Here is a 58,786-nt window from a genome sequence, read left to right on the forward strand (position 1 = left end):
GGTCGGGGTCACACAGGCCTGGGGGAGGAGAGGATGGAATGGGGGAACTGGGGGGGTCACAGAGCCCTGGGGGGGCAGTAGGGGCCATAGGGTCTGGGGGTCACACAGCCCTGGGGGGGAAAGAGGGGGTTGAGGGTCACACAGGCCTGGGGGGGCAGCAGGAGCCATAGGGTTTGGGGGTCACACAGCCCTGGGGTGGGGGGCAGTAGGGGCCATAGGGTTTGGGGGTCACACAGCCCTGGGGTGGGGGGCAGTAGGGGCCATAGGGTTTGGGGGTCACACAGCCCTGGGGGGGCAGTAGGGGCCATGGGGTCTGGGGGTCACACAGGCGGGGGGGGAAAGGATGGAACGGGGGCCTGGGGGGGGTCACACAGGCTTGGGGGTGTGGAGGGCAGCAGGGGCCATGGGAGGTTGGAGGTCACAGAGGCCACAGGGGGGCCAGTAGGTACCATGGGGCTTGGGGGTCACACAGCCCTGGGGGGGAAAGAGGGGGTTGAGGGTCACACAGGCCTGGGGGGGCAGCAGGAGCCATAGGGTTTGGGGGTCACACAGCCCTGGGGGGGTCAGTAGGGGCCATAGGGTTTGGGGGTCACACAGCCCTGGGGGGGCAGTAGGGGCCATAGGGTTTGGGGGTCACACAGCCCTGGGGGGGCAGTAGGGGCCATGGGGTCTGGGGGTCACACAGCCCTGGGGGGGAAAGAGGGGGTTGAGGGTCACACAGGCCTGGGGGGGCAGCAGGAGCCATAGGGTTTGGGGGTCACACAGCCCTGGGGTGGGGGGCAGTAGGGGTCATGGACCTGGGGGTCACGCAGGCCTGGGGAGCAGTGGAGAGTCAGGGTCATGGTGGGGGTCATGGTGGTGGTGGGGCCACAAGCACAAGGGGAGGTCAAGGCAGGTGTAAGGTGGGTCAGGGAGGTGTCACACAGCCTCGGGGCATCAGAAGGTCAGGATGGACGAGGGGGCACTGAGAGGGGGGTGTTAGGGCAAGTGGTGGTGGCAGCAGACAGAGGAGGGGTCAGTACAGGCCTGGGGAGCCCCTCAGGTGTCCCAGAGAGGGGGTACAGGTGTGGGGGTCCATGCACCCTCCTCCCGTCCTTTACCCCCTTTCCAGTCTCCATCTTCCCCTGCCAGGGGAGATCTCGCTCCCCAAGCCTCTCATCCCCCAAGGAACGGGGTAAGGGCAACCCAGTACCCCCACCCCGCGCACCCTCCACTGCAGGGACCCCCACAAACCCCCCAGGAAGGAGGCCTGGCCTCCATTCCCCCCCATTTCGGGCTGACCCCACGTGGATATCGCAGGTGAAACACAAGCTCGGGCACCCCAGCAGCTCCCGTCACTGTTGTCCACCCTCACCTTTCTAAGGCTGGACCACACCAGAGGAAGAAAACACCCCAACAACCAAAATATAAACTAAAATAATCAAAATAAGGGCTCGTCCTGACTGCAAACGAGCGATTGCATCGCAGTTTATTCGCCTTCCTCCCGGGCGGCGGGGGCAGAACATGAAACGCTGCTGCCGGGCGTTGCAACCTGCTCGGCTTTAAGGCTGAATCAGCTTTCTGAAAAGCAAACAAGCAGGGGAGAGGGGGGGAAAAAAGAGGTTTGTTGGGAAAGGAAATGGCCAGGCCCGTCCAAGGGGAGGCAGGCGCGGCTCAGCGATGCGAGCGGAGGTTCAACATGAAGGATTCGCCTCCCCAGATCGCCAGGGCAGGGAATCCGTCACCTCCGTCCTACTGCACATCCGACAGGAGCAATTTATGTCCCAACTGGAAACCCACCCACTGGGCAGAAGCGATGATGTGGAGAAAAGCTGGTGGAGCATCACGGAAAAGCAGGGGGTGGGGGGAAGTTGTATTATTTAAAAATTGTTAATTTATCGTACTTGGAGCCCGGCGTTATTTGTTAACTTGGTGTTGCAAATGGTTTTCGAAGCGCCTGCCTGTTCTCGCAAGCTGTGTTTCCTGTGCTTTAATCTGTTCTTTTTCAGCAGAAGAGCCACTCCAGTTTCGGCTCCTGCTGTGTGAGTCACATTTTCAGCACGACCAGCGGCAGGAATTTGTTAAATAAATAAATAAATAGCGCTTTGTGTGTGTGTGTGTGTGTTGTTTTGGCTTTTTTTTTTTTCTTAAAGAAAAAAATTCTAGAGTAAATCAGCTGGAAAACTCATCAGCCATTTAGGGGAGCGCTAATTAGTACCATTTGCAGTCAACACTGGTCAGGGAGGTAAAAATTTCATCTGTTCGTTTCTGTTTGATTTTGGGTGGAGCAAGGGGAAGATCTGGGAGCCATCACACCCAATGAAGGGACCGACTCCCGGACCCCTCCCGGACCCCTCAGCTCTCCGGGACTCCGGCCACCACCCCTAGAAACGCCTCCAACTGCAAAGGGAGCAGTTCACCCTCTCCGAGTGCTGGACAGGAGTCGGACACCCTAAAACTGAATCTACTGCACTGGCCCCTCGTCTTTATGTTTTAGGGGTGATGGGGATTGCTTTCATCTAATTTTTCCTCTGCTTTTTGGAGGGAGCTTGCTGAGATTTCCTTCTCTTCCATGCTGGGGAATCACATCATGAAATAATAGAATCACCAGGTTGGAAAAGACCCATTGGATCATCAAGTCCATCAGTCTTTTCACATAGGCTACCAGAAAAGAACACAGGTTACAAGTTCCTAAGTGTTTTCTTGCTATCATTTCCACCACAGTCAGGCAGATCAACGCCTCTGTCCTTCCTTTCGCTGGCAGGACCGGGTGCCCAGGAAGGTAAGAGCCTCCTGGGAACTTGCTGGTGCCAGGATGGCCACAGTGGGAAGCAAGTGACTGGACAGATTTCCCAGAGCAGACAGAGCAGGTAAGGCTTTGATCACAGAATCACAGAATGGTTTGGGTAGGAAGGGACCTCAGCACCCCTCCAGTCCCACCCCCTGCCATGGGGGACACCTCCCACTGGATCAGGGGCTCCAAGCCCCATCCAACCTGGCCCTGAACCCCTCTAGGGATGGGGCAGCCACCACTGCTCTGGGCAGCCTGATCTCAAGGTCTTCCTCCTACGCTCCATCAGGACACCACTTTGAGTGGTGTCCACCCCAGCCTGGTACTTCACTTCTTACCGTGCTGTGCCAGCGTGTCCAAGACCGGGATCCCTGGGACAGCAGTGATTGCTACGGCAAAAATACATTTATTTGTGACAAGACACAGCACACCTGGACTCTGTTATGGTGATATCTCTTGTGGGAGGAAATCTCCCCAGGTTTGGACTCATCAGAGAAGTGGGGGACCATGTTTGGTTTTTTTTTTCTTTTAATTCTGCTTTCTAAATAAGAAAGGCCAACTTATCAGAACATGCTCCTGGCAAGAAAAGGTCAGTTGTGACCTTCCACTTTTACAGGGAAAGGCTTTGTAATTAAAAATGGCTGGAATAGGTAAATATTTATACATTTTATACAGAAAATTTTGGATTCAATTAAAAATTCCAATGTCAAATTTTAAGATCATACCTCTAAAAGCCTACAAAGCATCAAACCCAAAGGAATTCTTAAGGTGAGGAAATAAAAATTCTGTCAATCTCTACTTGATTTTCCCCATAGTATTTCAGTTTGCCAACAGTTTGTTTGATTTTCTGGCCCAGCAAGAGAAGAGAATATCTGGATCTCCGAGAGTTCTCATGCAGGAAAACTCCTCCTTCCAGCCCACACTTGAGTGACACATGAAACCCATTCTGTTTTCCCCCTTTTTCATTAACTTTGTAAGAGCCCCTGAGCTCTGGTCCTTTTAGAGGAGCCGGTTTGAGAGCTGGCGATGGGATGGTTATGAGCAACACGTACATAGCTGACCAAATATTATCTCATGCATGGGGGCAAAGCCAGTCCTCCTACAGCATCGTCTCTGCCAGGTTCCTCCCGTTCAGCATCCTGCTCGCCAGCTCTGCCATCAGCCAGCGTTAACGCTTCCTATTACCTCCCCTGTGGCAGTGCTCATCTTCTTGCATTGGTCTCCCTGGATGTCAGCAATATCCTTGGCGCGTTGCTCTTGTATCATGTTCTGAAGAGCAACTCAGCTGCCGCAGCCATTTTCTTTGTCACTGAATTCGACTGGAGCCGTCTCCGAGAGCTCCCCTCCGGCCAGCACAACGTGCTCAGCAAAAGAAGGGCAACCCCCTGCCTTCACATCACAGTTTCACTGTTCAACCACGCTGATTGGCCCAAAATTTGGTAAGATTTTACAGGTATTTTAATACAGCATGTAAAAAGTTCTTTTTATCTTAAATTTTGAAAAGATAAAAGTAAAGTTCCCGATCTTTTTAATGTGTTTGTGGTGACTTTCCTTTGTCTCTGCTTTCCAGGTTTGTGAAATACCCTGATGACACTTTTCCCAGCGTTTCTGTACTGCCATGAAGTCTAGAATTGTACTGATGTAAAAATGTAACACACACACAAAAGAGAGATGAGAGTCCTCAGTGATAGCTGGACTCCAGGAGCTGGAGACTTGAAAAAATCATCATATAGCCCGAGCCTTTAAAATGTAAAAGTGGTCTCAAATCCAGAAGTTTTACAGTCATTCAGAAAAATACCCCCAAACAACAAGTGTTTGACATTCAACAGGTTTCTTAAGATTTTAGCACTGAGGGATGATCTCACCTGTAGGCACCACATCCAGAAGAGGCCAACCCTTGTCTGCAGAGCAGATGCTGCGGTACCTAAGGAGGGACGAGTTTCAAGTGAAGCATTCAAAACATCTCACCTTGGCGTCGACTCAGCATCTACTAAGAGCAGGGCTCCCAGCACAGCCTTCTCCTCACTGGGAATGTCAAAAAGGTCTCTCCTAATTTTCATTAGTCTGGGGGAAAGTTGGTTTCTCAGCTACTTAGAGATAACATGCCATCGCCTGACTCCTTCCTGAGGCCATTGGAGAGCCTCCACCCTCCCACACAATGGAGTTTATCTTGGAGGTTGTTCCTGCCCCTCCCTCTGTCTACACTTTCAGGTATCCCATTAGGGAGGCTTTGATACCCAAACCCAGTAGGAAAGCGTCCAGGTCGCTCAACTCCAAACTTGAAGCAAGCCAAGTGCAACCTCAGAGCGGTGCCCTGATCCAAGGGAGCGCGTGCCCTGCCTGTTGGGAGGAGCATGCGGGCAGCTGGACCTCCACAGCCGCTGCAGCCCTGCCAAGGGGCACCAAACCTTGCAGGTAGGAAATACACCCCTCTGCAATCCTGTACTGGCAAACTCCACTGTTTTTTCTGCCGCACGCACCTGAAACAATGTGATTCTCCTCTAAGTGCCAGCAATTCAATCCCTGTCCTCACTCACTACCAGCTTCCTAGAATACAGGAGCATTATTCTCAGCAGGATTTGCCCCCTGCTTCTCTTCCGCCTGCATAAAACAGGCATAATAACACCCTCCCTTACAGGGCTTTTGAAAGCCTCAATTAAACAAACTGCTCTGAGATTTGTGTAAGAGGAAAATTAAATCAACATCCTAACGTAAAGTTAGAGTTGCTGCATGCATATTTCTGTAGGTACATTCAGCCTCTGTGTGAATGTCTGTAAATACCACCCTTCCTAACAAGGCTTCTTGCGGTAGAGAAGTCCCTTGAAGCTGAGGTAAAGCCAGATTTAGTTTTCCGTGGAACCTCGACCGACCTCTTCACATCCACCCTTGGCATTGAATGTGGAAAAAAAGCGTGTGTCTGTGTAATTAAAGACTGTATCATGGTGTACCTGCCCAGGAGGTGCTCCTCAGATGAGGAGGACCCAGCACCATGCCTGGTCCCATGGATGACGTAGTCTTCTCAGGGGACACTAGCCAATTTTCTCTCTAAATGAGGGAAGTCACATCCAGAGTCCCTGGAGAAGGGTGGCAAGATACCTCTCTGCTTAATGCAGTGCCAAGAGCCACTAGCACATGTTCATGGAGGCTCTCACACCTCTGCTTTATCCTGGAGCCGTACAACTACAGAACAAGAAAGGGTGGTGACATACCCTGAGAAGGTGGAGAAGTGTTCAGGAGAGAAGGCAATTGCATCTGGTCTCACAGACTTCTGGCCAGAAGCCTTTGCTCACTACTGTTGTAACAAAAAAAATCACTAAGGATAACTGCTGTCTCCCACTCTCCTGTGCTGTCAAGAAGATCCTGAGAAAGCTCCAATTTTCAGTGGAATTTACATTGTATTTATTTTTGAAGAAAGGGTAGGAGAAATACATCCTTGCCTCTTGTTCTCTTTATTTCCCCTGTTCCCTTCTTGCCTTCCAGTCTCCAGCCCATCTGTGAAATCAGGATGCCATGAAGAACAATGCACCTGCAGAGCAAAGGTTCTTTGCGAGACAAAGGGTGGTTCTTCGAGCCCGTAGCATCATCACTGGACTAAAAGCCTAGTTCTGGCTCAGCCCAAGTCACAGGCTTAATGCTATAATCCCTTCATGAAGGGGTTACACAAAGGGTCAGAATAGGTGATGAAAAAATTCCCTTCCAGCCAAAACAATCCACGAACCCCCAAGGAAATCCACCATCGTCTGGCAAGAGCCAGGACCAGCCTTTTCGAAGCGTAACAATGTCTGGCTCCAGAACTGCAGGGGCAGAGCCTCTGAAGAGCTATGAAATCTTCTCTTCTGCTTGGGAGGTTCAACAAGCTACATTGGCATTGTCTGCCAGCCACAGACCACAAGACTGGAATGCTGGGAACAAAATCAGAGCAGATATGCTCAGAATGGCTTTAAAGCTAACATTACACTGCTAAAAAGGAAGAGGAAAAAAGGGGGAAAAGGCATTTAAACTGGCTTTTCAACGTAGTAAATGTGAATCCGGAGGGTTCCTTTGCTGTTGTGCAACACAGCCTGCTCAGCAGGCCCAAGGCGGGGATGGCAGAAGCTGCTGCAAGTCAGGACCAAGGCACCTGAGCAGAGCTGTGTGGGAGGCAAGGACTGGAGTCGCAGGGAAGCAGCATCTTCAGAGACGGCAGGAGCTGCTGGAGATTAAAGAAGGAAGCTCGGCAGTATCTGTCTGTAGGAGGACTGTCTCAGTTCAAGGCCATTAACTTGTTGCTTTCTGAACACCACCAGCAGGACTGGAAACAAGCATGTCTGCCCAGTATGGGTCGAGCTGAGTGATTGCTTAAACACTCCAGTAGAATGAAGGGCATTAAGAAAGGCACGGAGCCACCTCCATGGCTGCAGGCTCGGAGGGCTGCAAGTTTTTGCATGAAGCCCAAGTCAAAACCAGGCAGGCAAGTGGGATGTAGTCTTGGAAGTAGAAACAATTAAATTACTAGCCTTCATTTTCTCCCATTCAGGAGTTTAAATTTAAAGAGGAGGCCATCAACTTCAAATAAATCATGTTTATAATTAAAAACATATTTTTCTGCACTGCTTACAAGCCTTTGGATGATTAATAGGGCCTTTTCTCAAATTACTTTAATTCATATAAATTATGCTGCTTGTTTGTCCCAGTCAATAATTTCTCTTCCAGGGAGATAAAGCTATCCCAGGAGGAGGTCTCCCTCTGGGGACCAAGAGGGAAAGGACCCTAGGGAATGGCCTACAGCAGCAGTAACACATGGGAGGTCTCTCACTGAAGGCAACAGAGCTGGTTACATGAGTCACATCACATCAAACACTCACAGGACTTCTTTTGCTAAGCTTGACTCTTGTCTGGGTAAGATGAGGAGACATGAGCTTGCTCAGCTCCCACAGGCCTTGAGCTGTGTTTTGCCTAGACCTTGCCTGAGGTACCAACCTTGCCAGGGAACCTGACTTTGTAGGCCTAGCATGAAAACAGCAGCAACTGCACAGCTTCTGGGCTGAGTCAGGCTTCTGCCCAGCTGTGGAATGTGTTAAGGGCAGGTGGGAGGGACAGAAGGAGAATTCAGACTCCTGTTTCCCCCGCCTTCACCACTATAGTCCCCTTCAAATCCACATGCTGACCAGCAGGGACTGGAGAACCAAGGAACACATGCTCTGTGCTGCTTTGCACATGTAGTGAAGCTCCGTCAAGGGCAGGTCAGTAGCAAGGCACAATTTTCTTAATTGCCTTTAAGAAACAGGTCAGGAAATGGAGAAGCAAAAAAGGCCACACAGCAGCTGTGAAGCAAAATGATCTCCCGTTCATTTTTCTGCCTTCCGAAACCAGCTTCTTCAAGCCTTAACTCCTCCTCTATTTCATTTGCAGATGCTGGGAAGTCTCTTAGCCCTTTAGGAAACACAGTACAACAAATTGAACAAGAATTGTCTTCCCAGTTATTTGATTCCTTTTCAAGGTTACTTAAAAGAACTAGGTAGAAAGGAAAAAGCAATGGTACATTTCCACTCCCGTCCCAGCACTGCAGCCCTTGTGGTGTGCATGGATTTGCTGGGTCACCTTTCCACAGGAAGGGTGGAAATGCCCTGACCCAGAAGCCTTTGGATAGCAGACAATTACCTGCAGGGTGACACAGTGACCACACTGCCCTACAGCCAGCAGAGAGCATTGCTACAGCCCCTTCAAAGCTTTACAAATCAGGGCGCTCCTCCAGACTCTCAGAAAAAGCAATGGCAGTTCCTCATCTTTTTACCCTTAGTCCCCTGTTTCAAGACAGCAGTTATTTCATAACCTAAGGGTCTCTATAGTTGACAGTTATTCTTAGGCAACTGCAAGTTACAAACACAAGCATCGGCTAACAAAATATACATGCTTAGTGTGGCACGAACTGCTCTTCACCCAGCAGTGCACAGGGAACTGGGGTTGTTTAGCCTGGAAAAAAGGAGGCTGAGGGGAGACCTTATCCCTGTCTACAACTCCTGGAAAGGAGGTTGTAGCAAGGTGGGTGCTGGTCTCTTCTCCCCAGTGAAAAGTGACAGGACAAGAGGGGATGGCCTCAAGATGCATCAGGGCAGGTTCAGAATAGACATCAGGAAAAATTTCTAGAAGGGTTCTCAGGCAACGGCAGAGGGTGCCCAAGGATATGGTTAAACAACAGGCAGATGAGGGGCTCAGGAATATGGTTTAGTAGTGGCCAGGTAGAGCTGGACTCAACGATCTCAAAGGTCTTTTACAACCAAATGATTCTATGAACTAAATCGAGGTAGGAGATATCAGGCAAGGCTTTCCTTTCTTGAGAGATGAGAGCAGGTACTGGTGAGACTCATAACAACAGAAGAGAAAAAAAACCCCGTAGTTACCTAATGGTGGCCCAAATCCTTCAGATCAGGCATGCAGAAGCATGCGAGCTTCTGTGGAAGCCTGATTTATATTAATCAAACCAGCACTGAAAAGCATTACCGCAAAATTTATTCTCATACCTGTTGTGCCACACCTTAAAAATAACAAAAGAAAACAAGCTGAGATAAAAGACGCTTGCTGTCAAAGGTGGGGAAATAACCTTCAGAAAGCCACGATGTTGGCTTCATCTAAGAAATCAAACAAGAGTGGTAGACATTCTTCAGATTTCTTATCAAAGACAGGTGTCTTGTCTATTTGGGTTTAGCACAGCACTGTGACCTGGGGGCTGCAGCCAGCAAGAACAGTTTCTCGCTGTTCAAGTAGAAAAAGCAGGCAATTCTGTATGAACCCTGGTCCAGTGAGCTGCCTGTAATATTAGGCACTCTGGAGGTGCCCCAACACTGGCACCACCCCAATCTTTGAAAGCTTGAACCTTGCCTGATACGATTTATAGCACCTGAGCTATAGGTGTGCCAGCTCATGTAGGGATGAACGTCCTTGTGGACAGCAAGAGCAGAGCAACATAATCTGCCTCTCCACAGGTTACTTGCACATGGTGAAACAGCCACAGGGAAGCTGGCACAGAGAAACTAGCATGCTCTCAGTTCCTGCCCTCGATCAATGTGTTTAAATTTGTAGATCTGCAAAAACCCGAACAACTAACATCCCAGCGGCGTCTGAAAGATGAGCAGATGTTCTACTTGGGGACATGGTCTGGTGGCAGACTTAGCAGGGCTGGATCGATGGCTGGACTCAATGATCTTAAAGGTCTTTTCCAATCAAAACCATCTCATAAAAAGGAAGAGAGCTGCATGAGGTAAGCTGGCCAATGGGTTCACGTTAGGTCTGGTGACTAGTTGCAGGGAAGAGCAGACTTACCCTTTGTATGGTTTTTGTTCCCAAGACAAGAGCACACAACACAGAGGTAAGGTTGAAGCTCTCCTTCTGTTTCATGTGGAGATCCAGAGTAAGACTGACTTGCTACTGAACTTGCTGTAAGACACCATGACCATTTCTTAAGCTGTTAAAACTATACATAATTTAAAGAACTCATATGAGTAGCAAGACATCCAAAATATTGCTTGGTCTCCTCTTAGAACATTTGTCCTTAGCAAAACTCACTTGAAGTGATGCTAGGCACCATAAAAGGCACTGAGGTCCTGTGTGCACTGAACTCCATAAGACCACATCTAACCAGGAGGAGACGCTGCGATGTCTCCATTGAGCATCTCAAAGAGGCTGCAATCTTAAAAGCACACCCCATTTCCTCAGAGTTGAGGGGCAGCAGGCTTGCGGTATTTGCACTGGATCCATACTCGATACATCGTCATTTGTTTCCCACGGTTCACTTGCAATCGCCGATCAACCAGATTCTGTATTTTCTGCAGCCCAGCTGTTGTGAAGAGGTCATTTAATTCATCTGGAAGCAGAGAGAAGGAGATTGAGGATGCCACAAGCTGTCATTTAACGACACTTGCTCACACTGAGGGTTAACCTAGGCTAAACGATGGGCCAGAGGAAACTCAAGGTCTCAGTCTGGCAGGGAAACATAAAGATCATACAGGATTTAACTACTGTACTAGAGTGATCAAGGATCACAGCTTTTCCAGTTTCCCTTGAGTTTACCTTCTAACAAAACAGGAAAGTATTATTTATTACAGAGACTTGACAAAGAAAACAGCGGCAGCTTCAGACATTGGTATCACCTCCTGTAACTGGTTAAGGGAGCATCTTCTGGCAAGTAGGGACAGATCCATTCCTTCCCCCTCCCCCCGACTCCAGAGAAATTTCAGAGTCTTTGAGAATAAAGAATAGGAACAGATCTAAATGGTGGCGATCAGACTTGTGCTGTATACGCTGGAGGGGAACAGGATTCATTACGGTTAAGTTTGGGAAAAATAATCCTTAAAAAGCACACCCTGCTGGGGCCCAATCAAAGCACTAAGAGCCCTCCAGGCTGCAACACTTCCACTGGCAGGGAATACTGATCAAGCAAATAAGCATCGCAGTGCCCCAGCACACTGGCCAGGGGCAAAGCCAGACTGAGTCCTGCTGAGCAGCCCAGAGCTTGTTCAACTGCAGCCTGGGAGCACGTGATTCGTATGGAGTTTCTGTAGCAAAGGGCTAACAGGTCCCAGCTTGTGCTCTTTTATCAGATGTTTGCCATCATGAAGCGTTTGCCAAACACGCATTAAACATTAATTCTATTGTGACAAACAAGACTTGTGCAGGGGGGAAGGAAGTAGCTTGCTGCAGTTGTGCTGCGCTGCTCTAAAACTGACCATGCAGAGGGGCCCATGGTGGAAGTGACTGGAGGTACAATTGGTGATAAGCAGGGAGAATAAAACCTCTGTGAGCACCAAGCAGCAGCAGAACTGGAGAGGCTGCCTCAGCTCTACGCTGAGCCACACCCTTCTTATTTCCTCATAGGAGAACAGTAAAGTGAAGAGAAGTTTCTTAAAGCATTGTCCATCTCACTCCATCCTCCACAGGCAATGAGAATCATAGACAATATTCAGTTCTGGAGTCCTCAGCACAGTAAGAGCATGGATCTGTCAAAGTACGTCCAGAGGAGGCCACAAAGATCATCTGAGGTCTAAAGAGCCTCCCATACGAAGACAGGCTGAGAGAGTTGGGACTGTTCAGCCTGGAGAAGAGAAGGCTCCAGAGAAACCTTCCAGCAGCTTCCAGTACTAAAAGGGGCTCCAGGAAAGCTGGGGAGGCACTCTTGATCAGGGAGTGCAGGGACAGGACAAGAGGGAACGGTTTCAAGCTGAAAGAGGGGAGATTGAGATGAGATCTTAGGGAGAAATGGTTTTCTGTGAGGTTGGTCAAGCCCTGGCCCAGGTTGCACAGAGCAGTGGTGCCTGCCCCATCCCTGGATGTGTTCAAGGCCAGGTTGGATGGGGCTTGGAGCAACTGGATCCAGTGGGAGGTGACCCTGCCCATGGCAGGGGGTTGGAACTTAATGGGCTTTTAGATCCCTTCCAACCCAAACCGTTCTATGATGATGACAGCTCCTCCAATCTGACTCCCCCCACTGCATCAAACACACTTGTCTTTCTCCAAAAGGATTTTCCAGTCAGAAATTTATCACACCATTTTTGTGTCAGCAAGTGACAAATCAAGTCCTTGTGCAACTGGGAGACACTTACTTCACATTGCTCCAAAAAAGACAGGCTGAAAAGAGCTAGCAGCGAAACTTGAGGGCAGCAGGACAAAAGAGGTGAGAAGAGTCAGGTTTCTAGCCTCCTACCTTGTGTGAAGAAGTAGACTCTGGTGCCATCACCTCTTACATAGAAGTTATCAGAAAGACACTGACCTAAGGACGAGAAGGATTTAAATAGTTACCAGCTACCATTTAAAAAATCAACAACTGCCATCCAATACGAGGCACTTCTCCCAGCATGTGCTGTGCTTCAGGGAATTAGTAAGTGGCCTCCTACATAAGTTAGATGCTGCTTCAGAGAAACATCATCTGAAGTGATCTAGCGAGGCTCCCCAGGGGAAAAGAAAATACCTTTCTTAAACCGAAGTTGGGCTAGATCGTAACGGCCATAATCTCGTAACAAAATCATTCCTCCTGGTTTCAGGAGGCGACTCAGTCTGTTAACGATGCATTGCATCCTGAGGAAAGAGAAAAACGTAAGTATTAAACATTGTGTACAATGATGCTTGTTTCCTTATCCTACTTTCCGAAAAGAAAGTATAAAGTTTTACATATGTTTTACCTTCACATAAAGAACTACCAAAACCTAGCAAGTTTCTGAGCCCTCTCAGACTTAGACAAATTGCTTTCATTTGTCTCCCTTGCCCTATTTATGATACTTCCCAACTCTGTTTTTCTACTATGATAACCTAGCTTGCCACAACAGGGATTAACTGCTCTCTGCTACTAGTTGCAAAAGTATCTCCGCTGGTTTCTGTAAAACAAATAAGTGAACTTGAAGAAAAATGCTGTGAAATATAACCAAAGGAAACAAAAAGAGAGACTAGTGTAGGTTGTATCACACTGTCACGCTAAGATCATTGCACTTAACTGTGTTCTGAACCCAACCCCTCCCTTATTGACATCTCCCATATAAGAAATTCATCTGTCCTTGATATCTAGCAGCACGCTTTCCACAAACGGGCACCAAGTGCTCACTGTGGCTGGGGTTCAGAACAGATGAGCAACTGTGAACGCAGTAAGACATCACCTATAGCCACTTTGCACTTCAGAATCACACCTATCCTATGCCAGAATTTGTTACAAAAAAAAGAACCTGCAAAATTTCATTTTCAGAAGCTTACTGGAAAACTGGGCCAGACAGAACAAATTTTCATTTTCCTTGATATTAGGGGACCCACTATAAAATAACTCCAGCTCTTTATGCACTATCTTCTGCAACCAGAAGGAATTATTAAAACTTACTTCTCTGGGAGAATCGCTGAGAGGACGAAGATAAGAATAACAATGTCAAGACTCTCATCTGGCATTGGGAAAGGACTTTGGTCATTACACAGGTCATGGACAAATGCAAAGCAGCGAGAAGAATCATATTCTGCATTGTTCTGTAGAATAGAGAATAGAATAGTAGAGAGAAATTAGAGCAGCAGACAATGATCTCAGTACTATCTGGACATGGGAACATTTTTACTTTCACGTGATAAAGCAGTGTGCTCAGAGATCTGCTTCAGCCTCTGAGGCATACGGGGGCAGACAGGTTCCCTGGTCAGAGAAGGAACAAGGGTAAAAAGTGAAAAATAGGCACATATGGGAGTTTTATAAAGAGCTTTGGACTTGTTACACATTCAGACAAACTGGATTGAGGGATTACTGCAGCTTTAAGGTCAGATTTTCCACTATTAGTGGTAAGAAGTGAAAAATTTACACTGTTATGAGGAAACCTTTACAAAAGTGAGAGGATCAGGGCCCCTCTCTACATCTCTACATCACATCAATATTCAACTACAAGCAGACTACTCCCTGTACCTCAAAAATGAAACCTGGCTGCCTAAAGCTACTCTTCTGAAAATCACATTTAGACCTCTAAAATAAGTTGTATATTTTCCTAAAGCTGCTGCTATGGGTTGCAGCAGCCTGTGTGTCACCTTATAGGAGGACAAAATGGCACACTGGCATGCTGCCTGTGCTCCTCATCTCATTGTATGAAGCGACCAATTACATTTGATACTTCATATATAACCTGAAATTTGTTAGCAGTATTTGCCCTTTGACTAAATTCCAGCCTTCTGCTCTCCAGACAACAGCATCCCTCCTCAGCTATCTGTGCAGAAGCAATCAGGCCACGTTCCCACAACTGCAGTGACATTAACGCACACACAAACCAAAACCAGCTTCAGTTCCTGTTAAAAAATAGCCTGAATGTTTTCAAGGTTCAGCAGTTACTCAGCTAGAAGAGTGCTGGGTTTAGAAAAGAACTGCCAACTACAGGGGAAAGAAAATCCAGCTGACTTGTTTGCTGCCAATGTGGCACTTTGAGAACTTCAACTTCCCTCATTTCTACAATCTTTGATGGCTCGTTTTCCTAATTTACCAGTACAAGGGTCACATCAGGGCCAGCTAAAAAAGAAAGCTGCCAACACAGCGAGACAGCCAGTGGCAGCTGTGAGGTTTTTGTGTTAATGTGCAATTGGCTCCCTGCACTTCCTACCTTCATAAGTCACCACTGAGTTTACCTGGACAAGATCCACAGCTGTTGTAGAAAAATCACAGCAATAAACAAAAAGGCCTGGGTCACTGAAATAAATAAAAGAAAATACCATCATTTATATAAAGGTGTTCCAGAGAAACTGCACGTCTCAAACACACAGAACACAATTGGGAACCAGAAATGCTGGGCTTTAGTCTAGATCTGTCAATAATGCCTTGTGCAAAATCTGATGGATCACATTGCTCTTTTGTGCCTCAATTATTCTCACATGGAACCGACTGCTTACTCTTCCTTCAGCAAAGGAGAGACACTAAGGCCTGTACAAAAATGCTTTCAGAATGAGGAATGTAAACTCAGATTGTGTCTTGTTGGTTGCATTCCACTGCCAAGCTCAAAACACAATCATTTGAAGTTGCAGATGGTAAAGATACCATTTGCAGCTGGCCTTTCTCCGAGACTATGTAAACCAAGAATACATGCAACACTTTTCCAGTTGTTTCTCAGAGCCTGGTATCCCACACAGCTAAAAGCCTATGAGCAGTACTTACTTGTTGGTTTGTAAAATTGGGAAGACCGTATTTCCAGCACCGCAGCCCACCTGCACAAAGTAGATGTATAAATAGTCAAAATAATTTCCTTAGCATGTTCTGTGCAGCTAATTTGAAATCATGTCTCTACAGCCACGGAACGAAAAGCAACTCATGAGTAACAACTGCGCACAGCAGTGACCATTTGCAAGTCCCACTGCAAGGTCTGATTGCGTACAGCTCTGAGGAGCAGGCTTACATATTAGCATTTGTGGGAAACCACGAGGCCAGTTCTCGTAGAAATCTTACTAACAAGCTATATATTGTTACTCTCTTGAAATCTGTTATTGCTGGTATCCCAAGCATAACAACCAGTATGAGTCACTGAAGCATTGGCAAAGGCCATGGATTAGTTGCGTTCACTTCCATAGAAAATTAGAGCAATGGAGAAAGAAGTTTGTTTTACTATAATTACATCCTGTTCATTCAGAGTTTCCTTCGCTAGATGGCTCTTCCTCAAGTTACAGCCAGGCCTCTTTTTAACGTTTTACTGACTTAAGGCAATCACTCCATTCATTTGCTGTTTGCCAATGATAGATATATTTTCAAGTCCACCAGCCAGTCACACTAAGACAGATACAAGGGACTGTTTGACATATGACTTCTACAGCTGTTACCTCTAATATACGGTAAGATGCAGACGATCCCGGGTAATCTCCATCACTTTGGTTCAGCTCACAGTATTTCTGTGTAGCCACCTCCTCTGTGCAGATCTTAGGTTTGCTTTTTATCAGGTTTAACTGATTGTGTGTCCTGGTTTCCAATGAGCAATGTCCATTTTTACAGGTTCCCAATCCTTCATTGCTGAGTTGTTCTTTGTTACTAAATTCATGTACAGAATCTCCATTTTGACTTGGATTCCTGGTAGGTGCCAGCTCAGGAAATTCAGTGAACAGCCAGTGCCTGTCCTTGAAGAAGCCGTTTTCGTGGATTTTATAAAAGTCATCCCAGTACCTCTTAGCATTCACCTCATATTCCTCTGTAAACACAAACAAAAATTTAATCAGCAGTGAAATCAGAAGGTCTTAGAGTTAAACCAGTGCAGACAGTCAGTGATCACTCCAGACACCTATTCGGCAATCTACCTTATTAAGTAAGGTTACTGATTGAAAACCACCTTTATTTAAATTGTGCCACCTCACATAAACAGCCTGATTCCTTGCAGTCACTTTCTTAGGACTAACAAGGGGAAAGAGACAGCAGAGGAAATCATCTGTCACCTGGCAGGATTTAGAGGAAGCTGGGAACAGAAAAGGCTTCTTTGGAGGAAGCTGGAATGTAGAAATCCAGGTTTTACTTCCATCTCTAACACTAACTTGCTCAGTTCCCTGGAAAAATTAATTTGGAACCTCACGGCACTAAGTGCAAACACTTACAACTTCTAAGGAATTCTATGACAGCTGCCTGGAGCTGAAGAGCTCCTGTCCAGCATGCTACCCCTTTTTAACAGAAAAAGTAGTCAACTGTACAGGCCTGGCAGAAAGCTCAATGAACAGCATGTTTTACACAAGTATTCTGAGAGACCAGTCTAGAGCACTTTTGTAGTTCTGTGCACATTAGAGCATCATGCATTTATGAGACTAAAACAAAAGAAGGAAATCAGCAGAAGTGACCGTCATGGAAAGCTAAGGAGGACAGACTAAAGATAAGAATTAACTTTAGCAGCAAGCATTAACATTTGCATACCAAGTAGATATATTCCATTATGGAGGCAAGTATCACAAAAAGCTGAAGGAACTCTTACAAAGCCACCACCTAACAAAATGTAAGTCACCCACACAAATTCCCCACACCTTCACAGATTTCAGATCAAGTACAGTTCTAGGGGAACTATTTATTCCATGGGAAGTTACAAATCCAGTCGTCCTGAATTCTTATCAATGTGACGAGTTCTCTGTTCTGGTAAATGAAAGCTACTTTTAGCATCCTATGCTTGTAATCACCTGAGGGCATTAACATCCAGGGTTAAGAGAAAAAGCAGGCATCTTACAACTGGAGATTAGTATTATTATCTGAACTGCAGTTTGTTTACTAGTCTTGCTGAAATGTATACAAGTGTTTAGAAAATATCTGAAGTGAGATCGCAAAATGAACCAAGAACAGGTGAAAAAATAGGTAGACTCAGACAAATATAGACAAAAATGGCTTTAACGAAGAGCCAGAAGCCAGTTGTACATATGTTTTTAGTAGGATCTACCCCTGAAGCACAAAGAGCTATATCTCTATCTCAACTACAAAGATTTTCTCCTTTTAAGAAGCCTTGTCCTTAAACTCCAAGCCAAAAGAAATTTTAATGGCTGATATTAGACTACAGCAATAAATTTGTGCCATGATCTCACTGTAGCTCACAGTATGCAGGGGCAAGTCAGTTCACTGTTTGCATAGGAGAACTCAACGACTGCTGCTGTTTTTGATTCAGACCTGGCGCACTCCTTCCTGAATTGTCACTTCTTCCATGTACTAGCAGGGATATGCAAGGCTGCTGGGGCTGGAAATGCTCTTTCACCTAACAAAATTATAAATTCCTGATTCCTGCTGGTCCTTAAGAATCCCATGACAGCCTGACTGTAACAGGATGTTCACCTGAGGTGCTGGGGCAAAATACCAGCCCAGTCATTTTGGATTACCCACATTTTCACCTTTATTTAAAGCTCATTTACCTCACAGCCTAGGGTCTTCAAAGCACTGGAATAAAGGATCAGTAGCAACATAAATGCAAGAAATCAAGGGCCAGCTGACAAAGATCATGCAAGAAACCACTTCAAAGCATAAAAATGACCATATTAGTTTTCCAGTCTGACTTCCTGCACAGCTTATACCAGAAAAGTTCATGTACTACTTGCTTCAAGATCCTTTTTGTGGTATTAGCTCATGGGGACATCAGCGTGCGAGCCAGATTCCTCCAGAGACTTTCTTGATAAGGATTCCTGACTTTACTGCTCACTTTGTAAGGACAGCCCCAAAACCAAGCCCATACTCACCCTTTCACATTGCAGAAGAAGGGCAAACAAAAATAACTGTTCACAAAAGACAGGAAGAGAACCAAGGACCCCCTGAATTGCATGGGGGCTAATTATGGAGCCTCAAAAGGAAAACAAGAAACTCTTCCACTTCTTTCTTTGTTCCCAGTCAGAAGACACATCTTCGACATACCCCACAAGTTCTCTCCTCCTTCAGAACAAAGTCTGACAGCCCCAAGAAGTCCACAGAATAACACAGTCATAATGACCAATAGCCTGCCTTTGTTCTCCTGCTTGGACATTATGATTCTCAAAATACCAGCCCCTTCAGGCACATTTGGCTGGGCTGGCTTCCCTACGTTTCAGCATCCCATTGTCTACACATGCTTCCCGCTGAATAGCAACCATCAAAATTTGACTGTCCTCCATTGTTCAGTCTGGGAAATCAATCACGAAGACCTGACAAACTGCTCTAACAGCAAATTGCTCCACAATTTCATAGTCACATATAGGTTCTCAAAGCAGGACAGACAGTATCCTTTAATGTTAACCAGATTTTAAAACGAACTCAACACAATGGGCGTCACAATAGAAACTGCTGGATACTTTTGGGAATCCAAAAGTTAGGAGGGTTGCTCTTCAGTATAATTAAATTTGCTATTCAGAACACAACTGCAAGCTGTATGGGAAGTGTCTCAACAGCTCCAGTAGCGTTTAGCATCGCCCTACAGATGAGACACAATTTGATTTGAACAAAAGGAGCAGATCCATCCTAAAGCAGGGTATAACAAGATCATCTTCAAACATATCTCTTATCACACCAAAGAACAGGAGGCCATTTCATCATCATTTAAGAGACCGGATGGTATCTAACGTGCAGAGGACAGGTGAATTATTAACCAACTGAGAACAGCTTCAACTGCATTACTTGAGTATAGGCCTGTGCACCTTTAACTTGATCCAGATTCAGGTGAGCTTTGCATTTTGGATGTACAAATATCTTTTAAGCCAAGTTTGAGGAAATAAAAGCTCTGGAATTCCTTTTCTGCTCCTCTGATGACAAACACTTCAGTCAGGATAAAATATTTTTTCTTCACTTCTGATTTAACCATTATCATGCTGTTCATTAACCTGGTAGAGGCAGGTAGGACGCTACTTCATTAAACTGAGCTCAAATTAGGGATAGCTCCACAGCATGCAAGGAAACAAAAGACTGACTGTAACAAGTTAAGCTTTAGGGAGCAAAAGCAAGAGAGGCAATAACACTACAATGAAAGTCTGTTGACAAGGAACACTAACAAGTATTTAAACATACACCACATGAACAAAGAGGCTCGACCCAGGATGAGTCCCTGGAGAAGGCACAGAAGTCACAGAGAGATAAATTAAGAACAGCATGATTCTGCCTCGTCTGTTATTCATTATCAACAACTAGGTAACTGTATTTGGAATGATTCAGGAGAGAGAGGAAAGGAGAAATAAACGGTGATGCATATGTAGCTCTGGCCAGACTGTTCTGCTCTTGTATGAACAAGTTAAGACTCAGCATTACAACAGGATCCAGAAGTACCTTGTTTATCTTGTGACAACAGCTGTGAGCTGTTCTCTTCAACTTTACTCCTGGCACTGGCTTCCTGCTCTTCTGACCACTCCACATTATCCCTGTTGTAAAAAAGACGAACTATTCAGTTGAGAATGGTAGGACAAAGACAGGGAGAAGAGAGAAAGGTCTAGACAGCTCTCCAAACTGACAGCTGTGGAGCTTTTCCACCATCTCCAATTCTAGCTCAGCAGCAATACAACAGCTATCTGCATGTACGCTTCCCAGTTTGGAATGAACTGCACCTGCAGCTTTGCAAAAGCCAAAACTGGAAGGGATCCCAAGAGACACCACATCTGTCCTCATCCTTTTCCCTATTTGATGCTCACTCAGATTTAGAGGACATAAATCCTTACTATGAAACCCTGAGGGCACTCAGCATGAACAGGCTCCTTGGAGAGGAGCTGCTGTTCTCACATGGTGAAACGCCCTTGCTCCAGCACAGGTGACAGACAGACGGGCGCTTGCAGGTCATCAACACAGGCTGTTGGATTCAGCCAGCTTAGAAAACTTCCTTTCTCAAGTTAAAACAAAAAAGGCAGTAGGGTTCTTTGGAAGGTAACGCGTATATTAGTATTAAATCCAATTGTGAGAAAAATGTGCTGGAAGCTTTAAAACATTAAGAACCTATTAATAACTTAAATGTGCATATGTGGTTGCATAGTCATTAAAGTGATTCACGTGACCTTTCTTCATTAAAATAAGTGAATAAAAAGCAGACTACAAAGATTGAGAAGCACCATTCTGGCCTCAGGAGAAATTAGTCTCGATATTAACTCACAAAACAAAGACTTGACAAATGTCAAGTCTGCAAAAAAATGGATTACTAGGAATTTCTGCAGGGCACTACTAGTGAGGATATGCTTTTGTAACACACCTTTGAGGCTGTACAGTCCCAAAATGACTGGCAAGCTGATACACGTACATATTTAGTATAAATTAAACACTCAATTCTTAACAGGGTATAGCAGGCAGACACCAGAAGCGGACACATTTACTTCAGAAATGCAACATACCTGCAGTTTACAGCAAATTTGAGATTTTAGTTGTTTAATATATCTTAGAAAAACAGCTTTTGTCAAGCAAAGGCCTCCTGTTATAAGCTAACACCTAGAACTACCTCGCTGTAACAGCATCGTGTAGCAGCAGATGAGTGAAATGATCTTTGTCTGGTTTATACATTAGTCACTACTGTCTACAGATGGAGAAGGGTTACAGATTCCTGAGAGATAAAGCAGTTACTACAAAGTGAAGCAGCACATTCTCCTGAAACATGGAGCCCGAGGAACCTCTCCCAACTACTTCAGGAGTGAGACTGAAAATAGCGGCAAATAAAGTCCCTAATACTTGTTTTTGAGTTTTAGTAAAGCAAGCATCCTTTATTACAGCACCAGATGCAAGAGGGATAATTCCACCAATCGTGTAACAAGACAAGAGCTGGGTACAGAATGTACTTCCCATCTACATGTATAATGTTTCCCAGAAATCTTATGTATATACTACTACTTCCCAAGGACTAATTATAATGTTATTATGAACTTCACAACAGCCAAATCTCCATGAATTAGTATAGTACCCGTTTTCTTTCTGACCTTATATTCCTTAAGAGTATAAACAAATGAAGAAGACACATCTGTTCAGCACATATGACACCTAATGCAAGGCGTTATCGTTTCTCAAGAGAACAGTGTCTGAAAATCTGTCTGCAACTTTCAAAAATACAGTCACTTAAATAAGACTGAGCTGATGTCAGAAAACGGATTCTGCTTTAGCTCAAACCAGAATATTCTACTTTTGTAATAGTAACTACATAATGAAGAGCCTACGAAGGCTCAGGACTCCCTGAGCAGCAGTCGAAGAAGGCAGGGCCCTCCAAGACCTGATGGGGGTGCCAGCCCCCACCTCAGCCCCACCTTGCCACCTGGCCACCAGCCCCATCCCCACAGCGTGCTGGGAGAGGGGGCTTGAACAGTGCCTGTGGCTGGGCTCCCTTGAAATGGGGACTACCGGCAGGCAGAGGGGGCAAGGAGGAGCCCCTGCTAAGCCCCACAGCTGAGTGCTGAGCGGCACCCTAGGGCAGCAGCGCCTCGGTGGGTCCTGCAAAAGGCTAGGGATGCCGAGCGGCACCCTGGAGCAGCAGCACCTCAGAGAGAGTCGCAAAGGGCCTAGGATGTGGAGCAGCACCCCCGGAGCAGTGGCAGCCCTAGGGCAGCAGCACCCTGGTGGGGATCACAAAGGGCCAGGGATTCAGAGTGGCACCTCGGGGCTGAAGCGCCACCAGGGTTGGGGATGTGGAGCAGCACCCCGGGGCCAGCAGCACCTCGGCGGGGACTGCAAATTGCTGGGGACGCAGAGCGGGCAGCGGCGCCTCAGCGGGGGCCACGAAGGGCTGGGGGTGCAGAGAGGCACCCCAGGGCAGGGGCACCCCGGAGCAGCGGCACCTCGGTGGGGGCCGCGAAGGGCTGGGGCTGCAGAGCGGGCACCGCGAGGGCTCGGAGGAGGCCGCGGCCGTCCTCACCAGGCGTTGTGCTGGAAGAGGCGGGCGGGGTCGGTGAGGAGGCGCCTCCCGAACGGCCGCCGCTCCGGCGCCTCCCCGCGCGCCGCCATGACAGGCCGAGCGCCGCCGGAAGCGGAAGTGCCGACCCGAAGGAGGACTGGGCAAGCGGCGGTCACGTGAGGTTCACTGGCGTCACGTGAGGGGCGCTGGCGTCACGTGGTGCAGGCGTCACGTGGGGCGGCGAGGGAGGTGCTGTCCCGGCCCTCGGTCCCCAACGCGGAGCTGGGGAAGCGAGGCCAGAGGGGGCCACGGGGATGGTCCGAGGGCTGAGAGGGTTGGGGTTGTTCAGCCTGGAGAAGAGAAGGCTCTAGGGAGGCCTTCGAACAGCTTCCAGGGCTGAAAAGGGCTCTAGGAAAGCTGGGGAGGGGCTCTGGATCAGGGAGGGCAGGGATAGGGTGAGGCGGACGGTTTTCAGCTGAAAGAGGGGAGATTGAGATGAGATCTTGGGAAGAAATTCTTCACCATGAGGGTGGGGAGGCCCTGCCCAAGGTTGCCCAGAGCAGGGGTGGCTGCCCCATCCCTGGAGGGGTTCAAGGCCAGGCTGGATGGGGCTTGGAGCCCTGATGCAGTGGGAGGTGTCCCTGCCCATGGCAGGAGTGGGACTGGATGGGCTTTAAGGTTCCTACCAACACAAGCCGTTCTGTGATTCCATCCCCTTGTCCGACCTGGTCTGGATTCACCAGCCTACAATCACCTTCACCCAGTACCCATCACCGTTCCCTGCCTGTGACCAGTCTGCAGCTGTTGCCAGCTCCCAGCTGGTGTTCCACCATCAGGAATTGGTGCGGGAGATGCTATGGAAGCAGTGGCTGATCTGGTCCCAGCTGACCTGCCACAGCGTCAGCGGGCTGCAGCGCTGGCGGGCGGCCTGGCTGTGCCACTGCTGCTTGTCTGCCTGCGCCTTCTGGGAGGAAAGGTTTTGTACACTGAGTAAATCTCAGCACTTCCCCTCCTCCCCACCCCCCAGCTTTTTGTCCTCTTCCTCCTCAAATCTTACGCTTTTTGCCCAGAAGATGCTTCAGATCCTGAATGATCTCAAAATACCTATATACTCACTATCCACAGCCACGTCCTGCAGTGTCTCTTGGTGATTCTGGTTTGGTAAGTGGGTTTCCACTTTGGGTAGGTGAATCTTCAGCCCTCCATCAACCTGCTTCCCTAGATTCAGTGGAGAGATGCATTTCATTTCAGAAGGTTTCCTAGAGACCTGAAAAACACAGTTCTGGATTGTGAATGGGGCAGAATGCACCTTAATTCATCTCCCAGTTGCATCAGGAAGCACTTGGCTCACATTTGGATTTACTAACAGACATCAGTTTATTAGAGGAGTTGATGTGTTAATGGTCTCCAAGCCTTCAGTGCTTTTAGGGATAAAAGTAGCATTAAAAGCACCCCAGGCTGAAGTGTTGTTGCTGGAGCTGTGTTAGATGGGTCGCAGAGAGTCTTTCTGGAAACCTCCATGGGGAAGATTTCCCTGGAGATCCCTGTCGGCAGTGGAGGTGATCAGAAAGCAACACAGAAAGGTTGCAAGCAGCTGACGGAGCGCGTACAGACATCACCATCTAGTGGTCCTCAACACCAACAACCTCAAGGCAGACCAAATTGTGCGGGTTCAGCAGAGTTGGAGCTACTACCACTCGCAAATGGCTTCTCCCAGGGAGCTGCGAGCAGCCACCGCCTCTGTCTCCTGCCCCAGGAGGCACCTCTGGCTGCTCACACTCCTTTATGCTGGCCAGCAGTGACATGGCTCGGAATTATTTGGGACAAAAGCCACTCCAGACTCCCAGCAGCTTGTGGTCGTGGGCTCAATCCTGCAACCAACCGTGCCCACTGGCGTCGAGACAGGGAATTTGACTAAACAGGGGTATTGTCTCATCTCACAGCTCAGTGAGGAATGGAGATCTGCCTGAACTGCACACACAGCATCGCTCTGGTTTCTCCAGTGTGCTGGAGGGCAGAGGCTTTCAGAGGAGCATGATGGAGCAAACACAGTTGAACTGGATGGCGGGGAGCAGGTTTTATCTTCTAGCTCCTGCACAGCCTCATCTTGCTTTTCTGTCTCCTCGTTGTATGAATTCACGGACCTGCTCTTCCTCCCAAGGGAGCAGATGGACACGTGCGAGATGACCCTGCCCAGCACCCATCCCTCTGCTCTGGGGACCCAGATCCCAAAGAGGGAGACCCAGGGGAGGCACTGGCTCAACCCCAGACACTCCTTGCGCATGATTCCCACCTTGGAGGGGATCTGGGGACTCTGCAATGCTCAGGGACAGCTTTCTGTGGGACTGCTGGCCTGTGAGGGTCACCACTGTGACTGATCCTGGCTATCACTCGTGTACTTGCTTTTCTTCTCACCCTGGGGCTGCTATTCCTTTAACACATCAAAGGGAGAGGGAGTCTGGGGCCAGACGCACCCATGCCATCAAACACTTTCTGAGCACAGGCTGAGACCGGGGAGAGGAACAGGAGGGACCTCACAGACCCCATCCAGGAGGACGCCCACCTTCACCTGTGTGGCTTTATATGCTTGCAGCATGTCCTTCCTGCACACTGCCTGTCTGGGTGGATACATCCCCCTGCATGGGACACCCTTGGCTTAGAGAGGGTGCGGAGGGTGTGGGAGAGCCAGGCAAACAGTTTTTTCCAGCACTTATGGCCCCAAAATGCTGCTTTGAAGAGTGGCCGCTGGGTGTCCCTGCAGCCCTGTGCGATGCGGTGCTGAGTGCGAGCAGGGGCTGGGTGCTGGGGGCACCACTCTGCTCCTGGGCTTAGCACCTCACCCCCAGCTGGCCCTGGGAGGGTCCTGCAGCGGCCCCAGCCCAGCTCCCCCCTGCCGGGGGCTTCTCGAGCACACGGGTGGGCTCTCCGGGGCAGGGTGGAAGGATGCTGGCATTCACCCCATCCGCAACGAAGCGCGGCAGCTGCCAGGACCACCACCCACAGGCTGCAGGAGGGTCTGGCCCACCCTGTGCCCCTAAATGTGTTACCCAGCCCGAGAGGGGCACCAGTAACAGAGCAGAAACCCCCATCTGAGACCCCCCCCCCCCACCTCCTTCATCCCTTAACCCATCCCAGCGCCCCAAATCGTGCTGGGATGCCAGGGGCTGCGCCTGGGGCAGGACATTTGGGCACAGACCACTGGTGTGGACACCGACACCGCTCATCCTTTGAGGTTTCTTTATTTTTGTGGTGTGCATTGCTGCTGCTCATCCAGCGTCCCCACACCCCGGGCTCCCACGCCACTGGGGACAAGGGACACAGAGTCACCCTGCGGCTGGGGCCCTTGGGGCCAGCCCCAGGCCAGGCACAAGGTCTCAGTTGGTTTTTGTGGTGCAGTCGAGGGGAACTGAGGCACGAGGCTCTGGCTGGGGTGTGGGCCAGGCAGCAGCACTGTTACAGCCACTCTGCTACCAGCACTTATTTTTGTTTTCCCACAGAGGACAAACCACAGGTGATGCACAGCCCCAGGCAGCAGGATGTGGCCTGAACTCTGCCTGCTTTTCTGGAACCCTGAGCTACGCAGGAAACCAAGCGTGGTGCAGTTACACAGCCCAGAAAGTACAGAAAAGGGAACGAGGCAGCCAGGTTCGAGACATAATGGGCATCACAACCCCTCCCACGCTGCTGCTTGCGCACCCACATGCTTTGTGGTACAGTGAGGGTACAGGGGGACACGGGGAGCTCAGCACCATCCCAGCGGCTGAGCCAGGCTGCAGCCGCAACCAGCAGAGCTGGTGCTACATACAGTTGGCCAGTGGTGCAAACTAAGCGCATGTGGAGAGAATGAGGAAGGGTGCAGTGATGCCAGGGCATTCGCTTTTCTCCATCCTGGGCCACCAGCGGCACCAGAAATGCGTGGCTGCAAGAAGCAGGGAGCTTCTAGGGTGCTTGGGTGATGTTCTCAACCCACAAAGCCAGGCCCTGGCTCCTGCCTGCTGGCAGCGAGTGTAGCTGCCCTGTCCCCCCTGAGGACGGCTCCTGTACCCAGGGTCCACGTCTCTCCAGTGCGCGAGGGGCTCTCCACACAGGCAGAGCTTCACCGGCACGGGCCAAGGAGGTGAGTGCAGCTCAGCCTTCGGTTCAAGCAGCCGCTCCCAAAAATCCACTTGGCCCAATGAGCACCTAACAGTTCATGTACTTGCCAGGCAGAGAAAGTCCCATTTCTCCAAGTTCAGTGTATGGAGGGGCCACCAGCTCTCGCGAGGCGACCCGCTGAGGTAAGGACAAGAGGTTTGCCGTGGAAACCGCATCCCTGCAGTTACCGTGGGGTGACGGAGAGCAGGGCCTTGGAGGCAGTCCAGGGATTGTTAAATTACACACAGACACTCTCACACACACAGACACACACAAGCTCTTCTGTAAACTGAACTCCAGAAGATCCCTTGGATCTCCAGCTGATCCCGTGGCCAGTGCTGCATGTGGCATCCTTACATGTTCCCACGGTACGTGATGTTGGTGAAGGTAGAAGTAGCCTCTTTATATAGAGGGTTGTTGGCCTGGAAGAAGAGGAGGGAGGAAGAAAAAAAAGCATCACCACTATGTGCTTGGCATCAGTGTTTGTTCTGCTTTACAGCTGGGGAAACTGAGGCACCATTTCAGCACTGAGTGGTGAATCCATGCTCAAGGCTTTGGCTGTGCAGTCTAATGGCTCCCCATAAAGTTTGATGGGGGAGACCATGGGGAGGGACTATTCATATAGGCTTGTGGTGATAGGATGAGGGGGAATGGGTGTAAAGGGGAGAGGGGCAGATTTAGGCTTGATATAAGGAAGAATTTCTTCATGAGAGCGGTGAGGCCCTGGAACAAGTTGCCTGGGGAAGTTGTGGCTGCCCCATCCCTGGAGGGGTTCAAGGCCAGGTTGGATGGGTCCCTGGGCAGCCTGATCCAGTGGGAGGTGTCCCTGCCCATAGCAGGGGGGTTGGAACTGGATGATCTTTAAGGTCCCTTCCAACCCAAACTATTCTATGATTCTATGATAAGCGGCTGTGGAGGAGAGGCAGCAGGAGCTCAGGAGCAGAGAGGCCTCCTGAAACAGCCACCCCATCCCTTCCCTCTAGGGAGGTGGAGGAGTGCTGGGGGACAGGCAGTGATGCCATCCCACTCCCCTTCCTTTGTGCTCTGGGTGCCTCAGCCCTTCCATATCCCATGACAGGAGGGACCTTCCACCTTGCTCACGGGATGGAAACACTGGTGTGGGCAGTGAGTAAGAGGATCATGCTGGTGACAAGTGCTTGGGATATGCTGGAGGTGCGAAAAGCATCTGGGACATCTGTTACTGCCTGTGCTCAGCCCCTGGGACCACAGGGGCTTGGGGAAAGGGTGTCCAGGCTGGCAGTATCACCCCAAGTCCCGCCTGTGACACTGTGCCATCCTTCATGTCCTGGGGCACAGGGCCACAGACAGCAACCAGGCTCTCACGATGGTAGCGCTCCACCCAGGGATCCATCTGGATCCACTCCACACCCAGGCACTGTGGGATTCAGAGACTCCTGCCTAGCAAACCTGACTCGCTGGTACTCACCGTGTCCCACCTGGCCCTTGCCTTCTCCTCCTCAAAGCGAGCAAACTCACGGCGGTCGTGGATGGTGATGAGGAGCTTCCAGATGAGTAGAGCAGCGAGGCCGATGAGCAAGATAGCACCCATTACTGACATCAGGACAACCAGGATATCTGGCCCCTTTGGGCAGTCTGGAGGAAGGTAGGGTTAGAGGGACTCAGCGTCCCCAGGCTAATTAAAAGCAGCTCTGTATCTGCCTGGCCTGGCTGGGTACACAGAGCTCCTCTAGTCTCAGGAGGGCTTCACCTTCCCTGTTAGTGAGCAGGAGCCTCCACCCCTGAGCACAGCGGGCTCTGTAAAGGAGGATCCCACCCATGGGGTGCTCTGCGTGGCTGGGGGCTGCCAGATGCCAACCCTGGGGCGCAGCTGTGGCATTGCTCCTGCCTGGCTAACAGGAGCCAGCTCTTATCTGCTCCTCAAGAAAAATCACACTCATGGAGTCAGAAACAGGACCAGAGAGGTGGGAGGGCTGAGCCCCCCTCCTTGGCCTCAGTGGGAGGGGGGGTGGTGGGTAAATAACTGATCAACACGGTGGGGAAACGCGAGACAGGCAGGAAATCACGGCCCTGGTAGCACGAAGCAGAGAACAAAGCAGCTATTTAAGCCCTCTCAGTTCCCAGCCATGGTGCCCCGTGAGCCTGGCGGTGGTGGGAGTTACAAGAGGGACACAGAATCCCCTCATTTTGCACAGGACCCCAGCCCAGCACGCTCTTCACCCACCCCGACCAACTGCAGCAGCTGGTTCTTACCTGGCTCCTCAATAACGTAGAGGATGGACTTGCCGCTGGAGTCCTCGTAGTACTGGAACCGCACCACACAGTCATCCTCGTCCTTGTAGGTGCAGTTCACAGCATCCTTGCCCCTGTCACCTGCCAGAGCGAGGGGCTCAGAGCTCCCCGTGCTGGGGGTTGCACACACAAAGGGAAAACAGCCTGGATTTCCATGCTTTAGGGCAGGGGTTTGGATCTTCTCTCTTACCCAGTTCCTGCACTGTCTCAATTTCATCACGGCACATGCGGCTGCAAGACTGCTGCTCCATCAGCGCTCCCCGTTCAAATTTCTTGCACTCCACGCACTCCCTGAGGAAGAAGAGGGAGGTGCCATGAGCTCTATGCTGCTGTCACAATTTTCAGAATGCAGAAATCACTGCAACCACAACCCAACTGGGCGAGAGCTCCTGCTGGCACCACTGCCAGCTCCCAGATCATAGAATCACTAGGTTGGAAAAGACCTTTAAGATCATCGAGTCCAGCTATACCTGTTCACTACTAAAGCACCTCATCTATGCAACTTTTAAGCCCCTCCAGGGATGAGGACTCCACCACCTCCCTGGGCAGCCTCTACCAGTGCTTGAGAACCCTTGTGGTGAAGAAATTTTTTCTAATGTCCAATCCAAATATGACCTGGTGCAACTTGAGGCCATTCCCTCTCATCCTATCACCTGTCACTTGGGAGAAGAGACCAGCACCCACCTTGCTACAACCTCCTTTCAGACAGTTGTAGAGAACAATAAGGTCTCCCCTCAGCCTCCTCTTCTCCAGGCTAAGCAGCCCCAGTTTCCCTCAACCACTCCTCATAAGGTTTGTTCTCCAGCCCCTTTACCAGCTTAGTTGCTCTTCTCAAAGGGTACAACCCATCCCACCTCTATGCCGTCTCTCACTTTTTGATGGTGCAGGCATCCGGGCACGTGGGACACTTCTCGCAGGTGTCGCCGTAGGAGCCGGGCTGGGTGCAGTCACACTTGCCGCAGACGCAGGAGCCGTGGCCGCTGCACACCAGCCCGTTGCTGGACATGCACGTGTCAGTGCGGGTGGTGCAGTTGCAGTTGTCGCCGGTCCAGTCCGGGTCACACAGACAGTCCCCACAGTTGCACTGCCCGTGACCTGGGGACAATGCAACAGGCATCAGGACCCTCACATGTGCCCATAGATCCCAGCAGCAATCACCCATACGGGACACCCGTGTACCCACGCGGCAGCTTCGCTTCCATGGGCTCAGCAAGGCAGATCAGCGCCCAGGACAACCCCTTTCCACTGTCCTTGGGATGCGACACAGCAGCTCACATCAAACCTCGACCTCTGCTGTGTCCCCCACACTCCTCTTATTCCACCCAAACATGAGAAAACTGCCAAAGTTCAGGCTGAGCCCCAGCTCTGGCAAGCTGGCAGCAGCAGCTGGAGATGCTCCATCACACCCATCTCTAAGCTAGAAAACTTCGGCTTCGAATTTCAGATTTGAGTCAGGACATCTGGTCAAATCCCCCCAAATCCCACTCAATTCCCAGCCATGGACTAGGCAGGGGAAGTTGACTGCTGGGAAAAGCCCAACAAGCTCTGCACGCTCGCTGAGACTGGTTTAATCAGACAGACAGACAGACGTGCTTGAATCCTGCCCAAGCCTGGAGCTATTTGGATTGCGGTTTGGTTCCGGCTCAAAGACAAGATGTGGTAAGTGGTGGAAATGCCTCGGAGCCGGCACGCGTTGACCCGTCCCATGCCCTGAGCGCACTGGGGCACATCAGGAACGCGGCTCCGGGCGAGGGATCAGCCAGACACCATCCCTGCCACGGCCTTGGAGGCATCAGCATGAGAAATAAATGTGTAACCCCATTAATGAGGAACTGGGTTGAGTCACAGGAAAATAGTGCCACGCTGCTTGACGAGGCATGGAAACAGAGGGGGAGGCCGAGGAGAAGTGGCTCAATGGGACAGGATGGGTGCCAACAGGGTCAGACAGATTGAGTTAATTAACAGCTCACCCAGGCTGGGGGGCGAGTGCTTCATCATCGTCCCTCACCCAACCAGCAGCCCTTGTGCAAACAGGCAGTGGGAGCGCGGACATGTGCCCAGCTCCCCAGAGGGCACTGACTGTTCGGTCCCCAGCCCTTCCACCTCTGTTATCAGCAAGCTGTAAAGATAAAGAATCAGGTCCAGCAGCAGAGATGCAGCTGTGAGCCATGAAGTTGGACTGAGGGGCAGGTGGGGTCCCAAAAGCTTGATCTGGGGACTTTGAGGGGCAGGAGCCGAGTATCATCTGGCCAGCAGGTTCCATCTTACCCACACTGGGCTTGAGGAGAGCAGGAACAGCTTTGGCCACTGATGTTTTCCTGGACTTGCAGCAGGAAAGTGGTGGCTTTTTGGCACTGTGTTAGCAGCTGCCCTGCCTTGGGTCACACAGGGAGGCCAGGGATAGGAAAGGGGGTGGCTCCCCCTCTCTCGTTCTCCCCTTGAATCACTTCTGGGGTGCTCTGCTCATGGGGAGATGTGCCACAGCTTCATCCCCTAGTTTTGAGCACCACCCCCATCTTGCAGCCCGTGAGAACACAGGAGATGGGGCAGAGTGCTGGGGTTCACTCAGATCTCCAGGGGCTACTGGGGACATGGGTGGGAGAAACCTGAGATGGAGGTTCCTGATGAAGAAGAGGCTCAGGCACATGAGGACATGTGAAAACACTTTTGGGACAGGTGTTATGCAGAGAGAGGCTTCTTCTCTCCTCCCTCCTCAGGGATGGATACCCAAGGGTTGGATCCACTCTTCCCAGTACCAAGAGCAACAGCAGACAGAGCTGGAGTGGGGGAGCCTGGCAGCACAGGGAAGAGATGAGTACTCAAGAGGGGAGATGTTGTAAGGCCAGTGAGGGGAAGGATTTGCTTCCCTAATTCTTTTGCCAATAGAGAGACTTCAAGAAAGATAAAAATAGGATAAAAAGTGCCTCTTCCCATCCTCTCCCTCCCGCCTGGGGTTTTCTCCTGCAGAGCAATACCTCTGATGTGTCGAGGGCTGTGATTCAAGCAGGGGCTGAGCACCCCAAAGCTGCTTCCCTGGGTGCCCACCAGCCCCTTTGATGGGACTCACGCGTCTAAGCAGACTGAGTTCTAATTTTTAAGCCTCCAGCCAGCCACAGCTCTTCAGCACAGGAGGTGATATCAGATGCCAAAGAAAGAGTAGTTCCCCTGGCATTGCTTCAGATCCAGTAAAGCCACGGCTGAGCGAGCCAGACATGGAGACAACGCATGGAACAAGCCCCAGAATAGCTGCTGTCTCCCTTGTCCATGAGCTCGGGCAGCACAAATGCCCGGAGGTGCCTCCCGTCCAAGCCCAGCACCCACCTGAGCACATCTGGCCCTTGAAGCGGACGCAGGAGAAGTCGTCGCACTCGCAGTACTTGCCCGTCACCTTCCCGAAGTCGCTGCTGTGGCACACGCACTGCCCGCAGATGCACTCGCCGCGCTGGCTGCAGAGGGGCTGGCCTGGCCGAGGGCTGCAGTTGTCCTGCTGCGAGGGGTTGTACTCCTCCTCCGAGCACTCGCAGTGCGAGCCCAGGCGCCCGGCGTTGCAGCGGCACACGCCGCACTCCAGCGTGCCGTTGCCTCGGCTGCAGGATGAGCTGTTGGCCTCAGCTTGGCTCTCGCAGGAGCAGTCGCAGTCAAAGTTCACCACCACCATCAGGTTGTCCTTGAAGCCCACTGGTTTGATGGTGAAGGACTTCTGCCGCTCCTGCGGGCACCCCCGCACCTTCGCCTCGATGCTGAAGCTCACCTGGAGGACAGAGAAGTGCACCTGGTGTCAGTACCACCAGCACGGTGTTGGGGTACCTGCTCCAGTCCATGAACAAGCTCAAGGACCCACCAGGTCTCTTCCTTGTTGCCCCTCATTACAAGAAAGACATTGATGGGCTGGAGCACATCCAGAGGACAGCAATGAAGCTGGTGGAGGGGCTGGAGAACAAGCCTCATGAGGAGCAGTTGAGGGAGCTGGGGATGTTCCTGGTGAACAGGAGGCTGAGGGGAGACCTCATCACTGGCTACAACTCCCTGAAGGAAGGTTGTAGCGAGGTGAGTGCTGCTTTTTTTCTCACAAATGCTAGGATGAGAGGAAATAGCCTCAAGTTGGGCCAGGACAGGTTCAGATTGGGTATTAGGAAAGAGAGTGTCAGAGGAGCTGGCAGTGCTGCTATACAGCAGGGGAAAAAAATCCAAAGCCCATGAACAAGAACCTCACCGTGTCCCCGATCTTGAGCCCCATGCAAGACTTGAGTCCAGGGATGACCTCGTCGTTGAGGCAGGTGGCATTGAAGGCCAGGGACAGCTCTTCAGGTAGGTCACGCACCTCCAGCTCCACCTTGGAGCGGATTTTCTAAGGGAGGAGAGAGGAGTGATGAGGCAGCACAGGCTGGGCAGGGCTCCATCCCGGGGAGGGCCCCCTGAGCACCACAGTGATGGTCCCACACACACACAGACTCCTGTCTCAGGAGGCAGCTGCGTCATTCCCCGCAGGGAAATGTCCTTAAGGATGGGAAGGGGCAGGTGGAGAACACTGTGATCTCCCTGCCCCAGGGTCCCTGCACGTGTGGGTGGAGGCAGATGCTTGCAGCTGGTCCCGGGAGGATGCTCGGGGCTGGAGGAGCTGCCAAATCTGCGTGAGCTTTTTGCAGTGTGAAGCAGTGGCTATTTTGGGAGGGACAGAGTTGTTGTGGGGCCGTCACCCTGCACACTCACCCCATAGGCGTCCACTATGAGCTGCAGGACATTGCTGGAGTCTTTAGATAAGGTTCCCACAGTCGTGCCTGGGATCAGCTCACTGTAGTTCTGGAGAAATACCATAAGCACGGTCTATTTGTGACAGGTGAATGTGCCACAGCTGGGCAAACCCGGCCTGGGCACGCAGGAGCTTCCCAAGGAGCTTTGATAGGACAAGAGACCACTAAGCTATGTCTGGCCATCCATAGCCAGCTTGGGGAGTGCTCCTTGGGACCCACCAGCCCCCCAAGAAGGTGGCTTCACAGGGCAAATATTACCTGGTAGAGGCCAACAACTGTATCTGTCACAGCAAAGATCAGGTTGATGTTCTTCTGGGAGAGTTTCTCAGTCATCAGGCCCAGAGAGGGATAGTCCTAGGGAAGAGGAGATGCTATACTCTAGGAACATGTACCCCAAAACACCCCGGTCTTCATCATGCTCTCTAACCAGGGCTGGAGCATCTTTCCCATCCCACGGGGACCCTCAGCAGGAGCTCAGGGCTCCACAACCCCAAGCAAGGATTGGGGTGTACCAGCGTGGTGGAGGCAGAGTAGTAATTATCCTTGTCGATGTGACACTGGGCGTCATTGGGCGTCACGATGCCAGCCAGCCTGCCGTCCAGCGCGATGTGGGTCTTGGCATCCGTGGTGAAGACAAGGAGGTGGGAAGCATCATTCCTCCAACCGATTTTCTCCTGCAGCGAAAAGCAGCTCCCAGTTGTGTGGCAGCGAGTGCCGAGGGCAGCCCTACGTGCTCGGACTCCGCTGCTGGCTCTGCTGCCACCTCGGGTCATGGCTTGGCCATAGGGATCAGCCTACCACTGCAGTGGGAACCAAGGGCAATCGCTTTCCCAGGGAAGTGCTGGGGGGAAGTGGGGGCTGTGGAGCCTGGCAGGTGGGCACCGGCTGCTTGCAAAGGCAAAAGATGGGTTTTAACTTGCTAGAGTTTTAATCAAGGTGCCAAATGACTCAGGGATGCAACACCTCCCGTCTCCTGCAAAATCAATGTGCAGGAACAGGAGATGTCCCTTCTGGGCTGGTTACTTCAAGCTGACATGGGATCATCGTATGTCCCCAAGCACCTGCTCTGCTCTGCTCCTCCCAGGATCACACAAGGGTCCTGCTTTTCCCTTGACTTGGCTATTGGCCTGGAAATGTCCTTGCTGAATGTTCACCTTCCCCAGATCTGAGCTCCACAGGGCTTACAGTCCTGTCCTGGTGGGGTTGGGTGGTCTCTACCAACCCACCAGCCCCAGCCCGGCCTTCCTGCCCCTTACATCACACACAGTGGCCTGGAGGATGGCGTCAAAGCCACCCTCTGGCGCATCGCGGTTCCGTGAGACGCTCTGCTTCTGCACCTCCTCGTTGAAACGGGTCACCTCGTCCGTGAGCGACAAGACGTGCTTGTAGCCAAACATGGGCAGGCAGGTTTCTCCAATCCTGCAGGAGAACAGCAGTCAGAGCACGAGGCTCGCAGGGCTCTTCTAGCTCCCATCCCCACCCCACAACCATCCCATACACCATGTCCCTGTCTGGGATGTTCTGGAGGACCCAGCCACCCCAAGAACCTGAGGACATAGCTGGATGCATTCTGGAGATGTTGGGCTTGGGTCAGCTCCCAGCCTCTGTCCTGCTAGGATTTTTAGGGATTGGTTTCTTTGAACCTCAATGTCTCTTGAAAAATGGTGGCAAATTGTTTGCTGCCTTAAGAGCTTTTCAGTGACAATGACACCTTGAAGTTTAGACCTGCTCCTCCTCCCTGTGCCAGCAGAATATGACCTACAGCAAGGTTTAAACTGCTCAAAATCAGACCCTCAACTCTGCTGAAAGCCATTGCCATACATTTCCAGCCATGTTCCAGTGATGTCCCATTAAATTCCAGCCCTTACAGGCCTCTCTCAGCCTGGGACTTACTCATAGCAAGGGTTTGTGATGGCTTGCGGAGGAGAGATGTACATGTAGGGGGAAATGGGCTTGTCCACGAAGGCCCCAAAGCCGATGCGCAGGTTGCTGGTGAGCTTGCGCATCTCGCTGGCCAGCTTGGTGCCCAGGTTCTGGATTTTTCCAAGATCATCCTTCATGGAATTAGACAGGTCCATCAGGTAGTAGATGTCCACAGGATAGTCTTCCACTTGACGCACTTGGACGCGAAAGACCTGGGAGTCGTCTGTAATGACAGGGGAGTGGAGTGAGAGAGCAGAGATCCCTCGAGCACTTCAGGTTATTCATAGAACCACTAGGTTGGAAAAGACTTTTGAGATCGTCAAGACCGAGCATATCTGTCCACTACTAAATCATATTCCCACCACGTCTCCCCTTCTCACAACATCTTGGAGGATCTTACCTGGCCGTAGGTTCAGCTGTATTTTCTGAGGTCTCATCTGGGTGGTGGCGGAGCCCCCCGAGCCCTTGTTGCTGAGGGGTCGGTCCTCCAGGACAGTTATGGTGCTGGTGGGGAACTCGATGTAGTCCTGCCCGCATCCGTTCTGCAGGAGGTTGGCGTGTAGGTCACAGCGAGGGGATGATTGTGCCCAGACCTGCAGGAGAGGGACACGGTCAGGAGCTCCCCTGGGAAAACATCCAGGTTATGCTGGGAAGAGGAGAGAGGGCTCCAGCATTATTATACCTAATGCAAGATCAGGATAAAAGGCTTCTAGGGCACACGCTCTCTGCTCAAGAGAGGCAGCAGACAGAGAAGATCTGGAATCAGCAAATCCTACTGGGGTTCAGAGCAGCTTTTGGTCTGCTGTGCTCCACAGGGGAGCTCAGCAACCCCTGCCAAGGAGTGATGGCCCAACGTATCCCTGCCACCCTCCTTCCTCACGCCCTGCAGCTGGAGCCTCGGGTTTGGATTTTGGCAAAGTTAAAAGGAAAGCCCACATGCCTGGGATGGCTGCAAGAAGGTGAGGTTTGATGTGAATGTGGTAAGCTGAAGCGAGGGGCAGAGTCTGGGACGTTTTTACATTATTTTCTAAACTTTGGCAAAAAAATGAGCCACCTTTCCCCTCATTGTCTTCCACATACACTTCGGAATCTTGCTGTGAGCAAGGACCAGCCCTGCTGCAGGTGAGCCCTTCGCATGCAGCCACGCTGTTCCTGCCCAAGAAGGGTTCAGGCTTATCTCCAGCTCCCCAGCATCCTGCTGGACGTAGCTGGCTGTGGGCAAGGAGAACCAAAAAAGGAGTGAACGAGCCAGACGGCAATGGGGCTGCGGGAGAAGTCATCAAGCACCCATCAGGGAAAGGAAACACAAAGCGTGGAGTCACAGAGGAGCTCCAGCCCTCTTCCTGCTTTCCTAGAAAGCTCCTGGCTTCTCACCCTTATCACAGCACAGTCAGAAGGGCTCAAGTCGCTTCGGTTTCTTGTAAAGACAAATATGGCAAGAATTTCTTTCCCAGTCCAACGCTGCCAGAATGCGCTTCGCGTGTTCCTGGTCAGGCAGCAGCCGCCCTCCCCTCCAAAGAGCTTCTTCATCTTCCTCCCACAGCCCAAGTCTTTCTACAGGCAAAGTCCTACAGCAAAGGGAGGCGGCACAAGTCCTGGTGGGGCTCGTTCAGCTGCCCTCCTGCTTCTGGGAAGCGGGATCCCAGTGCTCCAGTGCAGGAGAGGTTCCCCACCCAGGATATCGTCTTCCCCAGGTTCAGGCTGGCTGAACCCAGGAACAAGTTTGTATATTTTAAGCAAACAAATGGAAAAAACCCGCAAACGGTGTCAGGAGGCCCTGCCTGGCCTCCAGCCCTTTGGAAAGGGTGGCTGAGAAAGAGCCAGAAAATACATCAGCAGGCGTGTTCCTCCCCCGTGCCTCCTGCTCCCACCCTCGCTGCCTGGACAGCCAGGGAAGAGAACAACTCACCCTTCTAAATTAGCTCCCTTGCACCCACCCACCCCACAGCCTCATGCCGCTGGGCTCCCTGCTGCAGGAAGAGATGCCTGGTTTACTCCAGATCCCATCAATCATCACGTACATTCCTATTCCAGGTGGAAAAATCACTGAAAAAAAAGTGGGTGAAAAGCAGGCTGGGCAGAGACAGGGTTTTAGTGATGGTGCTGGGCTCTCGGGTGATACTGGGAGATCCTGGGGAGCTCCCAGGACTTAAAAGCCATGTAGCACCTTATGGGGTTAACTGCATTATTAGTGGTGATTTAACTTCAGGCTGCATCCTTCTCCTTTCCCTAGAGCCTTAAACATCACGATTGACTTGGGACTCACAGGAGCCTCCGCAACAACAAAACTATTGCAAAAGACCAAGGAAAAAGTTACTGTGCCATCGATGGGGCATTTGGCTATGAGACCCTCGGAGCCCTGAGCCTGTTTTCCCTCCTTCCAGTCTCCGTGGACTTGCAGACTCAGTGACTTGGACGCGGCCCCAGAGAGGAGCGACCCGGTGGCAGCCCAAGCTTGCTGGTGACAAACTCACAGTGCGGGAACCTCATCCACTGGAACACACTCTCCCCTTCCCCATCAGCACCACTTTGATAGCATCTCCATCCGAGATGCTGTGGAGGGTCTGCATTCCCACCTCCTCCACCACAACCCATCCCAGAGCCCTTGGCTGAGACGCTCCCCAGCTCCAACTCCACTCTGACCACCTCCGTCCTGCTGCAGGGAAGGAGGTTTCAACTCAGCATCTGCTCAAGCTCTCTCCAGGATGGGAAACCTGATGAGTTTATCCCCTAGTTGCTACCTCCAAACCCTGTGAGGGCAGGGTCAGGCAGATCCAGCTCCCTCTCTGCTGGGCTGGGGCAGGGAGGCTGCGGGAAGTCACACATCCCCAGGGCATCTCCATTTTCATCTTGCAGGCAACCACAAACAGCATCAGCTTCTCTCCAGGAGAGCTCCTGGGAGGACCCAAAGTACAGATGCCTCCAAAGGTTAAGCTAAAACTTTCCAGCAACTTCTCTAAAAATCAAGCCCTGGTGCAGCCTTGGCCCCACCTTTCCTCTGAGGGAACCAGAGCGGGTGACATTTCGGGTGGGTTAGGCCCTGGATGGTCTGTCCCTATAATCTCCAAAGTGATTTTAGAGCCACATCTCAGCATTAAGGCTTGGCTGACTTTTTCCAAGAGGAAAAGTGAGTGGCTGGGCACATCTACTTGTTGGTAGGGGTAGTCAAGGTTTCAGAAAAATAAAATTAAATTCTCCTTTGCATCAGGGCTCGATGAGGGCAGCGATGACAAGAAATCACAAGATAATTCTTCTCCCACTCAAGCCAGGATGAGGCTGGAGTAACCAATAACCCCTGGCTCCTTGGGAAGGCAGCGTGTGTGCGGAAGGGCTGCAGTGGGAGCACAAATAAGGGCACTGTCCCTTTAAAGAAAAAGTGGGGGCAGTATCAGAGACCTCCCCCACCCCAGGGAAATTAAACAAACCCACAGAAAAAAACCCTCATTTGCTAAATTGAGACAATGTGGTCCAGATGTTGGAGGCAGAGTTGCTGAGCAGAGCTCGCACAGCCCGCTCGCTGGCAGCGAGACGGCTCCCTCGCTGCTTGTCACGTCTGTCCATGAGCAAAACCCGGAGCACCACTGGAAATATTTCCTTTTTTGGAAACCTTTGCTGATCTGGATAAAGAAACCAACCCCATCACAGCCCTTGGTGCAGCGTCACCAGCCTGGCCCAAGAACACTGCTGAGGAGCCAGCCCAGCAGCTGTTTCCCCTCCAGGAGATTCCTTATCACACTGCAAAGTTCAGCCACTCCTTGGGGGAGATAAGACCCAGCTCCTCCAAACAAGCATCTTCATTCACACCACAAACCAAGGTCCCTGGCCATATCTGATGGGCACAGGGAGCGGGGGCATCCCCTCCGGATACACACTGACCCCAAAACGTCTGTTGGGCACACACGATCCAACAGCGTTTTCCAGCTTGGAACACTTTTTCCCAGGTCTTTTCCCATTGCCAGCGGGCACCACAACGCAGCGGCAGCTGGAGGAGGCCAGGTTTCATGGGTGGAGAGGAAGAAAGCAAGAAAAGCCTTGCCAGAGGGGGAACTACTCCCACTGTGAAGCCCTGGAGGAGGTTTCATCACCTCTCCCCATCCCAGCTCACCCCCTGTCTCTGCCCTGGGGCTGCTCTCCTGTCCTGTTGGGAAACTCCTTCCTCTTACCTCCTCCATGGGACTAACCCCACATTTTTTGAGGGTAGCGTGGCAAATCCTCCAGGCTGATAGAATCATAGGATTATTCAGTTTGGAAGGGACCTTACAGCCCATCCAGTTTCAACCCCCGGCCGCGGGCAGGGACACCTCCCACTGGATCAGGCTGATGTTAGATCACAGCTCAGATCTCACGTCCTCTCTAGCTCAGTGACCCAAGTTGGGCACCTTTTCTACCTTTCCATTGAAAAAAAGGGCTTTAAAACCCAAATCCTAACTTCTGTTTAGTACATTTTCTTCCTCCCTCCCAGGTGTCCTTCCCTTTCCAGCCCTTCCTGCAATTAAGCTCCTTTATCCAGATCTTTACAATGGGTTTTCAAGAGGCAAACTAAAGAGTTTTCAAATGGACTTTTCCTGAGAGACAAAGTGAATTCCCAGTGGAAAATCAGCATTTCCCAGTCAGGTCCCACTGACACATCCAGATAAGGGGCAGATTTCCAGAGCAAGACAGGACTGGGCAGCCCAAGCCCCGTGATACACATCTCGAGCTGTGGCCTGAACCAGAGGAATGTGCTTAGACACAGTGGGAGGCTGAGCTTGTGGGTGTAATACAGGCACCAGCACCCATTCCGCAGCCCAAAGCCTCATCCCTTCCAGCAAATCCTCTGTCCTGCTTGGGGATGTGCTCCACTCAGCCTCCCCCCAGCTCTTACCTCCGCAGAGCACCAGGCGCAGAGGGGGCTCACGGCCAGGCACTGCTTGCAGGAATTCACCCCGCGGGTGGTGCAGATGTTACCCCCTGAAAGAGCAAAGCAGAGAGTGGTTATAACCTGCAGAGCCCCAAAACCCACACGCGTGTTGAAATTTCAGTGCCCAGACAGCAGCCCCAGGGGCAGCCACAGCCCCCATCCCACCAGGGCTCCGCTCTAACCCCTTTCCCAGCCCCAAACCCCAGGTGCTGCCTCCCTGCTCCTTTTATAACCACCTCTGCCTGGTACCAGCTGAGCATCATTTCACAGAATCATGGAATAGTTTGGGTTGGAAGGGACATCAAAGACCATCCAGTTCCACCCCTGCCCTGGGCAGGGACACCTCCCACTGGATCAGGGGCTCCAAGCCCCATCCAGCCTGGCCTTGGACCCCTCCAGGGAGGAGGCACCCAAAGCTTCACTCAACAACCTGGGCCAGTGTTTCCCCACCCTCATTATGAAGAATTTCTTCCTAATGTCTAATCTAAACCTTCCCCTCTGCAATTTGTAGCCATTTCCCACCTGCCAGCTCCTTAGAGGGTCCCCCCATCCCTGCAACCTTGTACACATGTTGGAGAACCACCCCCGGCACTGGTGGGGGGACAAAACATCTTCCCTTGTGCCTCTTCACAGATATTTTTGGGGCGGCAGGGAGGGGATGGGGTGAATTCCCAGGGGTGCAGGGCTCCCTCTTCCCACTGGCCCTGACCGAGGGCGGTCACTGCCTTCTTGCACAGAGACTAAACTCAGTTGCTGGTCTTGGCTTGGGTTCAAACCCAGGAGAGGAAGGGAGGGAAAGGGCAAGAGTCCACAAACTTGCTGGTGGCTGCGCCAGTGCCCTGGGCAAAGGTTGGGCTCCACCGGTGGAGGTGGCAGTGGGGACTCCGGGAGATGCAATTTGGCACCAGTTGTGGTCAGAGGCCAGTGGGTCTCTGGGGGATTAAAGGGCCCAAAATGCTCGTGGGACCCTGGGGCAGGAGATGCTCCTCGGGCAGAGACAGGACCACGCAGCTCTGCGGTTCCTGCTGCTACGGTCGATGCAGTGAGCGGCTGGAGTCACGGCTGTGGTGGCATCACCCTCGGCTCTTCCTCCCTCTCAAGCGCCTTGGCACAAGCGCCTTGGCAGAGTTTTAGGACTCCCCAGGCAGAGCAGATCGCAGCCCTCAGCCTGCTTTGCTGGGGCAACGCTGGGAGCCTGGGGGATGCCGGCAAGGAGCAGCAGGCACTGGGGTCTCCCCTTTGCTCCATGTCCCCCCATCCCCACCCAGGGCTCTCCCTGGCAGCCACAGGTAGAGAAAATAGCGTTTCCTACAACTGCAGGAAATGCAACAGGAAGCAGAAAGAGGAAATGGTGAAGCGATGTCGTCAGGTCTTTGAGCAGAACAGCAACAGCTCCGTGTGCTCCCAGCCCCTGGGGTGCAGCCCGGGGGCACAAGAGTGTGTGTGTGTGTGTGCACGGCGGCGGCGTGTTCAGTGTTTTGTGGGTAGAATCACAGAATCCCTAGGTTGAAAAAGACCTTTGGGATCATCAAGTCCAGCCATACCTGTCCACTACTAAATCATATCCCTGAGCACTTCATCTGCCCGTCTTTTTAAGCCTCTCCAGGGTTGGAGACTCCACCACCTCCCTGGGTGCCTCTGCCAGAGCCTGAGAACCCTTCCAGTGGAGAAGTTTTTCCTGATGTCCAGTCTGAGCCTGCCCTGGCACAGCTTGAGGCTGTTCCCTCTCATCCCATCACCTCTCACTTGGGTGAAAAGACCAACATGCACCTCTACAACCTCCTCTCCAGTGATGAGGTCCTGCACAGGGGGACTAAACCAAAGGCTAAACCCCAGGTGCCTGGCTCCGCACCAGCTTTAGGGTGGCATCAGCTCCCAGAGCTCTTTCCGTGTACCGAAATACCCCAGCATGTGAAGACGGGGAAGATTTTAAATTTAACACTGCCCAAAAGGGCAGCAAGTTGATTTCTGATGATTTCCGCACCAAGGACACTCAACAGCAGCGTTGCCTCCTGGGGTGGATGGGTCTGGATGGCGGGGGCTGAGCAGAGGGAAGGCAAACAGCTCGCAGAAAGCAGCAGCAGCAGCACTGATGCTGCCAAATCCTGCTCCTCGCTCTGGCTCCTGCTGCGTCAGTGTGAAATCCCTCCTGCCTTGCCAAGCACCAGTGGCCGCAGCCCAGCGCTGGGGCACGTGCCTCGGATTTGTGCTGTGCTGAGCCTCGGATTTGTGCCGTGCAGCTGGGATCCAGCACCGACACGGCTGGCAGCAGCTCAGCCCTCCCTGGATGGCAGAGCAGGCACTACCCTGGCAGCCCTCAGCGACGGGGACAGCCCTGGCAGCTCCAAGTGCTTGGGATTAAACTTTCAGCCCCACGGCCACATTCCAAAACATGGGACCAGCTTCCAGAACTGCAGGTTTCTGGGGAGCGCCGCTGCTTTGGTACCTGGACCAGTGCCGTGGTCCCTCGGCCGGGGAGAGGTGCCAAGTAGCCGCCTGCCCTGTGCCAGTGGTTTCACTGTTTTCATAGAATCATAGAATAGTTTCAGTTGGAAGGGACCTTAAAGATCATCCAGTTCCAACCCCCCTGCCATGGGCAGGGACACCTCCCACTGGATCAGGCTACCCAAGCCCCATCCAACCTGGCCTTGAACCCCTCCAGGGACGGGGCAGCCACAACTTCCCCAGGCAGCCTGTTCCAGTGTCTCATGGTGAAGAAATTCTTCCTAATGTCTAGTCTAAATCTACCCCTCTCCAGCTTATATCTGTTCCCCCTTGTCCTATCACCACAAGCCTTTATGAACAGTCCCCATCCAACAGTCCCCATCCCTCCATGACCAGGACATGTCCCCTGGGACAAGGAACATTTCCCTGACCCCAGCACCGTAGGAAGCCTGCACGTCACCCAGGACTGGATGGAGCAGGACCATCCCTTCCCCTGGGAAGGGGCCCAAGTCCCTGGGATTTTTGGCGATGAAGAGGGCAGTTATCAGTGCTCAAACACATGGCCCATCCCGCAGCCGCCTCGCCCCTCACTGCGGGGAAATGGCTCTCATTCGGCATTTCCAGCACTGCTTGCGTGGCTGGATGCAGGGAGTGGTGCTGGGAGGGCTCTGCGGGAGGGAGGTGAGGAGCAAGGATCCTGGGGTGATGTCGGAGCAAAAGCACGGGCAGAGGAGAGCGGAGGATGCTGTGGCTTGAGCCCCTTTGGGCTGAGTGCCCAGGACGCTGCCTGGCTGTGAGCAGGTTAACAAGATTCCAGCATAGCCTAAACTAATAAATTCTGTGGTTTTAATTCCTTTTTCTTTTTTCTTCATTTTTGGGGGACTTGTTTTTCCAGTCATAAGGACTAATAAGCAAAGTACAAAAGCTGCATTTTTTTTTTTTACTACAAAATCAGCTGCTCTCACATAAGAAACTGGTCCAGAGGACTCAGCCATTTACAAAAAAAGAAATCTTAGCACACAAAATATGAGTAATAAACTGAGGAGTGTGGGAACCACCCACCTGGGGCTGCGCCCCGAGCAAGGTGGGATGATGCACTTAAAATACCCCAGACGTCTGGGGCTGGGCATCACCCTTCCTGCCCGGAGAAAATTACTCAGTCCCCAATCTGCCCTCCAAATAACCTCGTCTACGTAGCGCAAGAGCCAGCCACACACTTTGTTTTCACCCCCTCTGCCAGTTTGAGAGAGAATGTGCACTTGATAAAGATACTTCAGAAAACTCGATGAAGATACAAACCAGACTTAGATCCTCTTCGCCCTTTCTGCTTGACCTACCAAGAAAGATTTGGGCTTTTCTGGTTGACCTCCTGCCTACGCCATCCACGGGTTGTGTCTTTTTCTCTGAACCTCTCCCTGTCTGCCAGGATCTTCCCAGAAAAGGGATGAGCTTGGCTGATTCCAGGCACAGGACCAGAGAAATCACCCGCACAGCCCCGAACGGCAGCTCTAGCAACTCAAACTCTTCCAGGGATTTTCCTGTATCCTGTAGGATGGCAGGTTGCTTGATTGGAGCCCCAGGCTGTTCCTGGGAATCCAACAAAGTCTGGAATTGTTTAGACAGAATAATGTTGCTCCAAACCCCCTCGAGTCTGGCCTCAAAACCAATGGGACTGATTTATAAATGACAGGAGCTGAAAACACCACAGCATTTTGCAGTTACGGGATTTACTTTGAGTCCCAGAAACACACCTGGAAGGAGAAAACGCTTTTCTAGGCTTCTTCTTCATGGTTCAGACGTTAGAATTTTCATAAAAAATACCAAATACATTTGCCCTGAAATCACCTAGTGCCAGAAACCAGAGTTGTTAAAGAAAAGCATCAAAATAGCATGAGAAAAAAAATACCCCAAGGCAGCAGCGCTGACAGAACTGCCCCCCAAGCCCTCCAAATGAACGGACACCGTGGCCACCTGCCCTGCAGACTCCTCCACTGCCTTTTCTGTTTATTAAGGACGGCGCCTAAGTCACACCCCAGTCCTTCCGTTACAAACCAGTAACGGAGCCAAACACAGCGTAGGTAGAGAAATAAACTCGCCTCACCCAGTGTGGGAACAACGCACCAACCCGCGGTTTGGCCCCAGAACATCTTTAAGAAACCCTCCTGACCCCAAATCAGCCGAAGCCCAAGCAGCCTGAGTTCTGCTTTGTACCTGGGGGCAGCACCCAAGTTTCTGGCTGCCAGTTCCCCCTCTAAGGGTTTTTCCCAGGAAACCGCAGAGCCTGGGAATGCAGAAAGTCCTGGGATTTTGGGAAATAGCAGGCAACACAATCGCTAAATGACCTGGTTTAAGTGAGCATCAGCGCTCCTGCAAACCTACCGAAGCTGCCAGCAGCGCAGAGGGCGAGGATCCCGACCACGGAGAGAATTCCCATCTTCTCCTCCGAGCCCTGGACGTGGGGGGCTGCTTGGACCAGCCCCGCTGTGAGCGATGGGGAGCAGCTCTGGGGCAGCCAGAGGTTTTGAGCAGTCCAGGCGATGAATCATGAGTCTGGGTGTATGACACACATCTCAAGCGGGGCCGGACGGAGGAAACTGCGCTGGCTTGTCACTCAGTTTTGAGTCAGGGAGCGCCCCTGCCTGCTCTGCCTGCAGCTCCTCATGGTTTTTTTCTGCTCACTCAGCTCAGACAAGGACCTAATAAAGCCTGGCAGCAAGTACAGGCACTGGTGACCTACAGCCCTGGGGCTGCTAACAGGCTCTTTCCCATAGGCTCGTTCTGCCTGGGTTTAATTCCTTGCAAAATCTTGCTCACTCCCTCCTTTCATTAACTCTTGCATGAAAGGCAGCTGGGTCTTAAACCCATGGAGTTTGAGCTGCCTCTGAGTTCAAGGGCTTAAGGGGCAATAGGGCAAATACACATGGATAGGAAAGTGTGGGACCTGAGCTCCCATGCCCAGAGCACTGGTGCAGTTGGGAATCTCTCTGCTGGAACAGCCGCGAGCTGAGTGAGACCCGGCCAAGGACTGGATCTGGGGAAACCAGAACAAACCTGCCCATCGCAAAGGGAGAGAAGGTCAGCTTTGGGTCACATAACGTGGACCTGATTTTCTTCTCAGAAATTGCTCCTGTGCTGAGCAAGTACAGGGAGTCGGGGCTGTGCAGGAATTGTCCCTGCTGAAATGCTGGAGCAGCTCGTGGATACCTCCTGGAGGGGTTTTATAAACCTCTTGTTCCCCTGCAATACCAAGGTCCTACTCGGAGACAGGGAAACTGAGGCACTCAGAATACAGGCTGTGAAGGGCCAAAGGCAGAGCAGGGCTGCTTCCCGGGAGGCCTGGGCTGCACCCGGTGACTGCGGGCAATAGCGACACAATTTTGGGTCAGAATGACCCGCAGAAACACCAGGGAGCAGAAAATGAGCTCGTGCGCCTGCTGAGCGCTGCAGCCACAGCCTGGTGGTGGCAGAAGCTGTGGGGCAAGGTGCTGTGTGAAAACCACAGCCCCACAGCGGGAGAGACCGGATAACAGCACCTGCCACACATCCCAGCGGCTCTCGGTGCGAGGTGATGGTGTTTGTGAGGGGGAGGTGGAGATGGGGACCTAGACTTCAGAGCTGAGATTTTTCTTGGCTTTAAAAGAAGGTGTTTTTGATGCCTCTTTGCTTACCCACTCAACCCCACGGTCCCTCGGGCTGCCCTCCCTCCCTCGGTTGTGTGGGTTCTGCTCACTGGGGGATGATTTTCTGCCTGGGATCCAAATTCCTCCCCAAGACTTGTTAAAGAAGATTTAGTGAAGAGGACTAGGAGGAGCCCATCAACCCTCATGCAGTGCCAAAAAGACCTGCACCTTAGCTCAGACATCAATACAAACCCAAAGCTGCCTTCTGGGGGGCTCTAGCTCTCTCCCTGCTCCAGATCCCAGAGCAGCCTCTCACTGCAGACCCTACCAGCCAGTTTTAGGGCATCCAAGTTCCTGCTTTTCCTGCGCAAGCCCTTCTCTCCCTACCTGGAAATGGTGCAGCAGCTTGAATCCCGGCTCAGGAGTGCGAGGAGAGGGGAGGCTGGAGCTGGAGCCACCAGAGGGAGCAGAAACTCCTTCAGTCTGGGAGAGAGCTGGGGAGAGGAGCTCCCACCCAGGCTGGGGCACTGGGGGTACTCTGGTTTCTCCTGGGGATTGTTTCCTGGCCCTCAGGTTCAATCTGAACAGATGCTCTTATTTGATCAGAACTTTGCATCTCCCTCCCGCAAGCCCTTCTGCCACAAAGCGCCCTGGCAGGGCGAGCAGCTCTTCAGGGACAGAAACACCACGTGCGAAACGAGGAGGAAAAAGCAACAAGTAAAACCTGAACCAGTTTTTCAGCACCTAAAGTCACAGCAGCAGCACAGGGACCCAGGTCCTGGCCACCAAAAATTGTCACTCTCTCCACCGAGCCACCCTCGCGCGTTGCCAGCCCCACGCTCCTGCCTTCAGCTGCAACTCAATTCTCATTTTAGGTTTCTGAACTGCCCCCCCCAGGGTCTGGGCACACGAAATGAGCCAAGATGCACACGGATAAATCAGGACAAGGTCCTCACATCGTGGCTCGGTGTCTGTTCTGGGCCAGCCACACACGTTTCCAGGCAAATCCCAACGGGCAACGCTGGGAAGCCGGGACGTGGCAGTTCCATGGGGTGGAAAAGGTTTGGACACCTCGGCTCCTGCTTTCATTTTGTGAGCTTGTACAGACAAGGAGAAGGAGCAATGAAGAATCTTGCCCCAGGATCCTCTCTGTGGGGCTGAGGAACCCGAGGGCAAGGGTCTGCGATGCTGCTGTGGGACCCAGGGCTGGGCAGGGGTGCAGCAGCATCACAGCGCTCCCCTTCGGAGGGGCTAAAGGAGCAGGATGGGGAGAGGAGAGAGGGAAAGGTGCTGGGGGGAAGAATCCCTGAGCCTGAGGAAGACAAGGGTGCAGAAGGGGGGCTGGATGCAGCTCTGTCGGGAGGCACAGGGCAGGCATCACCGAGCAGAGCCGGGGGTGGACGAGGCTGGATTGGGCCAGCGCTGCTCTGAGAAGGAGTGGGTGGCACAGAGCGGCAGCCGGCGAGCGCAGCGCTGACCTGATGCTCACGGGAACCTGCCAGCAGCCCAGGACCAACGTCAACCTTGTGGGAGCAGAGGGGAGGGTAACCTGGCAGAAAGGATGAGTTAGATTGTTCTCCGCAGGGGTGACACGAAGGTGGGTGCAGACAGTCCTGGCAGGGCATGGGGGGGACACGGTGGGGAGGGTGGGCAGCCTGGGTGAGTGTGGAGGGGGGGGAAGGCGGTCCTGACTGGGGGGGCTGGAGGCTGAAAGGGGGTGGAGTTGCTGTTTTTTCTTCCAACACGGTGAAGACTTGAGCTTGGAACTTGCATTTGTGGAGCTCCCAGCCAGCAGGAATCGTCTCTCTCTCTGCTGCTCTTCGGGGAGGCAGCTCTGGGGCAGCGAGGAGGGTGGGAGGCATGGGCCAAGCTTGGGTTGCCTTCCTCTCCCCCATGCCCCTTTTGCCTTTTTTCTCTCTCTCTTTGTGCTTGTTTGGGGGCTTGTGCTAGCGCTGCCTGTGCCAGGAGGGATCTGGGAGCGAGCCATCTCCCGGCTGCGCAAATTGGCTTCCCACTTGCTCGCAGCCTCGAGGAAGTTTCTCCTCCATCCAAGGTGCTGCGAGAAGAAGAAGGGCAGGAGGTGGCTCGGAGCCCGCAGCACTGAGCCCTGGCATGTGAGGGGCAGGCAGGAGGCCAGCAAGCTTTCCTCTCGCCGTCCTCGGAGATCTGGGATCACGCACAGACCATGAACGGATCCGTTTTCAACCAGACTCTCCTAGAGCAGGGAGCTTACCCCAACAGGACCCAGGGCTTGGGGATGCTCATGGCCTGCTGCAACGGGACCGGCTCGGTGCTGGCGACCGACGGCGGCTCCTCGGTGCTGGCACCCGACGAGAGGAGCCTTTACATCACGCGGGTGGTGCAGATCGCGGTCCTCTGTGTCCTCTCCTTGACTGTCATGTTTGGCATCTTCTTTTTGGGCTGCAACTTGCTCATCAAGTCAGAGAGCATGATTAACTTTCTGGTGAAGGACCGAAGACCTTCCAAGGATGTGGGAACTGCAATCATGGGACTTTACTGAAGCCACCAGGCTTTTGTAGGCAAGTGAACTGTCTGGACCTGTTGCTGAGATGCACATTCCCATGTGTTTGGGGCAGCTGGGGGGAGTGGAAAGGGAGGGAGGGGTCTTTTAGTATGTCTGCATCCACGGGAAAGCAAAGCTGCCTTCCCAGTCAGTAAACTCTGCCGTGGTCAATGGGGAAAAGTTCTCAGAGTTCCAAGAAGCACAATAAATGACCAACGTCGTGTTGCATGCAGTAATGGCTTAAGTTTTGCATGAGTCTTGCAATAACAGTGATAATGTGCAGATCTGGACTCTTTTCTGTTACCTTGGATACTGGTACCTGGGATTTAGGGCTTAAATAAAAAAGAAAAAAAGGGGGGGAAAAGGGTGAATAACTTACTACAAAAAGAAAACAACAACAAAAAACAAACTAAAGGGGAAGCAAAACGCGTAGCATGGACCACATGTACATGTTTGACTCTGGGGCAGGGGAAGGGAAGTGCCGTGTGGGTTGTACAACAAAGTCTGCATGCTGTAAAACGTGTCAGTCTGTTTGTATTTCAGACCTCAAGCATGTGTCTCCGGGTAGAGCCCTGTAACGGGGAAAGCATGTTCTTCCTGATTTTTCTGAGCTCCGCTGTTAAATAAACTGGTACTTTCTTCTTTCACATTATGCTAAAAGAAGCAAAGAACTCAGATAAATACAAAAAACCAGCACCCTGACACCCGAAACAAAAGCATGCTTGGTTTTGTACACACCAGCCTTTTTTCCCAGTGCTCTATTGTTACAGTCCTTGAGGTTTTTGTAGTTTTTTGAAAACCGGTGAACGTTCAGGAAAAGAAGAACCTGTTTCAAAAGAATTTGGTGGTGTCTTCATTTTCTTTCTCAGCGTGTGCCGAGTTCAGGTATTCCAATCCTAGTTCCAGACAGAATCATCTCAATTTCCAGCTGACCTCTAATTACAAATATTTATTTAAAGCAGAAACTACCATACATTTTTCACTGCCAACTACCTGTTACCACTAGTGAATATATTCATCAGGAGCTACGTATTTCATGCTTGTATTAAATACCTGCACGGTGCTGAGGCAGAGATGGGTAAAGATGCACCGAGTGCCTCTTGCGACACAAAATTTCAGCCTCTGAGTTAAAGTCTCCAGCTCTGATCCTGATGAGCTGTCAAGACTAAATTGTGTGAGAGGAGGGAGACTCCTGACCTTTGTTCTGTGATGGAATTACAGCTCTGTCTGTAGGTGTGAGATGAAAATAATTGGAATTTTATTGCGTCAGCAATATTGGTGGTAGGGTCACTTCTGTAGTGGGGAAGCAATCCTGAGCACTGGAGGAGCTGATGATCTGATCTACTTGGATGTAAATCCAGAAGCTCTCTTCTATTCCCAGGAGGAACAAGATTAGAGTATGTGTTTTAATTAATTCATATTTGCTGAGCACCCTCTTCAAGGTTCCCACAGGGTCCTGGTGGACTAAGCCCCATGCAGAGGAGGCTCTCACTGGTTGCTCCTGCTAACCTGTTGTCTGTAACACTTTAAGAGCACAAAGACAACGTGGCGGCAGGAACAGAAGTTGGGAACCAGGTCTCTGAGGGGTCCCGTCGGTGCCAGTGAAATGGCCAAGCAGACAGGGCTCTTGTTTTTATGAGCAGCTTGAGGGTCTTTGTACCAGAGCAGCCTCCTCTGCACGGAGGGTTTGCTGCCCTGCTGGGAGGTGGAAAAGTGGCTTCACACAGCAGCGTGGAAGGGGGTGTTATGGTCATTGATATTTCGATGTATGAGTGCAAACTGCTCCTGCTGTGGGAGCAGAGCCTGGTCATGGCATCGGGGTGAGGCGCATGTAACCCCGATGCATATGATGACCCAGCTCTGTAAACACTTAGTGTACTTGCATATATAACCTTAAAGTGTAACAGCATCTTCAGGTCACTGTGCTAGCAGAGGACAGCAAATGTAGTCACTAAACTCCTGTCTAGCTGCTGCCTTATCTGGCACGTGGTCCCTCTTGCCAGTCCATCCACCAGCTGCGGCCCCAGCACAAGGGAGAATTCAGAGGTGATGGAGCCAACCTTCCAGTGTTAACAATGCAAGCAAGGCACAGGAGAAGCTGCTAATCCAAAAAAAGTATCAAAATCACCTTAACTCTGACCTGCAGCAGTGCCGTGAGTAAAGAAGCTGGTCAAATTATCTCTGTCCCCACCTGCCTTGCTCTGCCAGGGGCTGTGAGCGCTGGTGTGTGTGTTGATGAGTGGGGAAACACGGCTCTGAAATCCCACACAGCCACCAACTCACCAAGTGTCCCAAGAGGCCACATCCAGGAGTGGAGAAAGGAAGGTTTCACCCCTTTTGTGCTGTGGAGTCTTACAGAGGAAAGGAGAAAAGTCAGCCACAAGTAGGGTCATGTATACTTGAGGTGAAAGAGCAACGTGGAGCCCTAGAAAACAGAGCTGGGCACCTGCTGAGACAGATGGAGCTTGGTCAGGAGTTGTTTTGGAAAGGGAAGTTTTCCACATGGCTCCTTGGGGCGAGAGTCCAACTTTACATTGGATTATTCATCCTCTAGTCATGCTACACATTGCCAGGTCGAGTGGACCAACACAAGAGGGGCTGCAGAGTGAAGCAGGAGGTGGGCACCATCCACACTTCCATATTACAGGGCACGTGTGCCTGTTGGGTTACTGAGCTTCTGTCTTGCTTGCAGTGGGTTTGAGACACTTGTACACAAGTTCCCATCCTGTTAAATTCCCAAGAAAAGTCCTGCTTGCCGGGGGGAAAAATCTAACCCAAGTCCCAGATGATGCCCTCCTCCTCCCTGCCCTGGCAGTCTTTGCAGTGAAAGGGTTAAGGTGAGACAGACAAACAGATTAGGAGGGAGGGAGGATCCCAACCAGAGCCTGGCACCAGATACACCGGGGCGAATGCACCAAACATACACTGTATTTAATAATTCCTGAGAATTGCCATGGTAATAAAGCACAGAGTCAGGTTGTTATAGTAACAGCCTTTTTTTTAGGCAGGGATGCATTACCCAGGTTGTAACCTCAATCCAGACTGAACACATTTCTGAGAGCCCCAAAAATAAAAAAAGAAGTAAAAGAAAATCAAATTAGATAAGTAGCACTTGCCTGTCTCTTGTCTGACAGCTCTGGGGTTGTTCTGTAGGTAGGTGGAGGGAACCAGGTTGTTCCAGACACACGTCGCTGGGGAACGCCTGGGGAATGGCTGGAGTGGAATTTCTGCAGGTCCAAAACTGAGTGCTGAGGGGGTGAGGAGCTGAACCCCTCAGATGGGTCAGAGAACCACAGAATGTCCTGAGGTGGAGAGAACCCACAAGGATCATCAAGCCCAACTCATCCCAGCTGAGCCCACGGAAAGATGCTCTGATCCCAGTTTGCAGCCTGCCCACGGTTACCTACATCCCAGGTGCTGATGGTCCCAAAGCTGGTCCCCAAGATGAGAAAGGCAGTTCGAGGGCTGGAAAGGGAGTAACAGGCCACTTTTCCTAGAGCCATGTGACAGACCTGGCATGAAAACGCGTGTCTCCCTCTTGGCCTCCCCTCAGTAGGCAAAGAGCCACTTCCATCCTCTCCATCAGGTGTGTCAGATTTGTCCAGCTGATCCTCATAATGAATCTTAATTTAGCACTGGTTGAACTAGCAGCTTAGTGAGCCTGTTTTCTACTAAGGAAGCTGAAGCAGCACACGTAGGGGTTCAATCATCTGAGAGGTGGCTTGAAATAGGCAGTGCAATTACTCAGGAACATCAGTCCATAAATCCCCGCTGCAGCTCAGCGTGTTTCTCTTGCATTGGCTCCAGATCAAGCCTCTGGAGGCCATTAGCTCTGCCTGAGAGGGACACTTTGATGCCATGAGTCAAGCACTCAAGGGGGAACTGAGGCCAAACGATGACAGAATTGAAGAGCCAGCATTGCCTCACAGCTTTGGAGACTTTGCCTACCAGTTTCTCTGTTTAAACCAGAAACATTTCCAGTTTTTGTGTCTTCCCAGCTGCTTTCCTGCTGTGGCTGCTGCTGATATTTTGGCCTGGAATTCCTTAGATCCTCCATCCTGGCGTTGCTGGCGCAGGGTTTGCTCCCTCTGAGGTGTGCAGGGCACCTGGCACCCACCACCAAGTTCCTCACTTCCAAATAAATGTGGGTTGCCCCCTCTTGCTCTTTGCCAATTCCGAGCTGTTACGGGACTGTGTGAGCATTTAGAATCCTCCGTATAAAACATGGATCTTAAGCTCCATCTGTTTTAGGAAAATTAACAGCACCGGGAACGTTCCTGGGCACTGGAACCTGGCTGATGTCACTGTTACCTTGTGACAATGGTTCTGGGGATGGTGCAGCCCTGTTCTCAAATTAAAGTGACTCAGCCAAGCCACTTCCCAGCAGTCTGGTCAAGTTTGCACTCCTCTGATTTTAGAGACAGGCAATTTCTTGGACTTGTTTGTTCCATGAGCACATGTTTATGGAAAAATCACTTAAGAGAACATCAGCATGTTGCCTCCAATCGGCATGGTTTAGCACATCCCTGAAGATAACGCTGTCAGTGTGCTGGGATGTGGCGTGGGCACCAGCAACGCTCAAGAATATCGAAAGTGACCATCTGATCTTAAAACGCTGCTCATCTGCATGTATTTCAGGTTGTAAGCATAACAGAAGCCTGGCTTCAGAGACGCCTTTGCAGCTTTCATCTTTCCCAGAGGCTCATTACTGTGGACACTGTTTTCACATCATTAATTTAAAGCAGGTCAATCGACAACAAAGCAAAAGTGTCTTTTTAGTGACAAAGATTTTATCACAGTAGTGCAAGAAGCTGGGAGGTGGGGCTGTGCAGCAATCTTGGCTGCAGGTCACAGATGACTTCAAGGTGAAGGCGGCTGTTTTGGCACTCGCTGCCAACCTGTGGTATCCAGCTGGGCAGGATCATGACTCCTGGCCCCGGCAAAGTGCTCTCTGTTTGGGTGCAGCCACAGAGCAGCTATTAAATCAAACAGGTTTCCTCTTTTTGAGCTAACAAGATCTGTCTAAACATTGCTTCTCATGTGGTTCTCCTGGCCCAGTAAGAAGCTTTAAAGGCACCACAACTACAAGTGGATTTACTCTGCTAGCAAGAAGCTGTAAGATGAGAGGGCACGGCACCAGAATCCCTCATCAGATCTGCCTTTTCTTTCCACGTGGCCTCACTGGCTGTTTATGATTTATGCAGGACCAGCTGTGCCTCGCTGATATGTGCTTTCAGTGACACCATCACTTTTGGGTTTTGTTCTGAGCGACTCTAGGGGGAAAGGAGACAAGATCCATCTTTCCTGTGGTGCTCCAGATCTTCCAGAAGGGTCCAGTACTGTAAGGACATGAGTTATCACCTCATTCTAACCATGGATGTGACAGTGGAGGTGGAGATGACCAAGGCAATTATCAACAAAAGGCAGGAGGAACATCTACCCTGTGGCAGCAGGTGACTAGAGGGACCTTTCTGGAAAAGGGGCTGGAAATGCAGAGCTACACAACTCTGCTTCTTCATGAAAAAAAGCTGGTTAGGTCAGCTTAGTGCTTCTGTTTGTATAGTTCAAGGCTGGTACACAAGAGGGGAGGTGAGGATTTATGCAGGTTCTGCACCTTCCAGGAAAACAAGGTGTGTGTGAACATGAGCTCAGAGCTCCTTTTCCATGAGAGCTGCCTGGCTGGGGCTGGGTGCTGGCTCTCTGCCCTGGCACGGCTCAAGCTTTCACGTGTGCGGGGTCAAATCCAGAGCCACCCTTTCTGGCAGACCCCACAAATGTTCACATCTTACAGGTTTCTGTGCAGTTGTGAGCACTCCCCTCTTGCCTCGCGGAATCCCAAAATGCAGATTTAATAGGGCAAGACAGCCGAAGAAGCAGGCAAAATGTAATTAGGCTTTAATTAGCTAAGTTCATTCTCTCAGATAATTGAAAACTGCACTAATTGGTTGCAATGAATTCCCAGTACAGACGGCCATCCAGCTGAGTGTGTGGGATGCCAGCTGCACAGAGACCAGCCTGGAAAGGGGACACGGCTGCCCACTGAGTCTGCAGGGCCTGGTTCCTCATCGCAAGGGAGGGGTTAAAACCCCCAAGCCCCCAAGAACATAGTGAGGGTTGTTTAATGATCTGTGCAAGGCTCGTTGTTTTGGAGCTGGTGGGCCACTAAACCTCACACACCCAGACAGGAACATGTCAACAATCCCAGTGTGATGGGACCTATCCTGGGCTGTTTTCAGCATGCCAGAGAATTACAGCTGGAGAGAACAATAGGTTTAATTTCCACTTGTCTCTGTCATGACTACAGCATGCAGGGGGCTGGCTGGCCTCGGAGACTGGCTGCACATGGTCAGTGCTGAATCAACTATGCTGGTTGTCCCTTCTGCCTCTGCTGCTTAGTCTGTCTCAGCTGGTGGGTTTCCAGAATCTCTATTTTGTGATCAGAGCTGCCCTGGACTGATGGAAACCTCTAGAGTACAAGTTGGAGCTGGCAGTGATGCTTCTAGATCTGCCTTGGCAATGCTTTCTGGTAGAAAACCACAGATTTAGTAGAACCATAGAATGTCCCGAGTTGGAAGGGACCCACAAGGATCATTGAGTCCAACTCCTGTTCCTGCACAGGACAATCCCAACATTCACACAGCGCGTCTGAGGGCATTGGCCAAAGGCTTCTGCAATATTGTTGGGTTTGGCGCCGTGATTGCTTCCCTGGGAGCTGTTCCAGTGCTCCACCATCCTCTGGCTGAAGAACCTTGTCCTACTGTCCAACTATCCTGCCATTCCCTCAGGTCCCATCATTGGTCACCAGAGAGAAGAGCTCAGCACCTCCTCCTCCTCCCCTTGTGAAGAAGCTGCAGACTGTGATGAGGTCTCCCCTCAGTCTCCTCTTCTCCAGGCAGAACAGACCAAGAGGCTTTAGCTGCTCCTCACACAGCTTCCCCTATAAACACTTCATCAGCTTTGTGCCCTCTTCTGGACGCTCCCCAGTAGCTTCTCTGGTTATACTGGAGCCTTCTCCTTGGACAAAACTGCACGTCTCTACCATGAATATGACAAGACAAAGTGAATCAATCATTCTGGCTGATGAGCTTCAGCAAACAGGCTGCTTTGCCCAGGTGCGCCCAATTTTTCTAGCAAGTCCCTTGCGAGACCCCACATCCCTGTTTCATGGAGCAAAGACTGGGTATTTGGTACAGACAGCGGGTTCCCAGCAGCCAGGGATGGTTCGGAGAGGTTGCACAGGTAGGAACAAACATGATGTTCCTTTCATCGTGGTGCTTTAAGGATCATGACTAGAAAGATGCCGGACTTCTTCTGCATCCCTGGCTCAAGTTTCCCTTCTCTCCTACTTGTAGGCAGCGTGCTGAGTGCCAGGTGGCTGCATTTCATTACGGTGTTTATAAAGTGCCTGGGGAAACAAGGCATGGGGGGGATGAAAAATTACACACACATTTCACTCAGCACTGACTGTTCATCATCTCGTTGTACAGAAACGTAATAATCACCGGGCTAGGCAGGGGGCGTGGAAGGAAGGTACTAATCACATTTGTACCATTCCTGCAGTTGTCATGTTTGTTTCCCCACTTGCATCTGCCAGGCCTGTATTGCTAGGGGTGTTTCTTTTGTTTTGGGGTTAAAAAACACTACTAGTTTTATGTGTTTCCCAAATAAACGGGAAGGAAAAAGAAAGAAGGCAGCACTGCCCGGGATGCTTCAGTTTCAAGTCAAGACCTGACACCTCCGTTTTTCCCTTGGGTTGTGAAGCCGTTCCAAAGTTCTCCTCTGCACTGACCACATTTCACGATGGTATGAACGGCTCTGCCCACTCTTGTCCTTTGGTGTTTAAGGTGCTGATTTCAAAGCACTTTGCACCAAAGAAGAAGTCTCCAGCACTGCTGGAAGAACCACAACAAACCCAGCTCCCTCTCCTTGGCTCCAGGTGGAGCAGCAAAGGCTGATGAGGAAGAGAAGTTAGCCAGCACCTCAGCTGCTTAGGAATTTACCACATGCACAGTTACATTAAATGGCTCAGTCCTGCTGCCTGCAGGTGTCTTATTTCAAGGCTTTGGGATGACTAATAGCTCCATTATTCTCTGCGGAGGTATATACCAGGTTACCCTTTAACAGACAGAAGGGAAGGACACCTGGCAACAAACCACAAAGGCACTCAGCTGGCCGTTGGGATGCACTTGGCCAAAGTCCCTTTTTATAGCTCCCTCCCCGTGTGCAAGGGGCTGGGGGTGAAGCAATTGAAGAACGGCAACACCACAGCTCAGCATCAGCACTTCACTCAGTTATAGTGGAGATGCAAGGGCACGTAGCGATAGGAGGAGGGGAATGGGTTTAAATTAAAGAGGGGAAGACTAGATATTAGGAAGAAATTCCTCACAATGAGGGTAGTGAGGCACTGGCACAGGTTGCCCAGCTCCCTGACCTGCCTGATGGTGAAGATCCATTTGCTGCCATCCCAGGGCATGGGAACCCGGGATCCTCCACCTGGCACTGGCCCGTGTTCCCCTGACTGCAGCCTCAACATCAGGGCTGCATCTTGAGACAAACAACCCTCCATTGTTGAGGACAGTGGGGCAGAGAGAGGAGCCCTGCAGCTGGAATCCCTGAGCATGGAGCACTGAAGAGGCTGGTGAGCTCCTGCAGCGACTGGATCAGTGTCTCGGGGTGCACAGGGTGCTGTATCCTACACCAGCAAGTCAATCATCATTCCTGAACGCCGCCTGCCTGCTACGTGGGATCTATCGTCCCGCTCCTGCTGGATGCTCATGAACCAAAATAACTCCCTGTTTTTCCCAGCCAGCGCTAAGCTGGGATGTGTTTGGGAAGGCGACCGCCACACTGTGACAGATGGCCAAGAAAGCAAACGCTATTTTTTATGTCACCTCCATGTTTCCTCCTCTGCTGTCTCCTGCGCTGGAGGCGGCGCTGGGAGATGGGGTGCGCTGCCAGCACGCGGCTGGCGCCAGAGCTGGGGACGCAGCAGGAGGTTGGAGCAAGGGACTGGCCACCTCGTGCACGTTCTTCCCCTCACAGTTCTCTCATGCTTTGTGACCTACATCAAGGCCTCCTCCTACAGGAATTTGTGCCAAACATGGGGCTTGGAAGGGGACTGGGGCTTGAGGTGGAGCGTTTGCTTTTGCAGCCCCCACAACCTGCCTGCAAAGACTGCTGCCCCAGGCAGTTTTCTCACGCCTTGAAGAACCAGACAGACCAGGAAAATGAGGAAAGAGTCTCCTTCTGCCAGCGAGCATCCAATATTGGCTCTTTGTATAGACCTGATGGCAACTTGAGCCACCTGATGCAGTGGGAGGTGTCCCTGCACATGAGAGGGGGTTGGAACTGGATGGGCTTTAAGGTTCCTTCCAACCCAACCCAACCCCACCCATTCTCTTCTAAAAGCACAAAAAGGACTCTGGGCAAGGGAAGCTTTGGTAAAAGCCTGTTTCTGAAAGTCCTTGATGTGCCACTGTCTTTGGGCAGGTCACTCCTCATCTCTAGGCAGGGGCTGCTGGCCTCCCCTCCTGGGGCACAGACATCACGGTGATGATCAAGGAGGGCTGGGCTGGTGAGAGATGGAGCCCTGGACCCCAGACATACAGCAGAAATTCAGCAGGGAGAGGAGGACGCTTCAGCAAGAGGAGGGGAGCATGGGGAAGCCAGTGACTGTAAACTGCTGGTTGTTCCTTGGAGGAAGCAGGAATGGCCCTACCCAGGGACA

The 58,786-nt window shown here is 51.4% G+C and overlaps 3 protein-coding genes across 3 annotated transcripts; 1 reads left to right on the forward strand and 2 right to left on the reverse strand.

Annotated features, from left to right (window-relative positions):
* Nucleotides 1-9,140: 9,140 nt before the first annotated feature.
* On the reverse strand, nucleotides 9,141-22,646 carry METTL2A (methyltransferase 2A, tRNA N3-cytidine). The gene is made up of 9 exons (XM_069877024.1): nucleotides 22,513-22,646; nucleotides 19,965-20,056; nucleotides 16,052-16,413; nucleotides 15,396-15,445; nucleotides 14,873-14,933; nucleotides 13,605-13,744; nucleotides 12,711-12,817; nucleotides 12,447-12,512; nucleotides 9,141-10,610 (listed from the first exon to the last, which is right to left on the reverse strand). Exons 1-9 carry the CDS (start codon nucleotides 22,599-22,601, stop codon nucleotides 10,459-10,461), a joined length of 1,119 nt encoding a protein of 372 aa, XP_069733125.1. The 5' UTR covers nucleotides 22,602-22,646; the 3' UTR covers nucleotides 9,141-10,458.
* A 3,068-nt stretch (nucleotides 22,647-25,714) lies between these two features.
* Nucleotides 25,715-45,653, reverse strand: ITGB3 (integrin subunit beta 3). Its single transcript, XM_069876975.1, has 15 exons — nucleotides 45,295-45,653; nucleotides 40,435-40,520; nucleotides 35,971-36,163; nucleotides 35,541-35,793; nucleotides 34,904-35,066; nucleotides 34,160-34,321; nucleotides 33,906-34,001; nucleotides 33,607-33,696; nucleotides 33,105-33,244; nucleotides 32,218-32,642; nucleotides 29,769-29,991; nucleotides 29,087-29,187; nucleotides 28,858-28,977; nucleotides 28,073-28,239; nucleotides 25,715-27,047 (listed from the first exon to the last, which is right to left on the reverse strand). The coding sequence occupies exons 1-15, from the start codon at nucleotides 45,347-45,349 to the stop codon at nucleotides 26,979-26,981; spliced, it is 2,343 nt and encodes a 780-aa protein (XP_069733076.1). The 5' UTR covers nucleotides 45,350-45,653; the 3' UTR covers nucleotides 25,715-26,978.
* A 2,541-nt stretch (nucleotides 45,654-48,194) lies between these two features.
* RPRML (reprimo like) lies at nucleotides 48,195-49,877 on the forward strand. Its single transcript, XM_069876814.1, has one exon. The coding sequence runs from the start codon at nucleotides 48,721-48,723 to the stop codon at nucleotides 49,054-49,056; it is 336 nt and encodes a 111-aa protein (XP_069732915.1). The 5' UTR covers nucleotides 48,195-48,720; the 3' UTR covers nucleotides 49,057-49,877.
* The last annotated feature ends 8,909 nt before the right edge of the window (nucleotides 49,878-58,786 follow it).

The sequence above is a fragment of the Phaenicophaeus curvirostris genome, chromosome 26 (assembly GCF_032191515.1).
Source record: "Phaenicophaeus curvirostris isolate KB17595 chromosome 26, BPBGC_Pcur_1.0, whole genome shotgun sequence".
Classification (NCBI taxonomy): Eukaryota; Metazoa; Chordata; class Aves; order Cuculiformes; family Cuculidae; genus Phaenicophaeus; species Phaenicophaeus curvirostris.

Coding starts and splice junctions, on each gene's coding strand:
- METTL2A (XM_069877024.1), bottom strand. CDS start 22,601: ATGGCGGCGCGCGGGGAGGCGCCGGAGCGGCGGCCGTTCGGGAGGCGC. Junction 12,513..12,710: donor CCAACTTCGGTTTAAGAAAG/GTATTTTCTTTT, acceptor TCTCGTCCTTAG/GTCAGTGTCTTTCTGATAAC. Junction 10,611..12,446: donor AGTCTACTTCTTCACACAAG/GTAGGAGGCTAG, acceptor CTCTGCTTCCAG/ATGAATTAAATGACCTCTTC.
- ITGB3 (XM_069876975.1), bottom strand. CDS start 45,349: ATGGGAATTCTCTCCGTGGTCGGGATCCTCGCCCTCTGCGCTGCTGGC. Junction 35,067..35,540: donor ATCACAAACCCTTGCTATGA/GTAAGTCCCAGG, acceptor GTTCTCCTGCAG/GATTGGAGAAACCTGCCTGC. Junction 32,643..33,104: donor AAGATCGGGGACACGGTGAG/GTTCTTGTTCAT, acceptor CCTCCAGGTGAG/CTTCAGCATCGAGGCGAAGG.
- RPRML (XM_069876814.1), top strand. CDS start 48,721: ATGAACGGATCCGTTTTCAACCAGACTCTCCTAGAGCAGGGAGCTTAC.